Genomic DNA, 72,089 nt, shown 5'->3' on the forward strand with positions numbered 1-72,089 from the left:
GACATTTAAACACTATCGACATAGTGTTTAAAAAAATAATTAGAAAGGTGGCTATCAAACATCACTCCTTAATGTGTAAATATATAAAAAAGTTCAGAAATCAAAGTTCTAAACGATTCATTTCGATTAAAAAAAATGTCCAACATTTAAAAAGATGAGGATTCACTCTCACCAATGTCCTTATCTGGATCCTATTGGGCAGCTTCTTTTTCTTGTTGCCGTTTCTTCCAAAGCTTGGCCATTGCCAGAAACTTGAGGTTAGGCTGGTTGGCAGCATCCTCTGGAAAGATGTAACCATGGTATTCTTCCCAGCCGGCATCAGACCCATCTTGGGCCTGGACCTTTCTCCTCTTCTTGACCTTTTCTGGCATGAGTTTGTCTACTCTTTCCTTGTCTGATACTGTTCCAAATTCATCTTCAAACCCTCGCCAGGATTCCAGCAACTTAAGTCTCTCTTCTTTCTCTTCACGGTTTCTCATGGTTCTGTTCGCCTCTTGATAAACCTGTCTGCATTTAGTCACACCTGCTTCTTTGCCTGAGGATAACTCAAAGCGAGCCAAACTGATCCATACCTTGACATCCTGTGTTCGCTGAAGCAGTTTTCGGTAAAGTTTTCGTACCCTTTCCGTTTCTTCCTGCTCAGTCTCAAAATCGATATAGGATGTCCAAAGGACCTCTGGCATGTCTAAGCTTGGCTGGCTGATGGCTAATTCCTAGATGGCCCGGGCTCTGTGGATATCACCAAGGATTGTCTCTAATTCTGCACACTTAATCCATGAGGTACAACTTTCAGGTCCAAATTCCAAGAACTTCTCATAAAGCTTGCGGCATCTGTCAAATTCTCAAAGCTGTAGTTCCAGTTCTATATAGCCTTTGAATAACTTGTTCTTTGGGCATTTGCCTATGGAAGTCCCCAAAGCTCTCCTGGCCAGTGGCAGATTTTTGAGTCGTATTTCAAACTGTGCGTAATATAACCACATTTTGGCAAAGGTGAACTTTTTGTGAGGAATTAGTGCCAAAGAGGCTTGATAGACCTGTCTTGTCCTCTCAGGATCCTTGGCTTCCAGCTCTTCGTAGAATGCATAGTTGATCCAGAGAGAGATGAAGCGCTTCCAATGCCTCTTCTCCTGGATGGGCGGCACGTTGGCAATGGCCCTCTCATAGACTTCCCGCACTGTGTCGGCCTCCGCCTCACTTTCCTCCAAGCGCAAGTAATCAAACCAGGCATCGTAATTGTATGGATTAGCCTTCACTTCTTCTTCATATTGGCATCTCCGTTTGCTCACGATGATATCTTCAACAGCCCTGCGGTCCCCAAACTTCTTCTCAAAGACGGTATAGTTTTTCCAGAGTTCTTGCGCCCCTGGTTTTGAAATTCTAGCCAGGGCATATTTGTAGATAACTCGTACCCTTTCCAATTCTTTCTGGTTTCCCTCGAATTTGGCAAAGGCCGCATACAGGTGTGCGTCCATATGCTCCTCTCCAAAGAACTCCACTGCTCTCTCGTAGACTTGCCGCGCATGGGCAAAAGAAGCATGCTTCTCTTCGAATCGGGCATACTTGACCCAGATCTTCACAGCAGGGTGCACGAGCACCAAGCGTTAGTAAAGGGTACGGGCCCGCTCCACCTCTTTGTGTCTCAGCTCGAAGCTGATGTAGGAGTGCCAGGCCTGCTCCTCAGGCCGCCATTCCATCCAGCGCTCAAACACTTGACGGGCACCGGCGACATTGCCCAACATCTCCTCCATGGATGTGTACCTGTGCCAGAACTCACTGACTCGGGGCAGAGTTGTTAGGGCTCGCTCCCAGATATTTCGGGCATGGTTCACCTGGCGGTTCTTCATTTCCATTTCTCCATACCTCAGCCAGAGTGGAATACTCCCATAGTCTACATCCAAGGCACGCTCGTATATGGACCGAGCCCTTGGGATTTCCTTGAGACTTTCTTCCCACTGGGCATATTTGATCCAGTTACTAATCACAGTCCTGTTTTTTCTTATGTTATCTTCAAAAGTCTTCCTCTTCCCAAGTTTGTAATCATTGAGCTCCTCTTCATCTGTGATCTTCTGCTGAGGCGGGGGTGGAAGGAGCTCGAGTTCTCTCTCTTTAGCCTCTCTTAAGAGCTGCTGTGCAGTTAGCTGTACCTCAGCTGGCGCTTTGTTTTTCGCCTTGGCCACTTTGGGAATCCTCTGTTTCCCCGCCGCTGTAGAGGACGCCATGTTTGGGGCCGCTGAACCGGAGTAACCCCGACACCAACACGCACACACACCACACCGCTGGACCTCAGAAATGGGCTTCAAAAACCAGCCAACACCAGAGAGCCGGCCCGGGACAAACTAGATCCCCCAACAGAGGCCCACGCCTTTAATCCCAGCACTCGGAAGGCAGAGGCAAGAGGATCTCTGAGTTTGAGACCAGCCTGGTGAGTAGTAACGGGTTGTAAAAGCTTCAGAGGAAGCAGAGAAGACTCTGTCCAGGAGCTTAGAGTCACACCTGGCCCTGGAAACGAATTTCTAAACGGTCTTATTAATTTAAAAAAAAAAAGAGCCAAATATACGGATGAGAGCCTTAGAGACCAGGGAAATGCGGGGAGCCACCAGCTACCTTACCTCACCAGCTCTACACCTTCCAAAATGCCCTGACTTCCGGTCTACCTAGGTTTTTATTGCCGAGGTTTGGATTGCCTTGCTGTTCTGCCCTCTCATTGGCTCTTAGCCCAGCTACCTCACTTCCTTGTCACCGCCTGTCTGCACAGACCTCAGGTCTCTATGGTGGGTCCCGGGATTAAAGGCGTGTCTCACTACACTTGGCCGTTCCCTAGTGTGTCCTTGAACACACAGAGACTCTGCCTGACGTGTGTTTGGATTAAAGGCTTGGGCAAGTGGGCATGTGACTGGGAAGGGGAGCTGCAGGATTTGTCCTTGAGACATTGTGAAGCTGACTTAGGCCTTTATTTGTTCCCTCTGTTGTCCATAAATATAAAGGCCTCATGATATATGGCTCTTTGTAGAGAGAGAAACCTGTTTTGCCTGTTGGCTGGAGCATTCAGAATTCAGAGTGCTCTTGCTTGCCCTGAACTAATGCTCCCAGCTCACCAAGGTCAGTTTCATTGATAATAACCTGTCTCTGCCTCTCCTCATGTAACTGCTTCACAACATAGACAAACTGAGCAAGCTGACCCAGGAGCTATACCCTGCACCTCTGGAAAGCTACGATCATAGGGGCCTAGGACTTGTAGATCTGTTTGACCAACTTTACCCCAAACTCTTAAGTATAATAAGGACAAAAAGAAAGCCCAGAAAAGTGACTTTTGTTATAAGACAATGCTATAAATGTTTCAATCATTCTATCTATGAGCTGGAGAGCAGGCATTGCCTGTGCTGGCAATAAACTGGGAAAGGTTACTGCTTGGTACTGTTGTATTGTTTGTTGGTGTTCTGACTGATCAAGCTTGCCCTGAGACCAGGGGGCAGAGCTAGCCAGTACTTAATCATAGAGGCCAGTCAGTTCTGGAACACATCCGTAATTTCAGCACTTGTGAGGCTCATGCCTTAATTCCAGTGCTTGGGAGGTAGAGACAGGATCTTGGCCCCTCATTAGCTCAGAGTAACTGGAGAGGTAAGAAGTCACTTGTGGTTGTTCCTTTGCTTCTCTGGTCTTCCACATTATTACCCCATACTTGACTCCTGGGTTTCATTGATAAGACTAAATAGGATCATGCTTGAGTTCTGAGCTATGGAAGCCTACTTGGAGTGGGGGGTGGGGATGGATGAAATCCTCCCTGGATTTTTTGCAGCTTTAGACTGTTCCTCACAGAGATCCCGTAGCATGAGTAGCTGTACCCTTTTGCCCATTGCATATAATAATGTTCTGTGTTTTGGAGTTCCTGGTGCGGCTCCTTCACAGCACACTGACCACTCATCCCCAGCATTTCTCTACCTGTGTCTGTGGTTTTTTCTTTCCACATCACACTAAGCTAGTCACTCTCAAAGCTGTACAGGACATGAAATCCTAGGGACAGATCTCAGAAATGGACTCAGAGCACATGGCTCACAATGTTCAATGCTTTAGAAACCAAGTGGTATGAAATGAGATCTAATCAGGTGGCAATATAAGAACTTGGTATCACACTATTTTTTTCATCATGTTTCTTGTTCTTCAAAATAGAGATAGGAAGTCCTAAACTTGATGTGTCATGGTTGTTATGTGTTTGTTGCCCTCAACCATGACTAATTGTGAAGGAATGTCCATCAAGGATACTACACACACAAGTAATAGTGGGAACTCTATTGGCTATAGACAGCACCTTCCATAGCTCAAATCAAACTAGAGGGAATTCATGAAAGCTGGATCAATGGCTGTGGAGCCTACATGGGACTTAACTAGGCCCTTTATAGGGTGAGACAGTTGTGTAGCTTAATCTGCTTGGGAGGCCCCCTGGTGGTAGGATCAGTATCCATCTCTGGTGCATGAGTGGGCATTGTGGAGCCTACAACCTATGATGGGACACCTCATGAAGCCTTGAGGCAGGGGAAAAGCTTAGACTTTAGTGTCTCTCTTAATGTGCCTCCACATGGGAGGCAATGCCTTCTTGTTGGAGGGAATAGGGAGTGGTTTGGGAAAGGAAGCTGGGAGGGGGCAGGAAGAGGGAAGATGGGGAACTTTGGTATGCAAAACGAATGAAAAAAATTCTTAAAAAGAAAGATAATAATAGGAGTTAAAACAGTTTGTGTTTTGCAGTTCGTGGTGGTGCATGCCTTTAACCCCAAACATTGTGTGGTTGAGGCAGGCCAAACTCTGAGTTCACCCCTAGCTGGGTCTACATGGAGATCTCCAGGACATCCAGGTCTACAAAAAGAGAGACTCTATCTCAACAAACAAATACCCACAACAAAAATAATCCCTGTGTTTTCAGGTCACATACTTTATTTCCATCAGTCTAGAGGAAGAAAGAAGCAGGGAGATCTTCATGTGTTTGAGGCTGCCTGCATAAGAAATTTTTCAGTATCTAGATGAAGAGTTTCTTTTGGAAGAGACAAAAAGCTGAGATTGGCCTGAAAGACAGGAGCACTTTATACTGAATTGTATTTGTTCATTAATTTAGTAGCTGTTTATGCACTCCATTTTTATTTCTTTTTCTGATAAGAGTCTTGCTAGGTAGCTTTGGAGATCTGATACTCCAGGTCCCGACAATCCTCCTACTTCAGCATTCCACCTAGTAGGTGACTCCTGTGAGCCAATACACCTGGCTGTGTTTTATTCATATGTGACCCCCATGGTTCTGAATGTTGGCAGATTGACATTACTACCTTTCCTAGCAAGAGACATACACACAAAATCTCCTAAAAATATCCTCAAAGAATTTTGTGACAAACATTGTCACAACTGTGGTATCTTTTCTAGAATATATAACCGAGTTGCATGTTCTCTCATTCTTCAGTTATGTTAGCTACTCAGAATGCTGAAGCAGAAACATGGCTTGCATCTGCTCCTGTTAGACAATGGTTCTGAAGATATAGCCAACTGGAAATGTGTTTGCCTATCATCACAAACCCTAGGCTCTCTCTAAAGCATTGCATGGACTAGACAAGCTGGAATAAGCCTGTCATCCAGAACTAAGGTCATCTCTGGCTATCTAACAAGAAAGAAGCCAGCATGGCTATATAAAATCCATTTCTTAGAACAGTTTTAAATCTGTGTCATGGAAGGAGTTGGCGCCCTTGGCTTTCGGACAGAAGAGGGTGTTTCTCTAAAGACCAGTCCAGCAGAGTGAAGAGAAACAAAAAGTCACCAATAATGGGAGCTGAACCAGGCATGGGTGAACACACCGTTAATCCCAGCATCTTGGATGCACAAGCAAGCTGGTCTACATAAAAAGTTACATAAAAGGGCTGGAGAGATGGCTCAGAGGCTAAGAGCACTAGCTTCTTTTCCAGAGGTCCTGAGGTCAATTCCAGCAACCAGCTTCTTTTCCAGAGGTCCTGAGGTCAATTCCAGCAAACACCACATGGTGGCTCACAACCATCCATATGAGATTTGGTGTCCTCCTCAGATGTACTAGCATACATACAGGCAAAACAGTGTACACTTAGTTAATTAATCAACAAACAAATAATTTTTTTTAAAAACAGTTTCAGGAAGGCTGGAACTACATGATGACCCTCTTTCAAAAACAGAGTGGGGTTTAGACAAGAACCTGCCTCACACTTTTCACAACAGGAGACAAAAATGGGATTGTCACTTCTTCTAGGCAAAGAAACAAATAATTAGTCAATGATTTTGAACCCCTTTAACTTTAGTGCTCAAGAAAGAAGGGGGCAAGCCGGGCAGTGTTGGCGCTCGCCTTTAATCCCAGCACTCTGGAGGCAGAGGCAGGCGGATCTCTGTGAGTTCGAGGCCAGCCTGGACTACCAATTGAGTTCCAGGAAGGCCCAAAGCTACACAGAGAAACCCTGTCTCGAAAAACAAAAACAAAAACAAAAAGAAGAAGAAGAAGAAGGAGGAGGAGGAGGAGGAGGAGGAGGAGGAGGAGGAGGAGGAGGAGGAGGGGGCTGATCTCTGTGTGCAGGGCCCACCAGGTCTACATGGTGACTTCCAGGCCTTTCGTGTCTGCACAATGAGACCATGTCTTCATCAACATTTGTGAGGTGGATGGTGGCTCAGGCTGTGTTGTAAACTAACCTCATCTGAAATACCCTCTGCTTGCTGGGGTAGACAAGGCTTCATGTCCTTGCCTATCCCTCCTCCATCTGCCCCATCATCTGTTTGCATGCAATATCATGATGGGTTTAAGATTTCCATTTCTTTTTGTTGTTGTTGTTGTTGTTTGTTTGGGTTATTTGAAACAGAGTTGCTCTGTGTAGTTTTGGTGCATCTCTTGGATCTTACACTGTAGATCAGGCTGGCCTCGAACTCACATATATCCACCTGACTTGGCCTAGGGAGTACTCAGATTAAAGGCATGTGCCACCATTGCTCATCCTTATTATAAAAATTGTAAAGCCATGAAACTGGGCAGGGTGGTGGTTGTGCATGCCTTAAATCCCAGCATTTCCGAGGCAAAGGAAGGTGGATCTCTGTGAGTTAAGGGATGGTCGTGAGACTGAATTCCAGGACAGGCTCCAAAGCTACACAGAGAATCACTGCCTTGAAACAAATAACAAACAAAAACAAACAAACAGAAAAAGCCATGAAACTACCTGAGAGCATCTGGAAAGAGGGTGGGCTCCACAGGCTGTCCTGCACTACTGCAGATCAGGTCTCTGAAAAACAGAGACTGTTAAGTGGAAGTAATCAAAAAGATGTCCAAGATGTCTCAGTAACTCACACCAGAACTTTCAGCCATTGGGAAGCTACAAAAGGAGAAATAGTTTGTAGTGTGAGTGAGAGGCCAGTCCAACCTACGGAGCAAGAGCCCACCTCAAAAGCAAAAACAAAAGAATGAGAAAACCTTGTGGTGGAAGGTAAGTGGTTAAAAAAGTCTTTGGCCAAGTAGGGCTAAATATTGACTTCAGGCCAGCCTGAGACAAGCAAATTACATAAATAAATGAGGCAAGTAGCTGATTAATAACTTAAAATGACATGGACACAAACCTGAGTGACCATCTTTCTTTGAGGAGTGCGATGACTCCAGAGATGCTACATGGCCATCCTTGTAACCCAGCCTCTTCAAAAATTCTGGGATGAGCCTCAGCTGCTGGAATGATGGTCTCCCATGCACAAAGCCTGGCTAATATCTCAGAAATCCACAAATAGGACACAATGATGCATATCTGCAATCCCTTGACTCTTGAGTGTGAAAGAATGTACAAATGCATCTGTGTTTACCTAGAAGCCAAATGTTCTGGCAGGTATATCCACTCTAGAATGTTTTTATTGTGTTTTATATTTCTAGTTTAAATTTTTCAAATTTTGATTTCTAGTAGCAGTTAGAATTGAGTGGGATGATGGGAATCCGGGCCAGATAGATGCTGAAAGGGGCTTGTCATGCTGAAGGGAGTAGAATGGGTTCTTTGGGAACAACACACGAGGACTAATTCTACAGACTGCAGGATTCCATGGCTCTCTGCCAAGCTGTTCTCCGACACCGGTCAACAGCTCTCAGTGTTGTCCATTCCTTGGGACAGGGTTTTATCATGGAGCAGGCTAGACTCAACCTCGCAACTATCCTCCTGTTCCTGCATGCTGCTATAACAACTGTGAGCACACTAGAGAAAGACTCTATCAACTGAGCTGAATCCCCAGTTCTCTCTTCACAAGAGGAATGCACTCACACCATCCTCCTGCCTCAGTCTTCTGTGTAGCTGTCCTAGCAACCGACTGCCACAGCATCCAGCTCAACCCCTGATTAGCTTCATGAAGACCTGGACAAAGGTCCTTTAACAATGAATGACATTCTCAGCTCTATGGTTCAGGTTGATCATGAGACACAGTCCTGTAAATGATGGTCCAAATCACTTCTGAACTATGTTGTTCACACAAGAAGAAAACTCAGGTGTGACAGCTCACACCATAACAAAGGCAGATGGAGACTGGAGGATTTCTGAGCATTGGAGCTCAGCCTAGGCCATAGGAGTTCCAACTAACCTTAGCTACACTTTAAAACCCTGATCAAAACATTTACAACATAAATACATAGATCAGCAATTAATGACTCTGTTTGTGTTTGGATCGATGAATGAGTTTTGTTGTTCATGATGTTCCTGCTTTTGTTTTCCTTTTTTTCTTTCTTTCTTTCTTTTTTTTTTTTTTTTTGGTTTTTCGAGACAGGGTTTCTCTGTGTAGCTTTGTGCCTTTCCTGCAACTCACTTGGTAGTCCAGGCTGGCCTTGAACTCACAGAGATCTCCTGATTCTGCCTCCCGAGTGCTGGGATTAAAGGCGTGCGCCACCACCGCCCGGCTTCTTTTCCTTTTTCTAGACAGGGTGTTGAAGACGAATTTCTAAACAGTCTTATTAAATAAGAAACACAGAGCCAAATACAGGGGTGCAAGCCATAGAATCAGAGCAATCGCCACCAACTCACCTTAGCTCACCACTTCACCATAGCTGCCCAAGGGAGCCTCTTCCTGTCTAATCTGTGCCTTTATTGCCTTCCTGTTCTGCCTTCTGATTGTCTCTAAGCCCAGCCACATCACTTCCTCATCACTGCCTGTATATACAGACCTCCAGGCCTCTATGGTTGGTACTGGGATTAATGGCGTGTGTCACCAAGATTGCCTGTGTCCTTGAACACACAGAGACTCTCCCTGCCATGTGATAGGATTAAGGGCGTGTGCTACCACCACCTGACTTCTGTTTATGGCTCGCTATGACTTCTGATCTCAAGGCAAACTTTATTTATTAACATAAGAATAAAAAATCACATTTCAGCACACATAAAATATCACCACAGGGTATCTCTTGATATCTGCCTGTCTCTCTTTCCTAATGCTAGGATTAAAGGCATGGGCCACCATAACATGGCTTCAGTGACTATCAGCTTCAGTGACTGAAGCTTTTTTCTTGGAGTTAGAGTTGATCCTATACCATGTAAATCCCAAAAGCATTAAGTGGGTGGAGATTCAGTTATTGATTCAGACTGCAGGCTTAGGATGGGAGGGTGTGGCCACAATGGGGAGGGGTCAGTGGAAACCTATATAAAAAGTTAGAGCAGCCAGAGAAACGCTCAGTCTTGGATCCTGGAGTCACATCCTGCCCTTGCCTGGGTTTGGAAGCCTCTCACCAGTGTTCAGATCAGGTAAGACCTTCAGCTCTACAGGAAACCCCATCTCCTGCGGCTTAGTCTAGGCTTGTCCTTACTTCAAATATAGTCATTGTATTATTTCATCGTGTGGGGGTTAGTTGTTATTTGTTTATTTGTTTGTTTGTTTAGTGTTGTTGATTTTTTAAGATAAATTCAAACAGATTCATCTACCTCAGCCCTTTAAGGTCAGGATAATCAGAATATGATATTGTGCTCTCGTTTATATACAGTAATGAATTTGGTCATTTATGGTTTTTGTATTTATTGGTTTAGAGTCTCACTAAGAATGTGAGGGTATTATTCCCAGCACTCAGGGGGCAGAGGCAGGCTGATCTTTGTGAGATCCAGGCCAGCCTGGTCTACACAGCAAGTTCAAGAAAAGGATCCAGCCGAGCGGTGGTGGCACACACCTTTAATCCCAGCACTCTGGAGGCAGAGCCAGGCGGATCTCTGTGAGTTCGAGGCCAGCCTGGGCTACCAAGTGAGCTCCAGGAAAGGCTCAAAGCTACGCAGAGAAACGCTGTTTCAAAAAACCAAAAAAAAAAAAGAAAAAAAAAAAAGGGTCCAAAGCTACTCAATCCCCTCCCCCCCCAAAAAAAAGTCAGGATAAACTTGAACTCAAGGCTATTCAGGCAGGTCAAACCACAAATGTGAGTCACTTAAATCCCATGACTAGGCTGATCTTTATGTCAATTGAACCCAGGCATTTTTGTGCATGCCTTTAATCTAGGAATGAGGGAGGCAGAGGCAAGCTGATCTCTGTGAGTTTGATGCCAGCCTAATCTAAATGATCAGTTAATTTTTTTGTTGTTGGTTTTTTGAGAAAGGGTTTCTTGGTGTAGCTTTGGAGCCTGTCCTGCAACTCCGCTTGTGGACCAGGTTGGCATCACACTCACAGAGATCCACCTGTCTCTGCCTCCCGAGTGGTGGGATAAAAGGCATAGGCCACATCACCGGGGATATCAATTGATGTTTAAGTTGAAATACACTCCCCCCACCAAAGTCCTACATTTTGGGGGTTTCTGTAGACCTCATGTAGGCTGCCCTGGTGCTCTAGAAGTAAACAATTATGGCATTGATTAAGTGATTTTCCTACTTCCAAAATGTGAATTATCATTTCCAATTCCTAGTCTTCTCCTTTATACTAGTTTTGTATTCAGATTTTTGCTGGTTGTTCATATTTGTCCTCCCTCCCTCCCTCCCTCCCCCTCTTTCTTTCTTTCCTTCTTTCCTTCTTTCTTTCTTTCTTTCTTTCTTTCTTTCTTTCTTTCTTTCTTTCTTTCTTTCTTTCTTTCTTTCTTTCTTTCTTTTTTTCTTTCTTTGTTGTCTCCTCTTTCCAGATACTTTATAATTGATTACAGACAAGGGCAATGGCTACTGAGGTTGGCTGATTCTGTTTAGTGTTTGTGTCCCACCAAGTTCAGCTCTTGAACTTGGAGAGCTGGAGCTTGCAGCCCTTTGGACTCCTTTGCTCATACCCAAATACGGTGGGTAACCAACAACTGTAGTCAGTAAGTAACAATACCCATTTCACAGATGGCCCTCAGTTGTTTCAGCCATGGTCAGCTGCTTGAGAGGAGGCAGAGAATAGGTTAGGAAATGGGTGATTCCTTTGCTTTCTTTGAGGACCTGGAGAGTTGACCAAAGTCTATTTTCAATATAAAACCTTGGGCTGAGCCTTGGTGATATTTCGGTTGTGATCTAACAGATAAAAGATCAATGTGCAGAGCTAAGCCACTAGTTAGTCATAGAGGCCAGGCACTAGTGGCACAAACCTTTTATCCCAGCACTTGGAAGGCAGAAGCAGACTGATCTCAGTGAGTTCAAGGCCAACCTGGGCTACACAAGATTGACCCAGTCTGGAAGAGAAACAGAGCCAGGCACTTGTGGCACACACACCTTTAATCCCAGCACAAGGAAGGTGGAGGCAGGAAGTGACATGGCTAGGGTGAGAAAGGAATACAAGGCAAGAGACAGGAGTCAGTCTTTTTCAGGCTGAGGCTCCTAAAGGGGTAAGATGTCTCTCTAGTGGCTGCTGCTCTGCTTTTCTGATTTTTCAGCTTTCACCCTGGTATCTGACTCTGGGTCTTTATTGACAAGACAATTAGGATTCCTGCTACACTGAGTCTTCAAGATTTTTGTGGATCCCATCCCAGTGGGATGGATCCACCCACCTGAGCTGTGTTTGGAACAGGATGGGGTCTGTGACAATGAGGATGCTTTGGAGAGACTTGACACCCCAGACAGGAGAATTATGGCTTTATATCCAACAAGAGACCATCAGAGTTGCTACACTGAGTTCTCCAGCATCACTTCAGCAGTGATCTTGCCCTGACAGTTCCCTGTGTGTGCAGAAAGGTTTCCCAAGTTTCAGACATTAATACTGTATTTGTTTCCATGCTTCCCCAGGATATTGACTCCCAAAAGCCAGTCACAATGGGAAACCAAGCCCCACCAACACTCCAGCAGCTTGCAATAAAAGGGCTACTGAGGGAGGAGGCCTTGGCCATTTCTGCTCTGCAGGTGATGCCCTGGATGCTGCTACCAGCAATGTTTGAGGTGGCCTTCAAGAACAGACAGACAAATATCCTGAGGGCCATGGTCCCTATATGGCCATTCCCTTGCCTTCCTGTAGGAGCCCTGATAAAGACCCCCCACCTGGAAATTTTGAAGGCTCTGCTTGATGGACTAGATGCCTTTGCTACACAGATGGCTTGCTCCAGGTAAACACCATCATCTGGGGTGGAGGGATGCTCTGTGTGTGCTGAGAGAGAACTAGCGGAGACGAGGAGTATTTGACCAAAGGGAAATTAGAGGATTCTGTTAGCATCAGATTAGAAGATTCTAGAGGCTAGAGCTCAGTCTCAACCATCTCGGGAAATAATGGCAAATGAGGACAATAAAGATTAGATTAGACACGGCCACCTAGGAATACCCCAAGGAATACTTGTACTGCAAAAATACAGGTGGAGTGAGTGAGGCTGGGATTTAGGGGAATGAAATGGAAGGAAGTGAGACAGGGCTGAGGATACCAGCATGGGAACATTCCCTTTTGACAGAGCAGGAGGCTCTGGGCTTGATTTTACACATAGGGAGAAAGAACTATTTGGAAGGGATTCCTGAAGTGTGAGATGTGGTTTGAAGAAGCCTGTAAGATGAGTCTTGTCTGATTGCTGAGGATTCTAGTCATTTCTCCCACAGAAAGGGGAAAGTCAGAGTGCTGGATTTGGTGACCACGGACACTCACTTCTGGAGCATATGGGCTGGAAACTATGAAGGAGACTGCTCTCAACAGGTCGTGAGACATGAGCAGCCCATGGAGACATGTCATGACCCAGGGATGAAGAACAATTTGAAGGTGATAACTGACCTCAAACTTGTGGACAACGACACCAAAGATTATGCCAATCACTTGGTGCAGTGGGCCCAGCAGAGAAAAGGTTCCATTCATCTATGCTGTCTGAAGCTTCAGATTTGGGAATCATGCATCTCCAATGTCATAGAGATCTTAAAATCTGTAGATCTCCACTGTATAAGGGAGCTGCACCTGCGTGATTTGTGGATAGACGATATGGCTGCTTTTGGACCTTACCTGGGGCAAATGAGAAACCTTCACACTCTAGTCCTAGAGGGCATCACCAATACCTTCAGGATGGATGAATCCCAAGGGCTGGAAGAGGAGTGGATAAGCACATTGCTCTCTCAGTTCCCCAAATTCCATTGCCTACAGCATCTCTATATAAATGATATCTACCTTCTAGTTGGCTGCATGAGAGAATGGCTCAGGTAAGGAAGGATAGAGAGGGTCCACCCGACCAGATAGAACTCACCTCTTTTTCTTGTAGGTGAGTAGGTTAGTAGGCCAGTCCTTGATGGTGTGATGTTTGTGAGCAGACCACCAAGGGGGTTGACATCCATGGGCAGAATGAATTTGGTAGAAGTGCCACCTGCTTCCTTATCAATTCTACCATCGTCTTCAACACCATGTGACAGAAACCCATCTCTGTTCTCTCACCAGGTCCCTGAAGAAGCCCTTGGAGACCCTATCCATTACTTACTGTCACCTCTCCCAGGCAGACTTGGATCATCTGCCCCAGTGCCTGAACCTTTCTGAGCTCCGGCATCTGCACCTGAACTCTGTATTTTTAGATGAGTGGCTTGGACCACTTGGACTTCTCCTGGAAAGGGTCAAAGCCACTTTACAAGACCTAGAACTGGAGAAATGTTGGCTGGAGGATTCACAATTCAGGATGCTCTTGCCTGCCCTGAGCCAATGCTCCCAGCTCACCAAGGTCAGTTTCATTGATAATAATCTGTCTCTGCCTCTCCTCATGCAACTGCTTCACAACATAGCCAAACTGAGCAAGCTGACCCAGGAGCTTTACCCTGCACCTCTGGAATGCTACGACCACAGGGGCCTAGTACTTGTAGATCAGTTTGACCAACTTTGCCCCGAACTCTTAAGTATAATAATGAGAAAAAGAAAGCCCAGAAAAATGACTTTTGCTACAAGACAATGCTATAAATGTTTCAATCATTCTATCTATGAGCTGGAGAGCAGGCATTGCCTGTGCTGGCAATAAATTGGGAAAGTTTACTGCTTGGTACTGTTGTATTGTTTGTTGGTATTCTGACAGATCAAGCTTGCTCTGAGACCAGGGGGCAGAGCTAGCCTTGGTTAACTATAGAGGCCAGTCAGTGGTAGCACACACCTTTAATCTCAGCACGTGGAAGCTCATTCCTTTAATTCTAGTACTTGGGAGGTGTAGACAGGATCTTGGCCTCTCATTAGGTCAGAGTAACTGGAGAGGTAAGAAGTCACTGGTGGTTGTTCCTTTGCTTCTCTGATCCTCCACGTTATTACTCCATACTTGACTCCTGGGTTTCATTGATAAGACTAAATAGGATCATGCTTGAGTTCTAAGCTATGGAAGCCTACTGGGGGTAGGGGGTGGGGATGGATGAAATCCTCCCTGGGATTATTGCAGCTTGAGACTGTTCCTCACAGAGATCCCGTAGCATGAGTAGCTGTACCCTTTTGCCCATTGCATATAATAATGTTCTGTGTTTTGGAGTTCCTGGTGCGGCTGCTTCACAGCACACTGACTACTCATCCCCAGCATTTCTCTACCTGTGTCCGTGGTTTGTTTTTTCCCCATCACACTAAGCTAGTTACACTCACAGGTGTGCAGGACATGAAATCCTAGGGAATTGTCTCAGCATTGGAACTCAGAGCACATGGCTTCATGCTGAATGCTTTCGAAAGAAAGCTGTATGAAATGAATTCTGACAGGTGGCAATATAAGAACTTTGTATCACACTATTTTTTTTCTTCCTCATGTTTCTTGTTCTTAGAACTAGAGACAGGAAGTCCTACACTTGATGTGTCATGGTTGTTATGTGTTTGTTGACCTAAACCATGACTAATTGTGAAGGAATATCCATCAAGGATACTACATACACAAATAATAGTGGAAACTCTATTGGCTAATGACAGCACCTTCCAAAGTTCAAATCAAACTAGAGGGAATTCATGAAAGCTGGATCAGTGGCTCTGGAGCCTACATGGGACTGGACTAGGCCCCTTTGCATGGTAAGACAGATGTGTAGCTTGAACTGCTTGGGAGCCACCCTGGTGGTAGGATCAGAATCCATCTCTGGTGCATGAGTGGATATTGTGGAGCCTACTACCTATGATGGGACACCTCATGAAGCCTTGAGGCAGGGGAAAAGCTTGGACTTGTCTCTCTATTGAATGTGCCTCCACATGGGAGGCCTTGCCTTCTTGTTGGAGGGAGTAAGGTGTGGTTTGGGAAAGAAAGCTGGGAGGGGGCAGGAAGAGGAAAGATGGAGAACATTGATTTGTGTGCAAAACAAATTCAAAAATGTCTAAATAATAAAAATTAATAACAGAGGTACAAGGCAGTTTGTGTTTTGCATTTCGTGGTGGTGCATGCCTTTAACCCCAAACATTGTGTGGTTGAGGCAGGCCAAACTCTGAGTTCACACCTAGCTGGGTCTACATGGAGTGCTCCAGGACATCCAGGTCTACAAAAAGGGACACCCTGTCTCAAAACAAACAAATACACACAACAAAAATAATCCCTGTGTTTTCAGGTCACATACTTTATTCCCTTCAGTGTAGGGGAAGAAAAAAGCAGGGAGATCTTCATGTGTTTGAGGCTGCCTGCATAAGATATTTATCAGTATCTAGATGAAAAGAGTTTTTCTTTCTTTCTTTTTTTTTCTTTTTCTTTTCTTTTTTTTTTTTTTTTTTTTTTGGTTTTTTTCGAGACAGGGTTTCTCTGTATAGCATTGTGCCTTTCCTAAAACTAACTTGGTAGTCCAGGCTCTCCTTGAACTCACAATGATGCACCAGGCTCTGCCTCCTGAGTGCTGGGATTAAAGGCATGTGCCACCACTGCCTGGTGAAAAGAGTTTCTTTTGGGAGAGACAAAAACCTGAGATTTGCCTGAAAGACAGGAGCCCATTATACTCAATTGTATTTGTTCATTAATTTAGTAGCTGTTTATGTACTCCATTTTTATTTCTTTTTCTGATGAAGAGTCTTGCTAGGTAGCTTTGGAGATCTGATACTCCAGTGCCCGACAATCCTCCTAGTTCAGCATTCCACCTAGTAGGTGAATTCCTGTGAGCCAACACACCTGGCTTAATTTCATTCATATGTGTTCTGAGTGTTGGTCAGATTGGCATTACTAACTTCCTGACAAGAGACATGCACACAAAATCTCCTAAACATATCCTCACAGAACTTTGTGGCAAACATTGTCACAACTGTGCGATCTGTTCTAGAATATATAACCAAGTTGCATGTTCTCTCATTCTTTAGCCATGTTAGCTACTCATAATGCTGAGGCAGAAACATGGCTTGCATCTGCTCCTGTTAGACAATGGTTCTGAAGATATAGCCAACTGGAAATGTATTTGCCTAGCATCACAAACTGTAGGCTCTCTCTAAAGCATTGCATGGACTAGACAATCTGGAATAAGCCTGTCATCCAGAACTAAGGTCATCTCTGGCTATCTGACATGATAGAAGCCAGCATGACTATATAAAAACCATTTCTTAGAACAGTTTTTTTTTAAATGAGGAATGCTGTTTGTTGAAGGAGGGAAGAGGTCTTAAATACAGGCTTACAGCACAATGGGAGAACCCCGGAGGGCAGAAGTATGCTACAGATGTTTTACAATCTTGCATCTAAGCTGTTAATGCCCATTATGTAGGATACACAAACAAGGAACTTATCTTAAGCATTCAGGAGGGTGGAACCTGGCAGGGAATTAGCATACAGAGGATATCAAGATCAAGGTCAGCAAGCAAGGCAACAGTTACCCAGTCCAGGGGCCAGGGCCCTACAGATACCCCTTTTACAAAAAAAAATGAGCTTCTGACTTAGGTTGTGTGGGAAGTCAGCAAGTCACTTTACCCGTCATGGAGTCTTAGGTTGGTGAGCACCCCCCAGGCATTACCCATCTCTGAATACTCATTATCATACAGGCTCAATCATATGTGAGCTGCAGAGTTTACTGCTGCTGAAGATCTCAAAGTGGCACTGGGCTTGCAATCTGTGTGTTCGACACAGAAAAGACCAATAGAAGTCCTAGCCCACCCATAGCCAGTAGGTTAAAGGCAGCTGAGCCATTCCCTTCCTTAATGAGCCTTACTTCATATTGGAGTCCTTGTACTCAGAACAGTTTTAAATCTGTGTCATGGAAGGAAATGGTGCCCTTGGCTTTCTGACAGAAGAGGGTGTTTCTGTAAAGACCAGTCCAGCAGAGTGAACAGAAAAAAAGTCACCAATAAAAGGAGCTGAATCAGGCATTGGTGAACACACTGTTAATGCCAGCATCATGGATGCAGAAGCAAGCTGATCTGCATAATACGGTTCAGAATAGGGCTGGAGAGATGGCTCAGAGGCTAAGAGCACTAGCTGCTTTTCCAGAGGTCCTGATTTCAATTCCCAGCAACCATATTGTGGCTCACAACCATCTCTAAGGAGATCTGGTACCCTCTTCTGGTGCCCAAGCATACATACAGGTGGAACACTTTATACATAACAAATAAATAAGTCTTTAAAAAAAGAGTTTCAGAAAAGCCAGAACTACATTAAAACACCCTGTTTCAAAAACAGACTGGGGTTTGGATCAGATGCTGCCTCACATTTTTCACAACAGGAGACAAAAAGAGGATTGTCACTTCTTCAAGGCAAAGAAACAAATTTTGAACCCCTTTAACTTTAGTCCTCCAAGAAAGAAGGGGGCTGATCTCTGTGTGCAGGGCCCACAGGGCTACATGGTGACCCCAGGCCATTTGTGTCTGCACAACGAGACCATGTCTTCATCAACATTTATGAGCTGGATGGTGGCTCAGGTGTTTAGAGTAGAGATTGCTATCTGAGTACCCAACTAAAAAGGTGAGCATCCATATCATATAGCTCAAAACCACCTGAAACTGTGAATACAAATGGATCCAATGCCTCTGGCCTCTGTGGGTAACTTTATCCCTATATACATTTCTCATCACAGACACATGCATGTATATAGTTAAAAATAATAAAAACAAATGTTTAAAAAGTGGGGAAAATGAAGTTTTCTTCACTTATTTAATAAACAAATAAATGTATTGCACAACATTAAATTAAATACGTATTCAGTAATTAGTTTGTATATTCACATCCCCAGCTACACCTTTAAAAGAAAAAAAATCTGTTAGTGGCGAGCATTGGTGAACACCTTTAATCCGGGACTCAGGAGGCAGAGGCAGGTGGATCCCTCTGAATTCAAAGCCAACCTGGTCTACAATGGATATTTCAGGACAGTTAGGGCAGTTACATAGAGAAATCCTGTAAAGAAAACTAGAAATTCATTGATATTCTCTTATTTTCAATGACACTACCTACATGTTATAGGTAAGCACTTTCCTACTGAACCATCTCCCTGGCCTTTACAAAATCTATTCGGTAATTAGTTGGAAGACTCATTCATGTATTCTTGCTGTTTGAGACAAGATTTCACTCTGTAGTGCAGGCTACCCTGAGATTCTAGGAGTAGACAGGTTGGATGCAAATACAAGGAAACCTGCCTGATTGACTCAGCCTACTGAGTGTTGAGTTACACATTAGCCTGTAACCAGTTGTTTCTACTGTCATGAGTAGGAAATGGACATGCATCCAGGGCTACCCACTAATTCACACTGTGAACCATGCCGCCTTTCAACTAGTGGTACTGAGCCTTTAACTTTATAGTATTTCAACGAGCTTTACAAACAAAGTCTGAAACATTTGTGTTGGATAAGACAAGCAGGGATATGTGTCCGTCACCCTGAGGCAGGAATCATCCCTGAAGGTGGCCTGTGGGTAGTAAACTCAGTGGTCTCTGCATGGGGCGATCCACCTCCAGAAGGTCAGGCAGTGACTCAAGCCTATAGAATTATAAGATTTTTCATTGCTTTATATGATAGTTATTTTTGTTGGCTTGCTTGGTGGATTTTGAGTGTTTACTTTTGTTATGAGACAGGCTATCAAGTGCCCCAGGCTAGCCTTTAACAAGCCATGTCCCTGGGGGTTGACTTGAACTTCAGGAGCTTCATGCCTTGCCACCCTAATGTAGGAACTGCAAACATGGGCCACCATGAATCACCTGTGGGTAAATGTCTAAAAGACTTTGAAGTTACATACACCCTTCCCTAAAACTGGCTTCCAATGTTCATCAGATTCCTGAATCCCCACTCAGAACATCCACATTGTTTCTTAAACCAACTTTACTTCCATTTCATGGCATACCTAATTCTTCTGACTTCCTAAGGCTTCAGACACACACATAGGTAAAATACTTAGACACATGGTGTAAAATACAATCATTCTTCTTTTGTTTGTTTGTTTTTTTTCACAAACAACAGTATGTCCATATGTTACTATGGCTGGGCTGGAATTCACTATGTCGAACATGCTGGGCTCCAGGTCCCACAAATTCACCTACCTCTGCAGGGACAAAGGCCTATGCCACCACTCCCACAAAAAAGAAAACTTTAAAAATTATTTTCAAAGCCCAGACATACTATTCTGAAGTGAGTCATGGGGGAAAACAAAACAAACATACAAACAAATAAACAAACAACACTCTAGGCTTCTTCTACATATTTTAAATATTTATCTTATCTTCTGTGTGTGTGCATCAAGTTCATGCAGTGCCTGGAAAGGTCATAACAGGTGTCTGGTCCCTTGGAACTGGAGTTACAGAGGGTTGTGAGTCACCACATGGTTACTGGGAACCTAACTTAGGTCCCTGAAAAGATCAAGTGCTTTTGACTTCTCAGCTGTTTATCCAGCCACCTTCTGTTGACATTTCTACTTTTTTTCAGAACATAATAGGTGGCCCTGGAATCATACATACAAATGACACGACACAGATGTAGCAGGGTATATTGAGGAATATTTATATATGTACATATACATATATGCATGCAATACCATTTAATGAAAAAGGAGATCATGCTTTTGAACATCAATGAGAAGTATACAGCAGGGATTTTAAGGCAGAAATGTTTAATTATATTAAAATCTCAAAAGAAAATTTATATAATTGGTGAAGGACATTCACAATTATGTTTTATGGAATTCATCATCCACTCACAATACTGAATCATGGGATCATTAAGTATGTTTATTTGGTATCATCTGGTAGAGCTGCAGAAGCCTGGACAGCTCCCAAGGGTCCTGGTAGTGAATGTCTGTTAAGTATGCTGCACTGCTTGGAGCTGTAGCTACAGGAGAATGAGTCTTTTCCTGTGTCTCCACCAGGTAATAGAAACAGTGACAGCAGAAGTCCAGAGAAATGAGTGGAGGAAGCTGGGCAGGTCTCCAGAGCCTTTGCCTGGCTGGCTCAAGTTACTGTGTGGAGATCCAACACTGGAAAGAATAAATATGTAGAAGACACAGCAGAGCAGGGAACAGCTGACATGGGAGCTGCCTGAGAAAATATGACTCTGGGTTGGGTCTTTTGTGTCTCCTGACACTTCTGTTCTACTCACAGGAGGCAGAAGCTTCAAGTGCTCTGAGGAATGTGCACCACGACTTCTGGGATGGATGGGCTGAAAGAGAGGATGGAGAGTGCTCAGCAGAGGCTGTGTGTGAAAAGCAAAGAACCAAGCGCCTTCCTAGATATGCATGGGTGTGGCATTTGAAGGTGGCCAAGACCTTTGACTTGGGTTCAATCAGGATGAACACCAAGCATATTTGTTGTAGTGGGCCCAGGAGAGAAGAGGTTCCCTGCAGCTGTGCTGTATAAAAATGCAGATTTGGGGATGGTCCTTGTACACTGCCAGGAAGGTCTTGAAGATTTTCCAGACGGATTGTGTCAAAGAGTTGCAGGCAGAGTGGAGCCTTTCCACACTGACTTGTTTCATACCTTGCCTTGGCCAGATGAGAAATCTTCTCAAGCTCTTTCTAACACTACTCCATGAGAACCTCTTCAGTCTTATAAATTCACTAACAGACACAGAGGAGAAGATAGTCACCAAGTTCATTTCTCAGTTCTCCAAACTCAACTGTCTCTAGCATCTCTACATGGTTGGCACCTAATTTCTCAGTGGCTACATGATTCAGTTGTTCAGGTAAGGAAGAAGGGAGAGCTCCTTCTGCTATCACAGCAAACATTTCTGTTTTCCATATAGACTAGAGGGCATTTGATGACTGGCAGCCACTGTAGATATCACAATAATGATTGAGTCTTATCATGATGGTGATTGGCTTCAGTCTAGAATAGTATGACTTGAGTGAGGAGGCAGTACTGGGTTCTCACTGCTAAACCATGGTCACACTGGCCCTGGATATGTGTTCTACTCTACTCTAGGTCAACCCCATCACTATGTGCCAAACTAACCCCTTGGGCTCTCCTTTAGGTATCTGAAGACCCCGTTGGAGTCCCCGTCCATCTCTCTCTGCAAGTTTTCAGAGTCTTCTGTCCAGGTTCTCAGCCTCCATCATCAGACATCTGGAATTGGGAGATGTCATTTCATCTGATCTGAGTACTGTGCCTCTCAGAGTTTTCCTAGAGAGTGTTGCAGACATTCTGCACAGCCTGGAATCAGAACATTGTAGGATGAAGGACTCTCAGCTCAGTGCTTTCTTCCCTGCCCTGAGCAATTGCTATCAGCTCAAGGGTCAATTTCTATGACAATGATGTCTCCATGGTGTCCTAAAGGTCTTTATGTATTACATAGGCATCCTGACTCAGCTGATCCTGAAGTTGTACCCTGCCCCTCTGGAGTGCTATGATATGGGTTATATCATCCAAGTAGACAGATGATCATGAACACACTTTGAACTGTAAGGCATCCATGCTCCATTTTCTTTGCTACTCAGTTCTGCCTTGAATGTTGCCATCTCTGTTTCTATGACATGAAGACCACACTTTGTCTTTGTTGGCAGTAAATAGGGGAAGGTTGCTTTTGGATACCTAGAAAAGAAAGTCTATGGACAAGTCTCCCATCAACAGGAACCTGAACACACATCTTCTGACTCTGTTCAATGTGTTAGAAACAAAATGGTGTGTGTTAGAGTCAGACCACAGGGCCTAACTTTGACATGAAAAACAATGGGACTTGGCTTTCAAGTGGTGTCAGAGTGTTCTGCATTTCAAAATGTGGATCCAGTCAGGACTGGACCGGAATCTTTTGTTCTCTAAAGGACATTCTTCCCTTGCATTCTCTTTCTTTCTTTTTTTGGTGTCATGTAGCATAGGCTGGTCTTGAACTCCTTGTCTTTTTCCCTACACTCCATGATTGCTGAGGTCACTGACTTATACTCCCAAGCACAGCTGCTTTAGGATGGTCTGTATGTCAAATTGCTCTGATTGGTCAATAAATAAAACACTGATTGGCCAGTGGCCAGGCAGGAAGTATAGGCGGGACTAACAGAGAGGAGAATTGAGAGAACAGGAAATGGGGGGGGGGAGACACTGCCAGCTGCCGCCATAACAAGCAGCATGTGAAGATCCTGGTAAGCCATAAGCCCCGTGGCAAGGTATAGATTTATGGAAATGGATTAATTTAAGCTATAAGAACAGTTAGCAAGAAGCCTGCCAAGGCAATACAGTTTGTAAGCAATATAAGTCTCTGTGTTTATTTGGTTGGGGTCTGAGGGGCTGTGGGACTGGTGGGTGACAAAGATTTGTCCTGACTGGGCAAGGCAGGAAAACTGTAGCTACACATAGCTTGTAGGTAAGAGGATTGTGGGGTGCTAATCTTTAGGGGCTCCCAACCTCTTCTGGCTTTCTGCACATTAAGGTTTCCAGGGGATGGACAAAGGTCCCTGTCCTCTTCATAAGGATTGCCAGTCCCTACTGTTCTCATAATAAATGTGAAGTGGTAAATTCTCCCAAAAAAGCAGAGCGGTGGTGGCATAAGCCTTTAATCCCAGCACTGAGGAGACAGAGGCAGGTGGATCTCTGTGAGTTCCAGGCCAGCCTGGTCTACAGAGTGAGTTCCAGGATAGGCTTCAAAAGCTACACAGAAAAACCCTGTCTTGAAAAAAAAAAAAAAAAAAGAAAGAGAGAAAATGAGTTTGAAATGACCTCTGTAGTATATGCTCACTCCTCTGGCTCTGCTGGATTTTCTAGAAACTTCTATTTATTTCTGTCTCTTTTGAGTTTTTATACTGAATCTCACTATGTGGCCCAAACCACTGTTGAACTGTATATGCTCTTGCCTCAGTCTCCATAGTGTTAGTGCTCCCTTATCTCCAGCTACACCTCAAAATTTTGATGTGCTTTTCACCATCATCTCTTGCAGGTGCCGTACCTAATGCTGTCTCAGAATATAGAGGATACCCCAGCATGCAGACTGTTCTTATACACTAACCCAGACACCAGCTTGGCTTCCTACTTGGGACCTTTCCTTCCATCCTTAAATTCTTGTTTCATGGTGCTGGGGAATTGCATCCAGGGCTTCTGGTGTGCTGGGCAGAAGCTCAAATGCCAGGCATGGCACTGTACACTGCATGCTGTTAACCTCAGCACTCAAGAGGCACAGTAGGTAGGTCTCTGTGTATTTCAAGTGATCTTGGTCTACATGATGAGTTCCAGGACAGCCAGGGAAATATAGAAAGTCCCTATAGAAACCACAACAAAAGACAAAAGGGGCCGGGCTGTGGTGGCACATGCCTTTAATCCCAGCAATCGATCGGGAGGCAGAGGCAGGCAGATCTCTGTAAGTTCGAGGCCAGCCTAGTGTAAAGCGGGAGTTCCAGGAAAGGCACCAAAACTACACAGAGAAACCCTGTCTTGAAAAACCAAAAAAAAAAAAAGACAAAAGTGTACTTCCTCAGATAGACAACCACATGTTTTCTCTTACTTCTTGGTATTCTGCACCCTGCAGTACAGCTTGGACTCTTTTCTAACACCTGTAGGATGAGCCAAAGAATTCTTCATTCATTGATTCATGCCCCATGAGCAGTGCTGTACACATGGAAGCCCTCCCTTAGAATAGCCAAAAATTCTCTAGAAGTCTTCTTCCTGCAGCTGCTGTCCTGCCCTTTGACACCATTCTCACCCAACAAGGCCACATGTGACCCCAAATTGCCTGGACCTCCCAATTCTGCCCCAGCTCACACTGAACACCAGAGCCTATTGCTGTCACCATACAAGCCTAAGCAACCATACTCATCTTCAATCCAAATGGCAACACCTTTTTTTAAATTTTCTTTTTTCTGTATCTCACTCAAACAACTTGTTAACAGTTTTAATCTAGAGAGTATAAGGGAATGTTTACTGTGTCGCCTGGGCTGGTCTTGCTGAGGATGCCCTGGGTTCCTTTGGGGGTCATTGAGTCACCACATTTGGAACTGATGGCAAGACACTAAAACCAGCAGTTGAGTGCAGCCTCTCACTGCAGATAGCTTCAGTGACTCCTGGGAGACTCTAAGACTACTAAGGACCATTTGAGTCACAGATGCCCTCATCATCTACAGCCTTCCAGTCCCAAGGGATAAGAGATTGGATTTCTCATTTTCCATCATGTTCATCCACATGGAGTCCTGGGTGGTCCATGGAGATCATGGCGTCAGATGTGCCATCATTAAGTGATGGATGTTTGGGATATATATGTCCAGGGGCACATTAATGACCCATGAGCATTGAGTGTTACTAACATGTGGCCATAGCATGCAGAGTACTGGCTGAGAAAGACTTCATCTTTCCTAGATTGGGCTTAGATGCAGAAGTCATTTTGTGGAACATTGGGATGGCTCAATGGGAGAAGGTTTGCCACACAAGACCAGAGTCAGTGTGATCCCCAGAAATTCCTGTGGAAGTAGAGAACTGACCCTTGAAAGCCATCCTCTGAGGCCAGGCATGTTGGCAGGTGCTTTTAATCCTAACACTGTGGAGGCCAGCCTGGTCTACATAGTGAGTTCCAACAGAAAATCATCCTCTGACCTTCACATGATTACTACTGCACACAGGGGCCATATATGTGGATGAGGAGAGTGGTGATTCAGTAATCTGATCCCTCATCCCTTAGGACTAGAAATGTGGTGACTTATGACCCCGCAAAGGAACACAATCCATCCTTAGCAAATATCCAAAGATAACAGTAGCGCAAGGTGGCACTCGGAACATCCTTTTGTCTCTCCAGATTTAAGCTATTAACACTTTGTTTGAGTAAGATACAGAAATAAAATAAAAAGCTAAGTTGAAATTTGGATTTGAGATGAGTATGGATTTTTATGCTTGCAGGCAACAGGATTAGGTGGTCGAAGCCAGCAGGGGGAGGATACGGAGGTTCAGGAAAGTATGGATCACATATGAGCCTGTCTTAGTGAGAGTGGGATGAAAAAGCAGGACAGCATCTTCTGAACAAAGACCATTATAAATCTCAGGCCGGCCTGGAGAGATGGCTCAGAGGTTAAGAGAACTGGCTGTTCTTCCATAGGTCCTGACTTCAATTCCCAGCAACCACATGGTGGCACACAGCCATCTATAATGAGATCTGGTGCCCTCTTCTGGTCTGCAGGCATACTCGCCGGCAGAACATTATATACATAATAAATAAATCTTTAAAAAAAAAATAAATCTCAGGCCATTAAGAGCCCATCTGAGGAGCTGGAGAGATGGCTCAGTGGTTAAGATCATTGGCTGCTCTTCCAGAGGATCCAGGTTCAATTCCCAGCACCCACATTGCAGTGCACATCTATATAACTCCACTTCCAAGGGATCTGACCCCCTTACAAGACAAATGTGTACATAAAGTGAAAAAGAAAAACAAACAAGAAAGCCATTCTTGAAGAGGGCTTCCAGGTGTGTGGGACTGCTCCTGGGGCATGCAGCAATGGCTAAAGGAGCCTTTACCTCTTCCCGCAGGCATCAGAAGAAAGTCCAATCTGTATCTCAGGGTGAAGGATGCTAAGGAGTAAAAGTGAGCTTTGTGGCTGTCTCTCTGAGGAAGTGGGAATTCTCTTTTGTTTTGTTTGTTTGTGTTGTATGTGGGGGATTATTTTATTTTTATTTGCTGGTTTGTTTGCTCATTTATTTATTTATTTTTGAGAGATAGGGCCTTTGTACACATCTTGGCCATTCTGGAACTTATATAGCCAGGCTGGCCTTGAACACCTAAAGATCTACCTACTGTGCCTGATGCATGCTGGGATTAAAGGTGTGCAGTGCCAGGCCTGGTAGAAAAGCTTCTGCCTAGCACACCAGAAGCCTTTGGTGCTGTCCTCAGCACCATGGAATCAGAATCATCAATCCCCATGTCCTCAGCATCAAAATGTCCTGAAGCTGGGCTCCAGCCGTTCTACTTCAGACAACAACTACATGCTCCTGCCAAATATCTGGGTAAACTATTAATTCCACAAAAATTCAGATCTACACAGTGTGACTGCATCTTAGAAGACAAAAGAAAACAAAAGCTAAATCATTATTGAGAGCTACAGAGTTTTCAGTGGTTGTGAACACTGATTACTCTTCCAAAGGATTCTCATTTGATTCATGGAATGCACGTGGCTGCTCACAACTGTGTGTAACTCCAGCTCCAGAGGCCTGAGATGAAAAAAGTCTACTCATAAAACAAAATAAAAATTAAGATTTTTTAAAAAGTAAATCATAATCATGAGTAAAATTGCTATTTTCTTTTTTTTTTTTAGTTAAGAGATTTTTCTATTCATTTTACATACCAACCACAGATTCCTTGTCCTCCCTCCTCCCACCCCTCAGCCTTTCCCCCTCAACTCATCCCCCATCCCCACATCCTCCAAGGCAAGGTCTCCAATGAGGAGTTAGAGGAGCCTGGTACATTCAGTTGAGGCAGGTCCAAGCCTTCCTTCATGAACCAAGGCTGCACAAAGTGTCCCAGTATAGGCACTAGGCTTCAAAAAGCCTGCTCATACACTAGGGACAGATCCTGATCTCACTGCCTGGGGGGCCCCTAAACAGTTCAAGCTAAACAACTGTCTAGCTTATCCAGAGGGCCTAGTCCAGTACCATGGGGACTCCTCAGCTATTGGTCCATAGTTCATGCGTTTCTACTAGTTTGGCTAGTTGTCTCTGTACTTTTTCCGAACATGGTCTTGAATTCATTTGCTCATAGAATCCCTCCTCTCATCAATTGGACTCCTGGAGCTCTGCTTGGAACCCAGCCTTGGATCTCTGCATCTGCTTCCCCCAGTCAATGGATGAGGGTTCTATGATGACAGTTAGTCAGCCATCCGATCAGCAGAGTAAGTCAGCTTAGGAACCCTCTGACAATTGCCAGTAGTCTATGGTGGAGTCCCCTCAACTGAAGAATGGATAAAGAAAATGTGGTACATATACACAATGGAGTACTACTCAGCAGAGAAAAACAATGACATCATGAGGTTTGCAGGCAAATGGATAGAACTAGAAAATACCATCCTGAGTGAAGTAACCCAGACTCAGAAGGACAAACATGGTATGTACTCACTCATAAGTGGATACTCGATGTAAAGCAAAGGATAACCAGATTGCAACCCACAGCTCCAGGGAGGCTAGCTAGTAAGGAGGACCCTAGGAAGGATGCATGGATCACCCAGAGATGGAGAAATGGATAAGATCTACTATATGAGCAAACTGGGTCTGGGGGTGGGATAATGGAGAGCAAGGGACTGGGGAATGAGAGCTTAGGGGAGCGGGAGGTTCAAGCTGGAACAGGAACAGAGTGGGAGAACAAGGAAAGAGATACCTTGTTGATGAATGAAGACCCCATAGGAAGAGGGAGAAGCACAGTGCTAGGGAGGTTCCCAGGAATCCACAAAGGTGTTTTCTTATTTTTTAAGATTCATTTTAGTTTTAAATTATGTACATGTGTGTGTGTGTATCTGAATGTAAAGGTATGCACATGAATTTAGGTGCCAGCAGAGGCCAGAAGAAGATGTAAGATTCCCATGGAGATGGAGTTACAGGTAATTGTGAGTCCTCAAAGTGAGTGACTGGAACGGAACTTGGGTCCTTCATAAGAGCAATTAGTGCCCTTAAGTGTGTTATGATCGACCTCTCCATCTCCAGGGTTTTCTTGTTAAAAATATGATATCATCAAATAGAAAATTCTTGAAAGATGTAGTGATAACAGGTTCACCTGTTTTTTTCCAGGTCTCTCTGTCCTTGAATTGTTGTGCCCAGATCGTGACCCCCTGAGAGACCACCAAACATGAGCATGCTGGAATGCAAAAGCCAGGTTTAATTCTGCATATCCAAAAGCAATACAATCCTAGGCAGGGACTTCGTCCAATACATCCAACGAGTGGAGGCTGGAGGAAGTGCCCACCTGTCTACAAGCTCAGTTTTTAAAGGGAAAAGTCACAGGGTTACATCATTTAGGGGTGCTAGTACAGGTACAATTCTGATTGGCTGGCTTCTAGGGAATTCTAGAAATTACTTCTTTTTTTTTTTTTTTTTTTTTTGGTTTTTCGAGACAGGGTTTCTCTGTGTAGCTTTGTGCCTTTTCCTGGAACTCACTTGGTAGCCCAGGCTGGCCTTGAACTCACAGAGATCCGCCTGCCTCTGCCTCCAGAGTGCTGGGATTAAAGGCGTTTGCCACCACCGCCACCGCCCAGGCTAGAAATTACTTCTAAGGGAGTGGTTGCCCGCCATCATTTCTCACTGGCTGCCCTCAGGTGGGGGCATTTCTGTGGTCAGTTACCCTGGAAACCAGGGAGAGGACATTCCATAGTCTGGCAGGCATTACCTCGTGACTATCTTGTGACTCTGTACTTTTACACTTCCTGGTTTCTGGAATCTGAACTGACTGGTTTCAGTAACTAATGGCCTATTCCCAAAAGGAGAAATCTTAAGCCTTAGTTTTTGGGTGAAAGCATTTCTAAGATGGCTCATTTTGGTCTCACAGAATAAGATAAATTAGAGCTCAATGGTGGTGGCGGCGGTGGCTCCGGCCCATGCCTTTAGTCCCAGCACCCAAGAGGCAGAGACAGGCAGATCTCTGTGAGTTCAAGGCCAGCCTGGTGTACAGAGTGAGATCCAGGACAGGCACCAAAACTACACAGAGAAACCCTGTCTTGAAAAAAAACCAAAACAACAACAAAAAAGATACATTGGTGGTTGGTTGTGGTGGCCAATGCCTGTAACACCAGGATTTGGAAGCTAAAGGCAGCTGGAATTCCAGGTCAGCTTCAGATGCATAAGGATTTAAAAGACTGCCTGAATACATGAGACCTTACCTCATAAAGCAAAGAAAACAAAAATTTAGGACTGTTTGTAGCTCCCTCCTTAGACTCCTTGCCTAGCATTCAAGAAGCCCTAGGTCTGATTTGCAAAACACTGTGTAACCTAGCTGTGGTGCTCAAATCCCAGCACTCAGGCCCCTGAGCAGGAGAATCAGAAGTTCAAGGTCCTCCTTGGCTGCACAGTGAGTTTGAGATCAGCCTAGGAAACATCAGACAGATGCTCAAATCAGGAAAAGGGGAGCTCTGGAGAGAAGGCTGAGTAAGTAAGAGCATTGGCTGCTCTTGCAGAGTACCCAGATTCAGCACCACCCCTCATGGTGGCTCACAAACATCTGTAATTCCCCTCAGTTCCAGAGCTATCTGACACCGTGTTCTGGGCTCTTCTGGCACTGCACACATGTGATGCTCAGTCATACATGGAGGCGAATACCTACACACATACGATGAAACTAAATATTTTAAAAAGAAAAAATTAAGGATTTTTGTAATACAGATTTAACACAACCATGATGCTTTATAAAAAGAAGTGCTGGCTTTCTCTGGAAAGCAGAGTCCATGCAAACCTCCCATATTCCCCTTCTTGCTCAGTTTCAAATTCATGGCCTCTTTTTTCATTAACTGCCGTTACATGCATGTATGTAAATGTGCACACACATTTATTCTGAAGTATAACCTGCTCCTTCAGCATACTTCTCATATGTATGTTTTCAGGGCTGACCATTTGATAGTGAATAACCAATGGGTGTGTCCTTTCCTTAGAAAGACTAATTCTCCAATTTCAATATCCCTTAGTGCTATGTGTAGGTTTGAGGCCTTCCAGTTTTTCTTATGGCTACTTTGGTATGTCTATTGCTCTTGCTCAGCTCATCTTTAGGCAGTCATGTTTGGGAGACTGCAATGGTGTAACTTCCAACATTTATAGGAGACACAGCCTCACAGTTAACTTCTGATCCTTTGATTCTCACAATCTTTGCACCCATTTTCTGCAATTCTTCCCGAGCCTTAGGTGCCGAAGTGAATTTTGGATGTATCCATAGTTTCTCAACTAAGGAATGCTGCATTTTAAATAATTAGAAATATGTTTTAAAAGGCTCTCTAGCGCCCACAACATGTGCTTATGTTTCTTGCTGGGGTCTGTCAGTGCTAATGTAACAGAATTATTTTAAATGTCAAATAATACATCAAGAGCCCTTGTAATGAGATTGTGCCTAAAGTGTCCCGATCCTGGAAGTCACCACATTTCTTTGGGAGCCCATTTTCAGTTCCCAGTGGCTTTACCCAGCAGGTCTGCATAGAGACGATGATTAGACCAGGGGCCTGAGTGCAGGTGTTAGAGATGGTCTGCACTTGGCGGTGCTGGGGGGAGGTTTTTGGCTCCACCCATTGGCATTTCTACAAATATCCTAGGGCAGAGACAGTCAGGGCCCATTGGGATGGGTTCCAGGCCCTCTCAAGGATATCTTGTATTTTCTGTTTATCTCTACACTCTAAATCCTTCTATCTAATATTTCCTGCTGCTCTCACTCAAGAAAACTCTGGGGAAGTCTGGGGTTGGTGAGTAGCCACCCCACACATTTCTGAGTTTGGCTTCTGTTAAAAGTGTATGTTTGGAAGTGTCTTCCACAATCAGTTACGGTTTATGGAAGTCAGCATATAACCACCGTGGCGTTTAGCACAGGACTTTGGGCCTTTTCTTTTAAACTTATCTTATTCTATTTATTGTTGTGTGTGTCTGAGTGCTGGGTGACCGGGGTGGAGTGGTTGAGGATCTCACCTGCCATGGCATGGAGGCTCTGCGTTGACAAAATCATGGAGTTCCTGACTGGATGTGAAGATACTCTGTGTATAGAGTCCCAGCTCCTACTGTTGTTCATTGGTTAGGTGAGGTAAATTACATTTTGTGGTTTAGGCTAGACTCAATCTGAAGACAGTCTTCTTCAGCTTCCTTAAATCAGTGACAAGCTTGTTCCACTCTCTGCCCAGCATATACATACATACACACATGTATGTGTGTGTGTGTGTGTGTGTGTGTGTGTGTGTGTGTGTGTGTGTGTAGCCCTCCTATATACAATGGACAAAGAAGCTGAGAAGGCAATTAGAGATACATCACCCTTTACAATAGCCAAAAATGACATAAAATACCTTGGGGTAACACTAACCAAGCAAGTGAAGGACCTATATGACAAGAACTTTAAGTCCCTGAAAAAAGAAATTGAAGAAGATGTCAGAAAATGGAAAGATCTCCCATGCTCATGGATAGGCAGGGTTTACATAGTAAAAATGGCAATCTTACCAAAAGCAATTTACAGATTCAATGCAATCCCCATCAAAATACCAACACAATTCTTCACAGACCTGGAAAGAATAATACTCAACTTCATATGGAAAAACAAAAAACCCAGGATAGCTAAAAGAAACCTGTACAATAAAACAACTTCTGGAGGCATCACAATCCCTGACTTCAAGCTCTACTATAGAGCTACAGTAATAAAAACAGCTTGGTATTGGCATAAAAACCGACATGTGGACCAATGGAATCGAACTGAAGACCCTGACATTATCCCACACACCTATGGACATATAATTTTTGACAAAGAAGCCAAAAGTGTACAATGGAAAAAAGAAAGCATCTTCAACAAATGGTGCTGGCATAACTGGATATCAACGTGTAGAAGGCTGCAAATAGATCCATATCTGTCACCATGCACAAAACTTAAGTCCAAGTGGATCAAAGACCTCAACATAAATCCAGCTACTCTGAACCTGCTAGAAGAGAAAGTAGGAAATAGTCTTGAACGCATTGGCATAGGAGATCACTTCCTAAATATAACACCAGTAGCGCAGACACTGAGACAAACAATCAATCAATGGGACCTCTTGAAACTGAGAAGCTTTTGTAGAGCAAAGGATACAGTCAACAAGGCAAAGCGACAGCCTACAGAATGGGAAAAGATCTTCACCAACCCCACATGTGACAGAGGACTGATATCCAGAATATATAAGGAACTCAAGAAATTAGACATCAAAACGACCAACAGTCCAATTGAGAAATGGGCTTTAGAATTAAACAGAGAATTCTCAACAGAGGAAACCCAAATGGCTGAAAGACATTTAAGGAATTGCTCAACATCCCTAATCATCAGGGAAATGCAAATCAAAACAACTCTGAGATACCACCTTACGCCTGTCAGAGTGGCTAAGATCAAAAACACTGAAGACACTTTATGCTGGAGAGGATGTGGAACTAGGGGAACTCTCCTCCACTGCTGGTGGGAATGCAAGCTTGTACAACCACTTTGGAAATCAATATGGCGCTTTCTTAGAAAATTGGGAATCAATCTCCCCCAAGATCCAGCTATACCACTCCTGGGCATATACCCAAGAAATGCTCAATCATACCACAAGAGCACTTGCTCAGCTATGTTCATATCAGCATTGTTTGTAATAGCCAAAACCTGGAAACAACCTAGATGCCCTTCAACTAAAGAATGGATAAATAAATTGTGGCACATATACACAATGGAATACTACTCAGCAGAGAAAAACAATGACATCATACGGTTTGCAGGCAAATGGCTGGATCTAGAAAAAATCATCCTGAGTGAGGTGACCCAGACTCAGAAAGACAAATATGGTATGTACTCACTCATAGGAAGATGCTAGATGTGGAACAAGGATGACTGGACTGCTACTCACATCACCAGTGAGGCTACCTGGAAAACGGGACCCCCAAAAAAAGACACGGAGAAATGGACGAGATCTACATGAACAGCTTGGTCATGAGTGGGAACAATGAAGGGCGACGGTCGAGGGAAAGAGAGTGGGAGATCCTAGCTGGATCAAGAAAAGAGAGGGAGAACAAGGAATAGGAGACCATGGTAAATGAAGACCACATGAGAAGGTGAGAAGGGGAGGAACCAGAGAGCTAGGGAGGCCCACGGAGATCCACAAAGATACCCCCGCAAAAGACTGCTGGCAATGGTCATGAGAGGGCAGGAACTGACCTACTCTGGCGATGGGATGGCCAGACACCCTGATAGTTGTGCCATAAACCCCATCCAAGGACTGAGGAATCTGAATGCAGACATCCACGGCTGGGCCCCTGGTGGAGCACTGGAAGTCTAATTAGTGAGAAAGAAGAGGGTTTATATGAGTGAGAATTGTTGAAGCCAAGGTTGGATAAAGCACCGGGACAAATAACCAAATGAATGGAAGCACAGGATCTATGAACCAAAGACTGAGGGGCCCCCAACTGGATCAGGCTCCCTGAATGGGTGAGACAGTCATTTGGCTTGATCTGTTTGGGAGGCAGCTGTGCATTGGTGCCGGTACTGGGCTCCTTGCATGAGTTGGCTGTTTGAATCCTGGGACTTATGCAGGGACACTTGGCTCGGTCTGGGAGGGAGGGAATGGACCTGCTGGGACTGAGTCTACCAGGTCGACCCTGGTCCTCAGGGGAGACCTTGATCTGGAGGAGGTGGGAATGGGGGGTGGGCTGGGGGAGGGGGGATGAGAGGGGGAGAACAGGGGAATCTGTGGCAATTATGTTGAACTGAATGGTGTTGTAAAATAATAATAATAAAAAAAAAATAAAAAAATAAAGGGGTGAGCCACCACTGCCCTGCCACCATATAATTTTTACATTTATTTATTTATTTATTTATTTATTTGTTTGTTTAGTATGCATTTATTTCTATTTTGGGGGAGGCGTGGGGCATACATGTTGCGGTGGAGGAACAACCAGGGCAGTCTTTCTCTCTCGTAATCATGGGGTTTCCTGTAACTGAACTTAGGTAGTTAGGCTAATGCCAAGCACCATTGTCAAATATTCCCTTTTGCTAGCTGCCCAGCCCCCTTGTTAAATGAAAAATTTTTTTTTTTTTTTAATTTTGAGACAGAGTCTCACTGTGAAGCTCTGGATTGTCTGGAATTCCCTCTGTGGATCTGGCTGACCTCAAGACACAGGAATCCTTCTACTTCTGCCTCCTGAGTGTTGGGATTAAAGGTGTGGCCCACCACACCCTGCTCCCCACCCAGTCTCCATTTCCTCTTCCCCAAGCAGGTTGCAGCCAGATCCTTTATCTAAAGCCCTTACCCCCTGGGGAACTAAGGGCAGCTTCTCCCTCAAAGCCTTTCTTGTTCCTTTTGGTTTGTTTTTACTTAAGTTTAGAAAAAAATCATTTCCATTAGCCCAGGCTGTGCTAAAGCTTGCTGTGTAGCTGAAGATGACTTTGAACTGTTCCTTCTCTAGCCTCCACCCCAATCTTCTCAGAGCTGCCACAGTAGATGACTGAAAGAGAAACCAGTTCTGCCTTGAACTCCAGAACATACTCCTAGTCATGACAATAATAATTTCAGCTTTTTTTCTTACTTTTTGTCTCTTATCAGGCACAGATAAACCATGGCATGACTCATACAGAGAACAATATGGGGAACATAGAAACAAAATTCAGCCAGCTATAGGAAAGGTGAGGCAGGAGAATTGTAGAGAGTCCAAAACAAGATTATCTAGAAACTAAGAGTCCATCACAGCAGTACATTATAAGCCAAGTGCAATAATAAGCAAATAAATGAATGACTTTTAAAAAGTAAATTAACTCAGCGTTGTGAAGTGAATTCATTCACGGACTCCTAATATTCATGCTAGGCTCAGAATTCTCTTTGTTTCTTCCTTCCCCCCATGGAGCACAATGTGTATTGAGGAGGAAGTTCCTATAAGATAACATGGGTGGAGCAAAATCATCCAATCAGATGGCAGCTTTGGTTGGTGGGGCCGCTGCTAAGGGGGTGAGAGGAGAAAGTTTTGTGCAAGTGCCCTTGGAGTCAGAGAAGACACTCCTCAGAGCTCTGGAGCCTCTCATTCATGTCCAGGCCAGGTAAGTCCTTTACCTCCATCAGGACACTCCAACTTGTTGAGAGACATTTTAGACACAAGACAGTGCAGGGCACACAGAAATCACTCTCTTCACTAGGACAGAAGACATTGGGCTTCGAAATCCAGGTCTGCTCTCTTCTCCAATGGCCTCTGTTCCTTTGGTTTAATTTTGGGTGTTGAGACAGGGCCTCACTGTGCTACACAGACTCTCCTAGGCCTGGCTAGGTAGCTGCACTGGGTTGGGAATCAAGATCCTTTTGCCTCAGCCTCCTGTGCGCTGGAATGACCTGCATGCTCCACTATTTTCTGATTCTTATCAACTACTTACCTTGTGTTGGTTAATTTTGAGACAAGGCCTCATTCTTTAAACCATGAACCTTTGAATCCCTGGCAGGTCCTCTGCTTCAGCCCCCAACATCTGGCAATCATGTTGGGAGGTTCTCAGTGCCTTGATATAAGCTTTGCTTAGTGCACATTGAAAATTTGTTTCTTTGCTTTTTGAAATAGTCTGGTTCTCTAGTCCTCTTTGGACTCAAACCTGCAGGAATTCACTGGCCTGATCCTCCTGAGTGTAGAGATCAAAACTAACTGTATTATAAAATCCCTCTAGTGTTTGGTGACCAGATAACAATATAGAATATATTGACCTAGAGATTAATGTAACACAGGATGACCTTGAACTATCTTCCGGCCTCCACTTCTCAATTATGGAATAATATGTGCTTATAGCTGGTAGCTGTGGCACATACCTTTAATCCCAGCACATGGGATGCAGAGGCAGGTGGATTTCTGAGAGTTCAAGATTAGCCTGGTCTGCAGAGCTAATTCCAGGACAGCCAGGCCTATACAAAGAAAGCCTGTCTTGAAAACACTAAAACAAAGAACAAAACAGGTGTTCATTTTAGAACTTTTATTTGGGTCAGAATCTCATTAGGTCATGAACTCTCTGTAATTCAGTCTGACTTTGAAAGAGCAGTCTTCTTTGTACCTCACAAGAGGTGGAATGGAGGTCACAGACCTGTTACTTCATATCTAGCTCATAAAATCAATAAATATTTTCTAAAATTGAGATAAATTCCTTCAGGAGGCAGGCTGGGATTTTTTGTTTGTGTGTTAGTCTTGATTTAGTTAAGCTCTTTGTTTGATTTTTGAGACAGAGTTTCTCTGTGTTGTGCTGGCTGTCCTTGAACTCATTCTGTAGAACTCAGAACATTCTGTCTGGCCTTGAACTCACAGGGATTTACCTACAGTTTGGCTCCTGGGTGCTGGGATTAAAGGTGTGTAACCCCAATGAAGCAAAACTTTCTTTACTTCTTCAAATATGTTTTCTTTTTCTTTTCCTTTTTTTTATAAATGACTTCTTTTTAGGAATAGGAGTCGGGCAGTGGTGCAAACGCCTTTAATTCCAGCACTTGAGAGGCAGAGCCAGGCGGATCTTTGTGAGTTTGAGGCCAGACTCTTCTACAGAGTGAGATCCAGGATAGGCACCAAAACTACACAGAGAAACCCTGTCTCGAAAAACCAAAATAATAATAATAATAACAATAATAATAATAATAATAATAAAAGAAAGAAATAGAGACCATCATTTGTATGTTGGGCATAGGGAAAACTACCAAGGAGTTTTCAATTTTATCACACAAAATATCATTATAATATGAGTCATATGATGCTTTAAGAATGTGAGACATTATTTCTTTGTGCCTTTAAAACTGTTGACATCATTGGCAATGATCGTGCCAAACAACTTTTAGACTTAGCACTGAAATTTCTGACTCTCCACTCTATCACAGATACTAATGAAACTCTACAGGCAACCTATTCCAGTGAAGATTGTCACACCACATCATTTCATTACTTGACTTAGTCTTAAAATAAGGAGTCATTGCATGCATTTATATTATACACGTTGCTCCTGTGCATCCCTTCTATTACCCTTTCATAGCCCTCTATTCTATTTCTGTTTTCTACTTCCAAATTTCTTTTTTATAATTTTTTATTTTTAAGAAATTTTCTATTCATTTTACATACCATCCACAGATCCCCATCCCGTTCTTCCTCCCACCCCCCAGCCCAACCCCCCATTTCCACCAAGCCCCTTCCCTCTCCACTATTTCTAGTAGTCTAAGGTGGGATCATCCTTGTGGATTCCTGGGAACTTTCCTAGCTCCCAGTTTCTCCCTATTCCCATGATGTCTCCCTCTCTCATGGTTTCTCTTTCATTGCTCTCCCACTTCATCCCTGTTCCAGCTCAACCATCCCATTCCCTTATGTTCTCATCTTCCAACCCCAACCCTCCTTTGCCTCCCTCACCCACCATTTACTCATGGAAATCTCATGTATTTCCCCTTCCCAGTGTGATCCGTGCATCCTTCCTAGGGTTCTCCTTGTTAGTTAACCTCCCTGGATCTGTGGGATGTAGTCTGTTTATCCTTTGCTTTTCATCTAGTATCACTTAGGAGTGAATACATACCATGTTTGTTCTTCTGAGTCTGGGTTACCTCACTCAGGATGATATTTTCTAGTCCCATCCATCTGCCTGTAAATTTTATGATGTAATTGTTTTTTACTGTGGCATAGTACTCCATTGTGCATACATGCAACATTTTCTTTATCCATTTTTCGGTTGAGGGGCATCTAGGCTGTTTCCAGGTTCTGGCTATTACAAATAATGCTGCTATGAACATAGTTGAGCATATGTCCTTATGGTATGATTGAGCATTCCTTGGGTATATGACCAAGAGAGGTATTGCTGGGTCTTGAGGTAGATTGATTCTCAATTTTCTGAGAAAGCACCATACTAAATTCCAAAGTGGCTGTACAAGTTTGCACTCACATCTACAGTGTAGGGGTGTTTCCTTGTTCTACATCCTCTCCAACAAAAGCTGTTATCAGTGTTTTTGATCATAGCCATTCTGGCAGGTGTAAGATGGTATCTCAGAGTTGTTTTTATTTGCATTTCCCTGATGACTAAGGATGTTGAGCAATTCTTTTTTTTTTCCAGAGCTGGGCACTGAACCCAGGGCATTGTGCTTGCTAGGCAAGCACTCTACTACTGAGCTAAATCCCCAACCCCTTGAGCAATTCCTTAAATATCTTTCAGCCATTGGAGATTCTTCTGTTGAGAATTCTCTGTTTAGCTTTGTAGCTAAGATATTTTGCATACTGTCACAATTGTGAGGTTACTGATTTTATATCATATATCTGTTTCTATTTTTACATGAGGTATTACCTCAGCAACTTCTTTATTTTTATAATGTGAAGCTTTATTCCTTAAGGAACATAAGCTAATAAGAATTACAGGCTAGTAGTCACCATGTTTGTCTGACTCACAGTCATGTTAGTTAGGTTTTCATGGTCATACTGAGATATATTTCAAATAGATAGGCCATCTTCAAACACTTCAAAGACCTACAAGTTATGGCATTTAAAATGTTTTAATAACCAAAATTTTTTTTTTTTTTTGGTTTTTTCGAGACAGGGTTTCTCTGTGTAGCTTTGCGCCTTTCCTGGAGCTCACTTGGTAGCCCAGGCTGGCCTCGAACTCACAAAGATCCGCCTGGCTCTGCCTCCCGAGTGCTGGGATTAAAGGCGTGCGCCACCACGCCCAGCCCAAAATTCTTTTGATGTGAGATACGTCTGCTCCTCGCAGCACCTGTCTACTCTCGAGAACAGGTTGGGCACTGAAGATACTCCATATGCAGTTTTTTTTTTCCTTTGGGCAAAACTGTCCTATTGGCAAGACACTGCCCTTGCCTTTACTGCTGACAGTAAGCATGCTATCTAATCTGGACAAGCAGGACACAAAGAAAAGTGACTGCCAAACTTTGCCAGGACAGGGGAGGACAGTCCTTGAAAATTTCTGCTTCTGAAAAGGGTCTGTCAGATATTCTAGACATGTAAGACAAAGTTGGTAGCCCAAAAGTTGCAGAGAAACCTTGGGTGCTGGTCCAGGAAGCCAGCTGGACCGGCACCCAAGGTTTCTCTGCAACTTTTATTTTTTGGAAGTTGCTTGCATACACTTCCTGCTTACTCCGGTAATATTAATTATCTCCTCAACTCTTGATGAGGTTAAAGACTAGATACATACAGTTACAATCCTCCAGACTCTTTTTTTCCTTTTTTTAAAGATTCATTTATTTGTTATATATACGGTATTCTAGCTACATGTAAGAAGAGGGCACCAAATCTCATGGTTGTAAGCCACCATATGGTTGCTATGAATTGAACTCAGAACTTCTGGAAGAACAGTAAGTGCTCTTAAACTCTGAGCCATTTTTCCAGCCTCCCTCCAGACTCTTAACTATGGACAGATTAAGTACAAAACTCAGATTTTTCAGGAAAGGAAAACTATTGGAGTAGTCTCTTAAAAATTGTCTATTACCTGTGATCTGGATATTTAGGATGTGTTTCTTACTTGAAAATTGTTCTTGTTGCATGTTGTTTCAGTGTCTGTTAAGATTATTACCTCTCCATCCCTCTAGGCAACACATGTTAATACTTCCTTGTAGTGGTATTGTGTTCCCCAAAATATTGTGCAGCCTAATAAACTTATCTGGGGTCAGAGAACAGAACAGCCACTAGATATAGAGGGCAGAAAATGGTGGCACACAGACCTTTAATCAGAGCATTCCAGAGGCAGAGACCCACCTGGATCTCTGAGTTCAAGGCCACACTGGAAACAGGTAGACATGGTGACTCACGCCTTTAATCCTAGGAAGTAATGGCAGCAGGCAGAAAGGTATTTAAGGTGTGAGGACAAGGAATTATAGCTGGTTAAGCTTTTAGGCTTTTGAGCAGCAGTTCAGCTGAGATCCATTCAGATGAGGACACAGAGGCTTCCAATCTGAGGAAACAGGATCAGATGAGAAATTGGCAAGGTGAGATAGCTGTGGCTTGTTCTGCTTCTCTAATCTTCCACCATTCACCCCAATAACTGGCCTCAGGTTTGATTTTATTAATAAGACCCTTTAGAGATCCGTGCTACACTTACTAATGTTATAGTTTTTACTAGGTTAGGATTAAAACCTTCCTTTTTATTTTAGACAAAAAGGGGAAATGTTGTGAGAATTCTGTCATTTGGCCCAATGAACAATTGGATGGAGCTTTTCAGCCTTATGGGCAGGGTCTTCTCTGAGGATACATGACACCTTAAAAACTGGGGAGAGTTTGTGCATGCTCTTGGACTACAAGGAAGAGGACTTCCCATGTTTTATTCAGGTCTAGGGCAAGAAATACAGTATCAAAAACACCTAGTTTTATTTGGTTTTTAAAATGTGGTTTTTCCCTACAGTGGAGGCTAGAGTGGAACTGGCTATGTTTCCTGATTGGAACTCATTAGGTGGCCCACACTAGCCCCTCCTTACCATGCTTTTGCCGATGGTTGGCAGTGTTAAAATTCTGTTTTAGCTACGATGCCTGTTTAGTGCACTCTGCTTTTAAAACACTGCATAGATGCCTGGTCTGGGGGCAGGAGCCTATGGTTTCACACTTTATGGAAAGTGTCAGGAGGAATCCAGGGCAATCACATCAATGTAGTGTGCTTCAGGTCAGTCCAGGTTAGGGGATAGAAAATAAAATAAGATATGAAATGCCTTGATCAATATGGTTTGGTTGCAGGATTGGAGCCCAATACATAAGTGCTCTAAGACGGAGCCACTTTCTCAGGTCATCTACCTGTTTTTGTTTAATTTTATGTAGACACAAGGTCTCTTCATGCAGGGATGTCTTGCCTGGATCTGTTATCTTCTATGCTCAGGATCTTAATTCTTAATCCCAGTGTGGCTTGTATGTGCTACTTGGATCTTTTTTTTCACTCTCAGACAATGTCAAGTCAACTAGTCAAGGCCACAGCAACCACATCCCTAAAGATTGCTTCTCAGATCAGCTGGGACACATGGCTTCTGTTCAGAAAGCTATTGGCAGATCCCAAGACAATTTGTAAGCTACAGTTAAGAGGAAATTACAATTCAATCAACTGCAAAACCCTAGCCTGTGAAACATAATTGGTTTAAAAAGGATTAAATTGCAGAACAAGTTCTAATATGAAATCTGAAATGGGCCTTGGAATATGTGCAGAGCTAGAAAGATCTGGAGTTCAAGAACATCCTTGACTATTATTGAACTCAAATTTCATACTTTCCCACATCAGATTCACTCAAGCTAAAGATGGAAAAGTATAGAGGGACTCACGGACAATGGGGTCTTCAAAGAAGCACCATGGAGAGAAGGAGGCTGCCAGGACCATGGGGGTGAGGGTGAGCGAGCTGCTACCAGGGATGTCAGGGGCCACTGCTGCGGTGGCTTGAAACTGGAAAATATTTTCTCTGTAGAAAATAGTAAAAGTGAAAACATGAAGCTGACTGAGGCCTGTATTGTTTTCTCCCTTGTCCATGAATACAAAGGCCTCAAGAATCAACTGACCTTTGTGGGGAGAGGCACCTGTTTTCCCCCTCTCAGAGAACTGAAATCTAAATTCAGTTGTGAGAGTGGGAGATTTTAACCCCTTCACAATGCGCTGGGTGGGCTAGATTTTTGGATTTAACAGAAAGCTTGACGCACGTCACTAAGACCAAGGTATGGAGGGAAAGAGAACATGTGGATGGAAAGAAGTGACTACAGAATTCAGAATGTGCTCCAAAGTGATGATGGCACATTTGATGCTATCCATTCCATGGACCATCTGGAACTCCATGTGGATGAGCATGGTGGGGATTGAGAACACTGATCCCTCCTCCCTTGGACTGGAAGTCAGTGGTGGATTAGAGGACCTGTGACTCAAATGGTCCTTCAGAGTCAGAGTCTCAGAGGAGTCACTGAAGCCTTCTACAGTGATGGAGGCTGCACTCACTTGCTGGATTCAGTGTCTTGCCATCTGGTCCATAGATGTTGATTCAGTGACCCCTAAGGAATCTAGTCCATCCTCTGCTAATATCCAGGGCTAAGACCAGCCGAGGTGACACAATAGACATTCCTTTATATTCTCTAGATGAAAACTATTAACTATTTGTTTGGGTGAGATACGGAAAAATGGAAATAAAAGCAATGTTGACATTTGGATTTGAGATGAGTATGATTGTGTAGGCTTGTAAGATGAAGCCAACCAGATCAGGTACTCGAGGCCAGCTGGGACAAAATTGGGAGGTCCAGGCAAGTTTGGGCTATAGTGAGAATGGTGTCAAAGGGCAGGACAGATTCTGGAATAAGAGAATTCCAGCTAGAGAATCTTGGATCAATGCTGAGCCTCTCTGGAAGAGGGCTTCCAGGTGTGTGGAACTGCTCCTGGGGCATGCATGCAGCAATGATTAAAGGAACCTTTCCCTCTTCCCACAGGCATAGGAAGAAAGTCCAATCTGTATCTCAGGGTGAAGGATGCTAAGGAGTAAAAGTGAGCTTTGTGGCTGTCTCTCTGAGGAAGTGGAAGTTCTATTGTTTTGTTTGTTTGTGTGTGTGTGTGTGTGTGTGTGTGTGTGTGTGTGTGTGTGTGTGTGTTTGACGTGATACTCTTTATATAGGACATCTAGGTACTGTGCCTCCTGGGTGCTCGAATAAACGGTGTGCATGACCACACGTGGTAGAAGAGCTCCTGCCAAGCACATGGGAAGCCCTTGATGCTGTCTGTAGCACCATGGAACGGTACCCAAAGAAAGGATGGAAAGAAAGATCCCAAGACGGAAGCCAAGCTGGTGTCTAAAGTACTGAATAAAAATAGTCTGAGTACTGGGAGCTCCTCTCTAATCTCAAACAGTGTGGGAACTATAGGAGCTGACTGGGGAAACATGCATCAGAATGTCTGGGTGGAGCTGGAATTGAGAGAGCACCACCAACACTCCTCAGCTAGGAGTACTAGAATTCAACCTTAGCCAGGGCTCCATGGTCAAACCTAAAATCAAAAGTCAAAGAAGGAAATGAACCGAGTGTCTGGAAATACCACAGAAGCCAAAGGAGTGAGCATATACTACATAGGCCATTGTATTAACAGGATAAAATTTATTTTTTAAATACAAAACAACCACATAGAATTTTAAACGTAAACAGTCAGTCACATTCTGTACATTCACAATAGTGTACAATCGCCTCTCTAAAGTTGTAAAATAAGGTCATGTTCCCGAAAAGGGATCTTCCTAGAAGCACTCTTTCCCTCTCCCCTCACTCCCTAGTCCTGACAAGCATAATCCACTCTCTTGGGATCTGCCTCTTCTGGACAGTTACTGGACACGGAATCACAATGCACAACTTGGTCGATCTGTTTCTCTCGCTTTCTATACTGTAATCAGAGTTTAGCCAAGTACCAGTGTGTATCATCACTTCACTTTGATGTCTAAACATTGTCTCATTGTAGGGAAATGTCATGGCTTATAAATTATCTGTCAAACACTGATGGGCATGTGAGTCCACAGGCCATAGAAAACTCATTTTCATGTAGGGTAGGAGCAGGAGGGGTGAACACAAGAATCTAAGGTGTTCTATCAGCATTTAAACACTATCAACATAGTGTTTAAAAAATAATTAGAAAGGTAGTTATCAAAGATCACTCCTTACTGTGTAAATATATAAAAAATTTCAGAAATCAAAGTTCTAAACGATTCATTTCTATTAAATTTTTTTTTCAACATTTACAAAGATGAGGCTTCATTCTCACCAATGTCCTTATCTGGATCCTATTGGGCAGCTTCTTTTTCATGTTGCCGTTTCTTCCATAGCTTGGCCATTGCCAGAAACTTGAGGTTAGGCTGGTTGGCAGCATCCTCTGGAAAGATGTAACCATGGTATTCTTCCCAGCCGGCATCAGACCCATCTTGGGCCTGGACCTTTCTCCTCTTCTTGACCTTTTCTGGCATGAGTTTGTCTACTCTTTCCTTGTCTGATACTGTTCCAAATTCATCTTCAAACCGTCCCCAGGATTCCAGCAACATAAGTCTCTCTTCTTGCTCTTCTCAGTTTCTCATGGTTCTGTTCGCCTCTTGATAAATCTGTCTGCATTTAGTCACACTTGCTTCTTTCTCTGAGGATAACTCAAACCGAGCCAAACAGATCCATTCCTTGACATCCTGTGTTCGCTGAAGCAGTTGTCGGTAAAGGATTCGAGCTCTTTCAGTTTCTTCCTGCTCAATCTCAAAATGGATATAGGATGTCCAAAGGACCTCTGGCATGTCTAAGGTTGGCTGGCTGATGGCTAATTCGTAGATGGCCCGGGCTCTATCGATATCACCAAGGATTGTCTCTAATTCTGCAAACTTAATCCATGAGGTACAACTTTCAGGTCCAAATTCCAAGAACTTCTCATAAATCTTTCGGCATCTGTCTAATTCTCGAAGCTGTAGTTCCAGTTCTATATAGCCTTTGAATAACTTGTTCTTTGGGCATTTGCCTATGGAAGTCCCCAAAGCTCTTCTGGCCAGTGGCAGATTTTTGTGTCGTATTTCAAACTGTGCGTAATATAACCACATTTTGGCAAAGGTGAACTTTTTGTGAGGAATTAGTGCCAAAGAGGCTTGATAGACCTGTCTTGTCTTCTCAGGATCTTTGGCTTCCAGCTCTTCGTAGAATGCATAGTTGATCCAGAGATAGATGTAGCGCTTCCAATGCCTCTTCTCCTGGATGGGCGGCACGTGGGCAATGGCCCTCTCATAGACTTCCCGCACTGTGTCGGCCTCTGCCTCACTTTCCTCCAAGCGCAAGTAATCAAGCCAGGCATCGTAATTGTATGGATTAGCCTTCACTTCTTCTTCATATTGGCATCTCCGTTTGCTCACGATGATATCTTCAACAGCCCTGCGGTCCCCAAACTTCTTCTCAAAGACGGTATAGTTTTTCCAGAGTTCTTGCGCCCCTGGTTTTGAAATTCTAGCCAGGGCATATTTGTAGATAACTCGTACCCTTTCCAATTCTTTCTGGTTTTCCTCGAATTTGGCAAAGGCCGCATACAGGTGTGCGTCCACATGCTCCTCTCCAAAGAACTCCACTGCTCTCTCATAGACTTCCCGTGCATGGTCAAAATAAGCATGCTTCTCATCGAATCGGGCATACTTGACCCAGTTCTTCACAGCAGGGTGCACGAGCACAAAGCGTTCGTAAAGGGTACGGGCCTGCTCCACATCTTTGTGTCTCAGCTCGAAGCTGATGTAGGAGTGCCAGGCCTGCTCCTCAGGCCGCCATTCCATCCAGCGCTCAAACACTTGACAGGCACTGCCGACATTGCCCAACATCTCCTCCATGGATGTGTACCTGTGCCAGAACTCATTGACTCGGGGCAGAGTTGTTAGGGCTCGCTCCCAGATATTTCGGGCATGGTTCACCTGGCGGTTCTACATTTCCATTTCTCCATGCTTCAGCCAGAGTGGAATACTCCCATAATCTACATCCAAGGCACGCTCGTATATGGACCGAGCCCTTGGGATTTCCTTGAGACTTTCTTCCCACTGGGCATATTTGATCCAGTTACTAATCACAGTCCTGTTTTTTCTTATGTTATCTTCAAAAGTCTTCCTCTTCCCAAGTTTGTAATCATTGAGCTCCTCTTCATCTGTGATCTTCTGCTGAGGCGGGGGTGGAAGGAGTTCTCTCTCTTTACCCTCTCTTAGGAGCTGCTCTGCAGTTAGCTGTACCTCAGCTGGTGCTTTGTTTTTCACCTTGGCCACTTTGGGAATCCGCTGTTTCCCCGCCGCTGTAGAGGACACCATGTCTGGGACCGCTGAACCGGAGTAACCCCCGACACCAACACGCACACACACCACACCGCTGGACCTCAGAAATGGGCTTCAAAAACCAGCCAACACCAGAGAGCCGGCCCGGGACAAACTAGATCCCCCAACAGAGGCCCACGCCTTTAATCCCAGCACTCGGAAGGCGGAGGCAAGAGGATCTCTGAGTTTGAGACCAGCCTGGTGAGCAGTAACGGGTTGTAAAAGCTTCAGAGGAAGCAGAGAAGACTCTGTCCAGGAGCTTAGAGTCACACCTGGCCCTGGAAACGAATTTCTAAACGGTCTTATTATTTTTTTTTTTTAAAAAAAAAGAGCCAAATATACGGATGAGAGCCTTAGAGACCAGGGAAATGCGGGGAGCCACCAGCTACCTTACCTCACCAGCTCTGCACCTTCCAAAATGCCCTGACTTCCCGTCTACCTAGGTTTTTATTGCCTAGGTTTGGATTGCCTTGCTGTTCTGCCCTCTCATTGGCTCTTAGCCCAGCTACCTCACTTCCTTGTCACCGCCTGTCTGCACAGACCTCAGGTCTCTGTGGTGGGTCCCGGGATTAAAGGCGTGTCTCACTACACTTGGCCGTTCCCTGGTGTGTCCTTGAACACACAGAGACTCTGCCTGACGTGTGTTCGGATTAAAGGCGTGTGCTACCACCGCTTGACTTCTGTGTTTCCTTAAAAATGGCTGGCCTTTTTCCCCTTGATCTCCAGACTTGCCTTATTGATTAACGTACAAATAAAATATCACCCCATTTTGGCACAAACAGAGTATCACCACATTTCCCCTGTTTTGTCTAGTGAAAATAAAAAAATAATTTAAAAAGTTAAAACTAATATAAGAAAAACTATATACAATAACTATACACACTATATACAAGCAATAAACAAGTTAAAACTTTCCTTTTAATGAAACAGAAAAGGAAAAGATTCAAAAACAAATAAAGGGGGATATGATATGGAATATAGCATATCGATATGCTTGGATGAAAGGGTAGATTAATGTATCTGCTTTTAAAGAGCAACAATTAGTGTAAAATCTTTTCCACTGCTGTAGATTTTAGTTTATTGATACAAATTTAAAGTTAATTTTGTTATACTGTATGTATATTTCTGTTCTCTTTTGAGGTATTGAGTTTATGAAACTCATTTAAATTGTAATGGATCATGGAGAACTACAGATGAATAATTAGTCTTCTATGAGAGTCAAACTTATGGGCATGTTAAGTTTTCAGGGTATACATAGACATAATTCAATCAGATAGGTAATCTTCAAACCCTTCAAAGACCTACAGAATACGGAATTTAAACTGTTTTAAAAACTTGGACTTTCTGGACAGTGAGATGTCTGCTCCTGTCAGCACCAATTTACTTCAAAGAGAGGATGGGCGTCAAAGACATTCCATGTGGAGTTGATCTTCTTCTTGGCAAAAATAGCCATTTGGGCAAGAAACTGTTCTTGCCTGGACTGCTTTAGAAAAAAAAAATGTTGTGTCGACTGGACATGTAGGACCCATTGGAAGGTGACCACTGAACTTTGCAAGGCAAAATGGTCTTTAGGACCCCACTCGAATGGTACCTAAAAGCCAAGACCGTGTCTTAATGAATATTCCAGCATGCATGTGAGGTCGACCCTGAGGAGAGGGTGCAGGCTCCTTTGAAGGACAGCTACGGGGAGTTTCAGGGACAGTTAGGTCATCTCATACATAATTGGTTAAGCAAGCCAGCAGTTACACTGGTAACTTGTAACTGGCTGAGATTTAGTCTTCTCCTTTTTGGACACACTTGCACAAGCTTGGGCAAGTCTGCCCGTGACTCGGAAGGGGAGCTGGAAGGAGAGCTGCAGGATTTGTCCTTGACACATGGTGAAGCTGACTTAGGCCTGTGTTTCTTCTCCCCCTTGTCTGTGAATCAAAGGCCCTTTTTTGAGAGAGGCACCTGTTTTCCCCCTCTCAGAGAACTGAAATCTAAATTCAGTTGTGAGAGTGGGAGATTTTTAACCCCTTTCACAATGTGCTGGGTGGGCTAGATTTTGGATTCAACAGAGAGCTTGACGCAGGTCAGTAAGACCAAGGTATGGAGGGAAAGAAAACATGTGGATGGAAAGAAGTGACTACAGAGTTCAGAATGTGCTCCAAAGTGAGTCAGAGGTTTCTGAGGCCTCCATCTTGGAGAGGTGAGACAATAGAAAGGACAGCACAGACGAGAACAGTGTGGGAGGCCCCAGACACGTTGACCACATGCTTAGGGGCCAAGACACAGCTGCCATGATAGGCTTACCGGCAGGTACTACCCAGTCCCCAGAAAAAGCAATAAGCTGACCCTACCTAGGGAGGGCCAACAGCTAAGGGGAAATACCTGACCGTCCAAACATTCCCAGCACACACCTGAACCCCTAGACAACTGTCAGCCAATTGGGGTCCTGAACCTTGGAAATCATCTCACCCCCAACCTCTACCATCATCAAAACAAAAACAAAAGGTGGTCCCGCCCAGGCTCGGCACTCTTTGATAGTACTGCTGTATCCTACACAAAGAGGGTCCAAGCTCCAGCTTGCTTGAATACAGGCTCTCTGCTTTTGCTTATGGATTCAGACTCCTTGGTGTTCTTTTCTGGACAGAACAAACAGACGCAGTCCATATGTGATGAGGCTGTTCCTCTTTCCCCAGTCACTAGAAATGGAAACAGACTGGGTTCAAATAATGGAATGAAGGGAAAATGAGATGTGGGGTTGTACAGGCTGGTTTTGTGTGTCAATTTGGCTCAAGTGAGAATCTTCTGAGGAAGGAGCCGCAGTGGAGGAAATGCCTCTATGAGATCCAGCTGAAAGGCATTTTTCTCAATTAGTGATCAATGGGGGAGGCCTCAGCCCAATGGTGGATGGTGGCACCCCTGGGGCTGATGGCCCTGAACTCTATAAGAAGATGGGCTGAACAAGCCAGCAGAAGCAAGCCAGTGCTTGCAAGCAGCTCCCCTCCATGGCCTCTGCATCGACTCCTGCTTCCAGGACGCCGCCTTGTTTTGAGTTCCTGTCCTGACTTCCTTCAGTGATGAACAGTAGTGCTGAAGGGTAAGTCAAATAAACGTTTTTTCCTCCCCAACTTGCTCTTTGGCCATGGTGTTTTGTTGCAGCAAGAGAAACCCTAACTAAGGCAGGGGTCAAATGAGATTATAAATTTAGTTCCAGACACTGGAATCTTTCTGTTTAACCCACAAGAACTGGACACAACAAGTGCTCCATTTCTGGGATGCCCACCACAATTTCTACAACATTCGGGCTGGAAGACAGGATGGTGTCTGTCTGCTCTCCAGATGTCATTAGTGAGACCCAACCTGCAGTGCATCATCCCATAAGAGGGGGAATACAGGTCGAGAGGGTGTCAGTATTTGACATTTAAGCCATTCACTCTGGAAGACAGACAGAAAGACTGACAGCTACACTGCTGAGCTTAGACTTGAAGGGCTCTATGATCACAGACACTTCCAAATCAGTGTCCTCCTCCCTGAGAAGGCTCCTAGGTCAAATTCATGAAGAACTTCCTGTCCTGTGAAACCTGAAGAAGCTACAGCAGCACACTTGTGACCTGAGACATCAGACCCTAGAGATGTACCCTGCCTCTGAGGACATCTATGATAATAACATTGGTGACGTCCTGCCAGACAGACCTGCCACATTGCTCTAAGCTCATGGAAACACTCGGGGCTATAAGGCAGCCCAAATTGATCTACTTTGTTGCTAAGAGGTGTCTGGATTTTCATGGATTCCGTGTCTACAACCTGAAGTTCAAACTAGGCTCCTGTTTGCAATCAATAAGGAGAGGTCACAGCTGGGCTCTGAAAAATGAAAGCCAGGATTCAAGTGACTCATCGGAGACACAGATCATGTGTATTCAAGGGATTTTGGATGTACTTGGGAAACAAGACTGCTCCATTAGTTCAGATTAGAGGGAGTGAAGCTTTGACAGGGAGAAGCAGGGGCTCATTTTCTAATGAAGGTCAAGAGTGCAGACCCAACCTCAGACAGGAAGAGAGATAGGAAAATGGTAGGGTTTTCATCCCAGCACCATCAGTGTCTGAGAGACCATAGACACAGGGAAGGAGATAAAGAGAGAAGATGTTACAAGGAGCATAATGGAATGGATGAGGCAGGCTCCATGCCTCTGTCTTGGTTTGGCATCTGCCTTTTGGTTGTCCATCCTACATAAAGATTTGTAATTTACGTATATACGTTCCTTTCTTGAACAGTAAGTTGTTGGAGCTCTGAACTGGTGTTGGGCATACAGCATTCTCACCGTTGAGCTGTGATCTGTCTTTTTCTTGCTTTGGAAGGCTTGAGGAGCTGGATATTATTTCCCCCACCACCCTTAGCATTACAGTTTCCCATAGGATTCCAGAAAACCCTTTTGCATGAGAGGGCATTGTATTCTTTGAATTTACTGAGTCGCTTTCATGGACAGTTTCATAGTTGTTCATTATGCTAATCGGGTTTGCATATTCTCGTGCCCCCCTTGTTTCACACCTTCTGCATCCTAGAACTTTCAGAGTGAACAATGACCCAAAATTCCCTGTTCTTGGGCATTTTATACACTTCAGCTTCATGAAACCCCAGTCAAAGAGCTAGAGAGAGATTCTCTTGGAGAGATGGCTCAGGTGTTAACGGGGCTTGCTGTTCTTTCTGGGGACCAGCGTTTGATTTCAGCACACTGAAACTCTTGGAACAGTTCCAGATTATCCTGACACCACCCTATCTTTTTCTGTATTCTGGGAGCACTTGCTGTCTTTTACATCTACATACACACCCCACATGTAATCTGGATATGCCTTTGATTTATGATCATTGAGTGTGTATGGGAGTCTGTATGTAGGCCCCTCTGTGCCATTGTAACAATGTGGAGGTCAGAAGATACTCCCTCCCTCCCTCAGTCTCTCTCTCTCTCTCTCTCTCTCTCTCTCTCTCTCTCTCTCTCTCTCTCTCTCTCTCTCTCTCTCTCTCTCTCCCCTCTCTGAGATGTGGTCTCATACACAGCTCTGGCCATCCTAGAACTCATTATGTACACCTGGCCAGCTACAAACTCCCAGAAATCCACATGCCCCTGCCTCCCTTGTGCTGTGATTAAAGACACTTGTCACCATGCCTGCCTTCAGAGGATGACTTTCAATGGTCTGTTTCTTTTTCCACAGGAGATTCTGGACATCCCACTAAGGTTTTCGGTTGATGTAGCAAACTCTCATGCATTGAGCCACCACAGTGTTCCACAAACTGACTGTCTGTCTAAGCTCAAGATTAAGTGAAGCCTTTCCCAGCCAACACTCTGAATGCTGTGGCCACATGTCAGTAATACTCAGTCCCAGCTCATGGAGTGGGTCATCAACATACTCCTGGATTTTCTATATCCCTGACATTCATTGCTTAATGATGGTACATTTGATGCTATCCATTCCATGGACCATCTGGAACTCCATGTGGATGAGCATGTTGGGGATTGAGATCACTGATCCCTCCTCCCTGGGACTGGAAGTCAGTGGTGGATTAGAGGACCTGTGACTCAAATGGTCCATTTGAGGCAGAGTCTCAGAGGAGTCACTGAAGCCCTCTACAGTGATGGAGGCTGCACTCACTTGCTGGATTCAGTGTCTTGCCATCTGGTCCATAGATGGTGATTCAGTGACCCCTAAGGAATCTAGTCCATCCTCTGCTAATATCAAGGGCTAAGACCAGCCCAGGTGACACAATAAACATTCCTTTATATTCTCTAGATGAAAACTATTAACTATTTGTTTGGGTGAGATACGGAAAAATGGAAATAAAAGCAATGTTGACATTTGGATTTGAGATGAGTATGATTGTGTAGGCTTGTAAGGTGAAGCCAACTGGATCAGGTACTCCAGGCCAGCTGGGACAAAACTGGGAGGTCCAGGCAAGTTTGGGCCCCAGTGAGAATGGTGTCAAAGGGCAGGACAGCAGCTTCTGGAATAAGAGAATTCCAGCTAGAGAATCTTGGATCAATGCTGAGCCTCTCTGGAAGAGGGCTTCCAGGTGTGTGGAACTGCTCCTGGGGCATGCATGCAGCAATGATTAAAGGAACCTTTCCCTCTCCCCACAGGCATGGGAAGAAAGTCCAATCTGTATGTCAGGGTGAAGGATGCTAAGGAGTAAAAGTGAGCTTTGTGGCTGTCTCTCTGAGGAAGTGGAAGTTCTATTGTTTTGTTTGTTTGTGTGTGTGTGTGTGTGTGTGTGTGTGTGTGTGTGTGTGTGTGTGTTTGATGTGATACCCTTTATGTAGACTAGAATGAACTCGACCACAGGACATCTAGGTACTGTGCCTCCTGGGTGCTCGAATAAACGGTGTGCATGACCGCACGTGGCAGAAGAGCTCCTGCCAAGCATATGGGAAGCCCTTGATGCTGTCTTTAGCACCATGGAATGGTACCCAAAGAAAGGATGGAAAGAAAGATCCCAAGACGGAAGCCAAGCTGGTGTCTGAAGTACTGAATAAGAATAGTCTGAGTGCTGGGAGCTCCTCTCTAATCTCAGACAGTGTGGGAACTACAGGAGCTGACTGGGGGAACATGCATCAGAATGTCTGGGTGGAGCTGGACTTGGGAGAGCACCACCAACACTCCTCAGCTAGGAGTACTAGAATTCAACCTTAGCCAGGGCTCCATGGTCAAACCTAAAATCAAAAGTCAAAGAAGAAGGAAACGAACCCAGTGTCTGGAAAATCCACAGAAGCCAAAGGAGTGAGCATATACTACACAGGTCATTGTATTAACAGGATAAAATTTATTTTTAAATACAAAATAGCCACATAGCATTTTAAACATAAACAGTCAGTCACATTCTGTACATTCACGATAGTGTACAATCGCCTCCCTCCAGTTGTGAAATATGGTCGGTCCTCTTCCCGAAAAGGGATCTTCCTCGAAGCACTCTTTCCCTCTCCCCTCACTCCCTAGTCCTGACAAGCATAATCCACTCTCTTGGGATCTGCCTCTTCTGGACAGTTACTGTACACGGAATCACAATGCACAACTTGGTCGATCTGTTTCTCTCGCTTTCTATACTGTAATCAGAGTTTAGCCTTGTACCAGTGTGTATCATCACTTCACTTTGATGTCTAAACATTGTCTCATTGTAGGGAAATGTCATGGCTTATAAATTATCTGTCATACACTGATGGGCATGTGAGTCCACAGGCCATAGAAAACTCATTTTCATGTAGGCTAGGAGCAGGAGGGGTGAACAGAAGAACCTAAGGTATTCTATAGACATTTAAACACTATCGACAAAGTGTTTTTAAAAAGTAATTAGAAAGGTAGCTATCAAAGATCACTCCTTACTGTGTAAATATGTAAATAAGTTCAGAAATCAAAGTTCTAAACGATTCATTTCTATTTAAAAAAATTTTCCAACATTTACAAAGATGAGGATTCACTCTCACCAATGTCCTTATCTGGATCCTATTGGGCAGCTTCTTTTTCTTGTTGCCGTTTCTTCCAAAGCTTGGCCATTGCCAGAAACTTGAGGTTCGGCTGGTTGGCAGCATCCTCTGGAAAGATGTAATCATGGTAGTCTTCCCAGCCGGCATCAGACCCATCTTGGGCCTGGACCTTTCTCCTCTTCTTGACCTTTTCTGGCATGAGTTTGTCTACTCTTTCCTTGTCTGATACTGTTCCAAATTCATCTTCAAACCCTCGCCAGGATTCCAGCAACTTAAGTCTCTCTTCTTTCTCTTCACGGTTTCTCATGGTTCTGTTCGCCTCTTGATAAACCTGTCTGCATTTAGTCACACCTGCTTCTTTGCCTGAGGATAACTCAAAGCGAGCCAAACTGATCCATACCTTGACATCCTGTGTTCGCTGAAGCAGTTTTCGGAAAAGTTTTCGTACCCTTTCCGTTTCTTCCTGCTCAGTCTCAAAATCGATATAGGATGTCCAAAGGACCTCTGGCATGTCTAAGCTTGGCTGGCTGATGGCTAATTCGTAGATGGCCCGGGCTCTATCGATATCACCAAGGATTGTCTCTAATTCTGCAAACTTAATCCATGAGGTACAACTTTCAGGTCCAAATTCCAAGAACTTCTCATAAATCTTTCGGCATCTGTCAAATTCTCGAAGCTGTAGTTCCAGTTCTATATAGCCTTTGAATAACTTGTTCTTTGGGCATTTGCCTATGGAAGTCCCCAAAGCTCTTCTGGCCAGTGGCAGATTTTTGTGCCGTATTTCAAACTGTGCGTAATATAACCACATTTTGGCAAAGGTGAACTTTTTGTGAGGAATTAGTGCCAAAGAGGCTTGATAGACCTGTCTTGTCCTCTCAGGATCCTTGGCTTCCAGCTCTTCGTAGAATGCATAGTTGATCCAGAGGTAGATGTAGCGCTTCCAATGTCTCTTCTCCTGGATGGGCGGCACGTTGGCAATGGCCCTCTCATAGACTTCCCGCACTGTGTCGGCCTCTGCCTCACTTTCCTCCAAGCGCAAGTAATCAAACCAGGCATCGTAATTGTATGGATTAGCCTTCACTTCTTCTTCATATTGGCATCTCCGTTTGCTCACGATGATATCTTCAACAGCCCTGCGGTCCCCAAACTTCTTCTCAAAGACGGTATAGTTTTTCCAGAGTTCTTGCGCCCCTGGTTTTGAAATTCTAGCCAGGGCATATTTGTAGATAACTCGTACCCTTTCCAATTCTTTCTGGTTTTCCTCGAATTTGGCAAAGGCCGCATACAGGTGTGCGTCCATATGCTCCTCTCCAAAGAACTCCACTGCTCTCTCGTAGACTTGCCGCGCATGGGCAAAAGAAGCATGCTTCTCTTCGAATCGGGCATACTTGACCCAGTTCTTCACAGCAGGGTGCACGAGCACAAAGCGTTCGTAAAGGGTACGGGCCCGCTCCACCTCTTTGTGTCTCAGCTCGAAGCTGATGTAGGAGTGCCAGGCCTGCTCCTCAGGCCGCCATTCCATCCAGCGCTCAAACACTTGACGGGCACCGGCGACATTGCCCAACATCTCCTCCATGGATGTGTACCTGTGCCAGAACTCACTGACTCGGGGCAGAGTTGTTAGGGCTCGCTCCCAGATATTTCGGGCATGGTTCACCTGGCGGTTCTTCATTTCCATTTCTCCATACCTCAGCCAGAGTGGAATACTCCCATAGTCTACATCCAAGGCACGCTCGTATATGGACCGAGCCCTTGGGATTTCCTTGAGACTTTCTTCCCACTGGGCATATTTGATCCAGTTACTAATCACAGTCCTGTTTTTTCTTATGTTCTCTTCAAAAGTCTTCCTCTTCCCAAGTTTGTAACCATTGAGCTCCTCTTCATCTGTGATCTTCTGCTGAGGCGGGGGTGGAAGGAGCTCGAGTTCTCTCTCTTTAGCCTCTCTTAAGAGCTGCTCTGCAGTTAGCTGAACCTCAGCTGGCGCTTTGTTTTTCACCTTGGCCACTTTGGGAATCCGCTGTTTCCCCGCCGCTGTAGAGGACGCCATGTCTGGGGCCGCTGAACCGGAGTAACCCCCGACACCAACACGCACACACACCACACCGCTGGACCTCAGAAATGGGCTTCAAAAACCAGCCAACACCAGAGAGCCGGCCCGGGACAAACTAGATCCCCCAACAGAGGCCCACGCCTTTAATCCCAGCACTCGGAAGGCGGAGGCAAGAGGATCTCTGAGTTTGAGACCAGCCTGGTGAGCAGTAACGGGTTGTAAAAGCTTCAGAGGAAGCAGAGAAGACTCTGTCCAGGAGCTTAGAGTCACACCTGGCCCTGGAAACGAATTTCTAAACGGTCTTATTATTTTTTTTTTTTAAAAAAAAAGAGCCAAATATACGGATGAGAGCCTTAGAGACCAGGGAAATGCGGGGAGCCACCAGCTACCTTACCTCACCAGCTCTGCACCTTCCAAAATGCCCTGACTTCCCGTCTACCTAGGTTTTTATTGCCTAGGTTTGGATTGCCTTGCTGTTCTGCCCTCTCATTGGCTCTTAGCCCAGCTACCTCACTTCCTTGTCACCGCCTGTCTGCACAGACCTCAGGTCTCTGTGGTGGGTCCCGGGATTAAAGGCGTGTCTCACTACACTTGGCCGTTCCCTGGTGTGTCCTTGAACACACAGAGACTCTGCCTGACGTGTGTTCGGATTAAAGGCGTGTGCTACCACCGCTTGACTTCTGTGTTTCCTTAAAAATGGCTGGCCTTTTTCCCCTTGATCTCCAGACTTGCCTTATTGATTAACGTACAAATAAAATATCACCCCATTTTGGCACAAACAGAGTATCACCACATTTCCCCTGTTTTGTCTAGTGAAAATAAAAAAATAATTTAAAAAGTTAAAACTAATATAAGAAAAACTATATACAATAACTATACACACTATATACAAGCAATAAACAAGTTAAAACTTTCCTTTTAATGAAACAGAAAAGGAAAAGATTCAAAAACAAATAAAGGGGGATATGATATGGAATATAGCATATCGATATGCTTGGATGAAAGGGTAGATTAATGTATCTGCTTTTAAAGAGCAACAATTAGTGTAAAATCTTTTCCACTGCTGTAGATTTTAGTTTATTGATACAAATTTAAAGTTAATTTTGTTATACTGTATGTATATTTCTGTTCTCTTTTGAGGTATTGAGTTTATGAAACTCATTTAAATTGTAATGGATCATGGAGAACTACAGATGAATAATTAGTCTTCTATGAGAGTCAAACTTATGGGCATGTTAAGTTTTCAGGGTATACATAGACATAATTCAATCAGATAGGTAATCTTCAAACCCTTCAAAGACCTACAGAATACGGAATTTAAACTGTTTTAAAAACTTGGACTTTCTGGACAGTGAGATGTCTGCTCCTGTCAGCACCAATTTACTTCAAAGAGAGGATGGGCGTCAAAGACATTCCATGTGGAGTTGATCTTCTTCTTGGCAAAAATAGCCATTTGGGCAAGAAACTGTTCTTGCCTGGACTGCTTTAGAAAAAAAAAATGTTGTGTCGACTGGACATGTAGGACCCATTGGAAGGTGACCACTGAACTTTGCAAGGCAAAATGGTCTTTAGGACCCCACTCGAATGGTACCTAAAAGCCAAGACCGTGTCTTAATGAATATTCCAGCATGCATGTGAGGTCGACCCTGAGGAGAGGGTGCAGGCTCCTTTGAAGGACAGCTACGGGGAGTTTCAGGGACAGTTAGGTCATCTCATACATAATTGGTTAAGCAAGCCAGCAGTTACACTGGTAACTTGTAACTGGCTGAGATTTAGTCTTCTCCTTTTTGGACACACTTGCACAAGCTTGGGCAAGTCTGCCCGTGACTCGGAAGGGGAGCTGGAAGGAGAGCTGCAGGATTTGTCCTTGACACATGGTGAAGCTGACTTAGGCCTGTGTTTCTTCTCCCCCTTGTCTGTGAATCAAAGGCCCTTTTTTGAGAGAGGCACCTGTTTTCCCCCTCTCAGAGAACTGAAATCTAAATTCAGTTGTGAGAGTGGGAGATTTTTAACCCCTTTCACAATGTGCTGGGTGGGCTAGATTTTGGATTCAACAGAGAGCTTGACGCAGGTCAGTAAGACCAAGGTATGGAGGGAAAGAAAACATGTGGATGGAAAGAAGTGACTACAGAGTTCAGAATGTGCTCCAAAGTGAGTCAGAGGTTTCTGAGGCCTCCATCTTGGAGAGGTGAGACAATAGAAAGGACAGCACAGACGAGAACAGTGTGGGAGGCCCCAGACACGTTGACCACATGCTTAGGGGCCAAGACACAGCTGCCATGATAGGCTTACCGGCAGGTACTACCCAGTCCCCAGAAAAAGCAATAAGCTGACCCTACCTAGGGAGGGCCAACAGCTAAGGGGAAATACCTGACCGTCCAAACATTCCCAGCACACACCTGAACCCCTAGACAACTGTCAGCCAATTGGGGTCCTGAACCTTGGAAATCATCTCACCCCCAACCTCTACCATCATCAAAACAAAAACAAAAGGTGGTCCCGCCCAGGCTCGGCACTCTTTGATAGTACTGCTGTATCCTACACAAAGAGGGTCCAAGCTCCAGCTTGCTTGAATACAGGCTCTCTGCTTTTGCTTATGGATTCAGACTCCTTGGTGTTCTTTTCTGGACAGAACAAACAGACGCAGTCCATATGTGATGAGGCTGTTCCTCTTTCCCCAGTCACTAGAAATGGAAACAGACTGGGTTCAAATAATGGAATGAAGGGAAAATGAGATGTGGGGTTGTACAGGCTGGTTTTGTGTGTCAATTTGGCTCAAGTGAGAATCTTCTGAGGAAGGAGCCGCAGTGGAGGAAATGCCTCTATGAGATCCAGCTGAAAGGCATTTTTCTCAATTAGTGATCAATGGGGGAGGCCTCAGCCCAATGGTGGATGGTGGCACCCCTGGGGCTGATGGCCCTGAACTCTATAAGAAGATGGGCTGAACAAGCCAGCAGAAGCAAGCCAGTGCTTGCAAGCAGCTCCCCTCCATGGCCTCTGCATCGACTCCTGCTTCCAGGACGCCGCCTTGTTTTGAGTTCCTGTCCTGACTTCCTTCAGTGATGAACAGTAGTGCTGAAGGGTAAGTCAAATAAACGTTTTTTCCTCCCCAACTTGCTCTTTGGCCATGGTGTTTTGTTGCAGCAAGAGAAACCCTAACTAAGGCAGGGGTCAAATGAGATTATAAATTTAGTTCCAGACACTGGAATCTTTCTGTTTAACCCACAAGAACTGGACACAACAAGTGCTCCATTTCTGGGATGCCCACCACAATTTCTACAACATTCGGGCTGGAAGACAGGATGGTGTCTGTCTGCTCTCCAGATGTCATTAGTGAGACCCAACCTGCAGTGCATCATCCCATAAGAGGGGGAATACAGGTCGAGAGGGTGTCAGTATTTGACATTTAAGCCATTCACTCTGGAAGACAGACAGAAAGACTGACAGCTACACTGCTGAGCTTAGACTTGAAGGGCTCTATGATCACAGACACTTCCAAATCAGTGTCCTCCTCCCTGAGAAGGCTCCTAGGTCAAATTCATGAAGAACTTCCTGTCCTGTGAAACCTGAAGAAGCTACAGCAGCACACTTGTGACCTGAGACATCAGACCCTAGAGATGTACCCTGCCTCTGAGGACATCTATGATAATAACATTGGTGACGTCCTGCCAGACAGACCTGCCACATTGCTCTAAGCTCATGGAAACACTCGGGGCTATAAGGCAGCCCAAATTGATCTACTTTGTTGCTAAGAGGTGTCTGGATTTTCATGGATTCCGTGTCTACAACCTGAAGTTCAAACTAGGCTCCTGTTTGCAATCAATAAGGAGAGGTCACAGCTGGGCTCTGAAAAATGAAAGCCAGGATTCAAGTGACTCATCGGAGACACAGATCATGTGTATTCAAGGGATTTTGGATGTACTTGGGAAACAAGACTGCTCCATTAGTTCAGATTAGAGGGAGTGAAGCTTTGACAGGGAGAACCAGGGGCTCATTTTCTAATGAAGGTCAAGAGTGCAGACCCAACCTCAGACAGGAAGAGAGATAGGAAAATGGTAGGGTTTTCATCCCAGCACCATCAGTGTCTGAGAGACCATAGACACAGGGAAGGAGATAAAGAGAGAAGATGTTACAAGGAGCATAATGGAATGGATGAGGCAGGCTCCATGCCTCTGTCTTGGTTTGGCATCTGCCTTTTGGTTGTCCATCCTACATAAAGATTTGTAATTTACGTATATACGTTCCTTTCTTGAACAGTAAGTTGTTGGAGCTCTGAACTGGTGTTGGGCATACAGCATTCTCACCGTTGAGCTGTGATCTGTCTTTTTCTTGCTTTGGAAGGCTTGAGGAGCTGGATATTATTTCCCCCACCACCCTTAGCATTACAGTTTCCCATAGGATTCCAGAAAACCCTTTTGCATGAGAGGGCATTGTATTCTTTGAATTTACTGAGTCGCTTTCATGGACAGTTTCATAGTTGTTCATTATGCTAATCGGGTTTGCATATTCTCGTGCCCCCCTTGTTTCACACCTTCTGCATCCTAGAACTTTCAGAGTGAACAATGACCCAAAATTCCCTGTTCTTGGGCATTTTATACACTTCAGCTTCATGAAACCCCAGTCAAAGAGCTAGAGAGAGATTCTCTTGGAGAGATGGCTCAGGTGTTAACGGGGCTTGCTGTTCTTTCTGGGGACCAGCGTTTGATTTCAGCACACTGAAACTCTTGGAACAGTTCCAGATTATCCTGACACCACCCTATCTTTTTCTGTATTCTGGGAGCACTTGCTGTCTTTTACATCTACATACACACCCCACATGTAATCTGGATATGCCTTTGATTTATGATCATTGAGTGTGTATGGGAGTCTGTATGTAGGCCCCTCTGTGCCATTGTAACAATGTGGAGGTCAGAAGATACTCCCTCCCTCCCTCAGTCTCTCTCTCTCTCTCTCTCTCTCTCTCTCTCTCTCTCTCTCTCTCTCTCTCTCTCTCTCTCTCTCTCTCTCTCTCTCCCCTCTCTGAGATGTGGTCTCATACACAGCTCTGGCCATCCTAGAACTCATTATGTACACCTGGCCAGCTACAAACTCCCAGAAATCCACATGCCCCTGCCTCCCTTGTGCTGTGATTAAAGACACTTGTCACCATGCCTGCCTTCAGAGGATGACTTTCAATGGTCTGTTTCTTTTTCCACAGGAGATTCTGGACATCCCACTAAGGTTTTCGGTTGATGTAGCAAACTCTCATGCATTGAGCCACCACAGTGTTCCACAAACTGACTGTCTGTCTAAGCTCAAGATTAAGTGAAGCCTTTCCCAGCCAACACTCTGAATGCTGTGGCCACATGTCAGTAATACTCAGTCCCAGCTCATGGAGTGGGTCATCAACATACTCCTGGATTTTCTATATCCCTGACATTCATTGCTTAATGATGGTACATTTGATGCTATCCATTCCATGGACCATCTGGAACTCCATGTGGATGAGCATGTTGGGGATTGAGATCACTGATCCCTCCTCCCTGGGACTGGAAGTCAGTGGTGGATTAGAGGACCTGTGACTCAAATGGTCCATTTGAGGCAGAGTCTCAGAGGAGTCACTGAAGCCCTCTACAGTGATGGAGGCTGCACTCACTTGCTGGATTCAGTGTCTTGCCATCTGGTCCATAGATGGTGATTCAGTGACCCCTAAGGAATCTAGTCCATCCTCTGCTAATATCAAGGGCTAAGACCAGCCCAGGTGACACAATAAACATTCCTTTATATTCTCTAGATGAAAACTATTAACTATTTGTTTGGGTGAGATACGGAAAAATGGAAATAAAAGCAATGTTGACATTTGGATTTGAGATGAGTATGATTGTGTAGGCTTGTAAGGTGAAGCCAACTGGATCAGGTACTCCAGGCCAGCTGGGACAAAATTGGGAGGTCCAGGCAAGTTTGGGCCCCAGTGAGAATGGTGTCAAAGGGCAGGACAGCAGCTTCTGGAATAAGAGAATTCCAGCTAGAGAATCTTGGATCAATGCTGAGCCTCTCTGGAAGAGGGCTTCCAGGTGTGTGGAACTGCTCCTGGGGCATGGATGCAGCAATGATTAAAGGAACCTTTCCCTCTCCCCACAGGCATGGGAAGAAAGTCCAATCTGTATGTCAGGGTGAAGGATGCTAAGGAGTAAAAGTGAGCTTTGTGGCTGTCTCTCTGAGGAAGTGGAAGTTCTATTGTTTTGTTTGTTTCTGTGTGTGTGTGTGTGTGTGTGTGTGTGTGTGTGTGTGTGTGTGTGTTTGATGTGATACCCTTTATGTAGACTAGAATGAACTCGACCACAGGACATCTAGGTACTGTGCCTCCTGGGTGCTCGAATAAACGGTGTGCATGACCGCACGTGGCAGAAGAGCTCCTGCCAAGCATATGGGAAGCCCTTGATGCTGTCTTTAGCACCATGGAATGGTACCCAAAGAAAGGATGGAAAGAAAGATCCCAAGACGGAAGCCAAGCTGGTGTCTGAAGTACTGAATAAGAATAGTCTGAGTGCTGGGAGCTCCTCTCTAATCTCAGACAGTGTGGGAACTACAGGAGCTGACTGGGGGAACATGCATCAGAATGTCTGGGTGGAGCTGGACTTGGGAGAGCACCACCAACACTCCTCAGCTAGGAGTACTAGAATTCAACCTTAGCCAGGGCTCCATGGTCAAACCTAAAATCAAAAGTCAAAGAAGAAGGAAACGAACCCAGTGTCTGGAAAATCCACAGAAGCCAAAGGAGTGAGCATATACTACACAGGTCATTGTATTAACAGGATAAAATTTATTTTTAAATACAAAATAGCCACATAGCATTTTAAACATAAACAGTCAGTCACATTCTGTACATTCACGATAGTGTACAATCGCCTCCCTCCAGTTGTGAAATATGGTCGGTCCTCTTCCCGAAAAGGGATCTTCCTCGAAGCACTCTTTCCCTCTCCCCTCACTCCCTAGTCCTGACAAGCATAATCCACTCTCTTGGGATCTGCCTCTTCTGGACAGTTACTGTACACGGAATCACAATGCACAACTTGGTCGATCTGTTTCTCTCGCTTTCTATACTGTAATCAGAGTTTAGCCTTGTACCAGTGTGTATCATCACTTCACTTTGATGTCTAAACATTGTCTCATTGTAGGGAAATGTCATGGCTTATAAATTATCTGTCATACACTGATGGGCATGTGAGTCCACAGGCCATAGAAAACTCATTTTCATGTAGGCTAGGAGCAGGAGGGGTGAACAGAAGAACCTAAGGTATTCTATAGACATTTAAACACTATCGACAAAGTGTTTTTAAAAAGTAATTAGAAAGGTAGCTATCAAAGATCACTCCTTACTGTGTAAATATGTAAATAAGTTCAGAAATCAAAGTTCTAAACGATTCATTTCTATTTAAAAAACTTTTCCAACATTTACAAAGATGAGGATTCACTCTCACCAATGTCCTTATCTGGATCCTATTGGGCAGCTTCTTTTTCTTGTTGCCGTTTCTTCCAAAGCTTGGCCATTGCCAGAAACTTGAGGTTCGGCTGGTTGGCAGCATCCTCTGGAAAGATGTAATCATGGTATTCTTCCCAGCCGGCATCAGACCCATCTTGGGCCTGGACCTTTCTCCTCTTCTTGACCTTTTCTGGCATGAGTTTGTCTACTCTTTCCTTGTCTGATACTGTTCCAAATTCATCTTCAAACCCTCGCCAGGATTCCAGCAACTTAAGTCTCTCTTCTTTCTCTTCACGGTTTCTCATGGTTCTGTTCGCCTCTTGATAAACCTGTCTGCATTTAGTCACACCTGCTTCTTTGCCTGAGGATAACTCAAAGCGAGCCAAACTGATCCATACCTTGACATCCTGTGTTCGCTGAAGCAGTTTTCGGAAAAGTTTTCGTACCCTTTCCGTTTCTTCCTGCTCAGTCTCAAAATCGATATAGGATGTCCAAAGGACCTCTGGCATGTCTAAGCTTGGCTGGCTGATGGCTAATTCGTAGATGGCCCGGGCTCTATCGATATCACCAAGGATTGTCTCTAATTCTGCAAACTTAATCCATGAGGTACAACTTTCAGGTCCAAATTCCAAGAACTTCTCATAAATCTTTCGGCATCTGTCAAATTCTCGAAGCTGTAGTTCCAGTTCTATATAGCCTTTGAATAACTTGTTCTTTGGGCATTTGCCTATGGAAGTCCCCAAAGCTCTTCTGGCCAGTGGCAGATTTTTGTGCCGTATTTCAAACTGTGCGTAATATAACCACATTTTGGCAAAGGTGAACTTTTTGTGAGGAATTAGTGCCAAAGAGGCTTGATAGACCTGTCTTGTCCTCTCAGGATCCTTGGCTTCCAGCTCTTCGTAGAATGCATAGTTGATCCAGAGGTAGATGTAGCGCTTCCAATGTCTCTTCTCCTGGATGGGCGGCACGTTGGCAATGGCCCTCTCATAGACTTCCCGCACTGTGTCGGCCTCTGCCTCACTTTCCTCCAAGCGCAAGTAATCAAACCAGGCATCGTAATTGTATGGATTAGCCTTCACTTCTTCTTCATATTGGCATCTCCGTTTGCTCACGATGATATCTTCAACAGCCCTGCGGTCCCCAAACTTCTTCTCAAAGACGGTATAGTTTTTCCAGAGTTCTTGCGCCCCTGGTTTTGAAATTCTAGCCAGGGCATATTTGTAGATAACTCGTACCCTTTCCAATTCTTTCTGGTTTTCCTCGAATTTGGCAAAGGCCGCATACAGGTGTGCGTCCATATGCTCCTCTCCAAAGAACTCCACTGCTCTCTCGTAGACTTGCCGCGCATGGGCAAAAGAAGCATGCTTCTCTTCGAATCGGGCATACTTGACCCAGTTCTTCACAGCAGGGTGCACGAGCACAAAGCGTTCGTAAAGGGTACGGGCCCGCTCCACCTCTTTGTGTCTCAGCTCGAAGCTGATGTAGGAGTGCCAGGCCTGCTCCTCAGGCCGCCATTCCATCCAGCGCTCAAACACTTGACGGGCACCGGCGACATTGCCCAACATCTCCTCCATGGATGTGTACCTGTGCCAGAACTCACTGACTCGGGGCAGAGTTGTTAGGGCTCGCTCCCAGATATTTCGGGCATGGTTCACCTGGCGGTTCTTCATTTCCATTTCTCCATACCTCAGCCAGAGTGGAATACTCCCATAGTCTACATCCAAGGCACGCTCGTATATGGACCGAGCCCTTGGGATTTCCTTGAGACTTTCTTCCCACTGGGCATATTTGATCCAGTTACTAATCACAGTCCTGTTTTTTCTTATGTTCTCTTCAAAAGTCTTCCTCTTCCCAAGTTTGTAATCATTGAGCTCCTCTTCATCTGTGATCTTCTGCTGAGGCGGGGGTGGAAGGAGCTCGAGTTCTCTCTCTTTAGCCTCTCTTAAGAGCTGCTCTGCAGTTGGCTGAACCTCAGCTGGCGCTTTGTTTTTCACCTTGGCCACTTTGGGAATCCGCTGTTTCCCCGCCGCTGTAGAGGACGCCATGTCTGGGGCCGCTGAACCGGAGTAACCCCCGACACCAACACGCACACACACCACACCGCTGGACCTCAGAAATGGGCTTCAAAAACCAGCCAACACCAGAGAGCCGGCCCGGGACAAACTAGATCCCCCAACAGAGGCCCACGCCTTTAATCCCAGCACTCGGAAGGCGGAGGCAAGAGGATCTCTGAGTTTGAGACCAGCCTGGTGAGCAGTAACGGGTTGTAAAAGCTTCAGAGGAAGCAGAGAAGACTCTGTCCAGGAGCTTAGAGTCACACCTGGCCCTGGAAACGAATTTCTAAACGGTCTTATTAATTTTTTTTAAAAAAAAAAAAAAAAGAGCCAAATATACGGATGAGAGCCTTAGAGACCAGGGAAATGCGGGGAGCCACCAGCTACCTTACCTCACCAGCTCTGCACCTTCCAAAATGCCCTGACTTCCCGTCTACCTAGGTTTTTATTGCCTAGGTTTGGATTGCCTTGCTGTTCTGCCCTCTCATTGGCTCTTAGCCCAGCTACCTCACTTCCTTGTCACCGCCTGTCTGCACAGACCTCAGGTCTCTGTGGTGGGTCCCGGGATTAAAGGCGTGTCTCACTACACTTGGCCGTTCCCTGGTGTGTCCTTGAACACACAGAGACTCTGCCTGACGTGTGTTCGGATTAAAGGCGTGTGCTACCACCGCTTGACTTCTGTGTTTCCTTAAAAATGGCTGGCCTTTTTCCCCTTGATCTCCAGACTTGCCTTATTGATTAACGTACAAATAAAATATCACCCCATTTTGGCACAAACAGAGTATCACCACATTTCCCCTGTTTTGTCTAGTGAAAATAAAAAAATAATTTAAAAAGTTAAAACTAATATAAGAAAAACTATATACAATAACTATACACACTATATACAAGCAATAAACAAGTTAAAACTTTCCTTTTAATGAAACAGAAAAGGAAAAGATTCAAAAACAAATAAAGGGGGATATGATATGGAATATAGCATATCGATATGCTTGGATGAAAGGGTAGATTAATGTATCTGCTTTTAAAGAGCAACAATTAGTGTAAAATCTTTTCCACTGCTGTAGATTTTAGTTTATTGATACAAATTTAAAGTTAATTTTGTTATACTGTATGTATATTTCTGTTCTCTTTTGAGGTATTGAGTTTATGAAACTCATTTAAATTGTAATGGATCATGGAGAACTACAGATGAATAATTAGTCTTCTATGAGAGTCAAACTTATGGGCATGTTAAGTTTTCAGGGTATACATAGACATAATTCAATCAGATAGGTAATCTTCAAACCCTTCAAAGACCTACAGAATACGGAATTTAAACTGTTTTAAAAACTTGGACTTTCTGGACAGTGAGATGTCTGCTCCTGTCAGCACCAATTTACTTCAAAGAGAGGATGGGCGTCAAAGACATTCCATGTGGAGTTGATCTTCTTCTTGGCAAAAATAGCCATTTGGGCAAGAAACTGTTCTTGCCTGGACTGCTTTAGAAAAAAAAAATGTTGTGTCGACTGGACATGTAGGACCCATTGGAAGGTGACCACTGAACTTTGCAAGGCAAAATGGTCTTTAGGACCCCAGACTCGAATGGTACCTAAAAGCCAAGACCGTGTCTTAATGAATATTCCAGCATGTATGTGAGGTCGACCCTGAGGAGAGGGTGCAGGCTCCTTTGAAGGACAGCTACGGGGAGTTTCAGGGACAGTTAGGTCATCTCATACATAATTGGTTAAGCAAGCCAGCAGTTACACTGGTAACTTGTAACTGGCTGAGATTTAGTCTTCTCCTTTTTGGACACACTTGCACAAGCTTGGGCAAGTCTGCCCGTGACTCGGAAGGGGAGCTGGAAGGAGAGCTGCAGGATTTGTCCTTGACACATGGTGAAGCTGACTTAGGCCTGTGTTTCTTCTCCCCCTTGTCTGTGAATCAAAGGCCCTTTTTTGAGAGAGGCACCTGTTTTCCCCCTCTCAGAGAACTGAAATCTAAATTCAGTTGTGAGAGTGGGAGATTTTTAACCCCTTTCACAATGTGCTGGGTGGGCTAGATTTTGGATTCAACAGAGAGCTTGACGCAGGTCAGTAAGACCAAGGTATGGAGGGAAAGAAAACATGTGGATGGAAAGAAGTGACTACAGAGTTCAGAATGTGCTCCAAAGTGAGTCAGAGGTTTCTGAGGCCTCCATCTTGGAGAGGTGAGACAATAGAAAGGACAGCACAGACGAGAACAGTGTGGGAGGCCCCAGACACGTTGACCACATGCTTAGGGGCCAAGACACAGCTGCCATGATAGGCTTACCGGCAGGTACTACCCAGTCCCCAGAAAAAGCAATAAGCTGACCCTACCTAGGGAGGGCCAACAGCTAAGGGGAAATACCTGACCGTCCAAACATTCCCAGCACACACCTGAACCCCTAGACAACTGTCAGCCAATTGGGGTCCTGAACCTTGGAAATCATCTCACCCCCAACCTCTACCATCATCAAAACAAAAACAAAAGGTGGTCCCGCCCAGGCTCGGCACTCTTTGATAGTACTGCTGTATCCTACACAAAGAGGGTCCAAGCTCCAGCTTGCTTGAATACAGGCTCTCTGCTTTTGCTTATGGATTCAGACTCCTTGGTGTTCTTTTCTGGACAGAACAAACAGACGCAGTCCATATGTGATGAGGCTGTTCCTCTTTCCCCAGTCACTAGAAATGGAAACAGACTGGGTTCAAATAATGGAATGAAGGGAAAATGAGATGTGGGGTTGTACAGGCTGGTTTTGTGTGTCAATTTGGCTCAAGTTAGAATCTTCTGAGGAAGGAGCCGCAGTGGAGGAAATGCCTCTATGAGATCCAGCTGAAAGGCATTTTCTCAATTAGTGATCAATGGGGGAGGCCTCAGCCCAATGGTGGATGGTGGCACCCCTGGGGCTGATGGCCCTGAACTCTATAAGAAGATGGGCTGAACAAGCCAGCAGAAGCAAGCCAGTGCTTGCAAGCAGCTCCCCTCCATGGCCTCTGCATCGACTCCTGCTTCCAGGACGCCGCCTTGTTTTGAGTTCCTGTCCTGACTTCCTTCAGTGATGAACAGTAGTGCTGAAGGGTAAGTCAAATAAACGTTTTTTCCTCCCCAACTTGCTCTTTGGCCATGGTGTTTTGTTGCAGCAAGAGAAACCCTAACTAAGGCAGGGGTCAAATGAGATTATAAATTTAGTTCCAGACACTGGAATCTTTCTGTTTAACCCACAAGAACTGGACACAACAAGTGCTCCATTTCTGGGATGCCCACCACAATTTCTACAACATTCGGGCTGGAAGACAGGATGGTGTCTGTCTGCTCTCCAGATGTCATTAGTGAGACCCAACCTGCAGTGCATCATCCCATAAGAGGGGGAATACAGGTCGAGAGGGTGTCAGTATTTGACATTTAAGCCATTCACTCTGGAAGACAGACAGAAAGACTGACAGCTACACTGCTGAGCTTAGACTTGAAGGGCTCTATGATCACAGACACTTCCAAATCAGTGTCCTCCTCCCTGAGAAGGCTCCTAGGTCAAATTCATGAAGAACTTCCTGTCCTGTGAAACCTGAAGAAGCTACAGCAGCACACTTGTGACCTGAGACATCAGACCCTAGAGATGTACCCTGCCTCTGAGGACATCTATGATAATAACATTGGTGACGTCCTGCCAGACAGACCTGCCACATTGCTCTAAGCTCATGGAAACACTCGGGGCTATAAGGCAGCCCAAATTGATCTACTTTGTTGCTAAGAGGTGTCTGGATTTTCATGGATTCCGTGTCTACAACCTGAAGTTCAAACTAGGCTCCTGTTTGCAATCAATAAGGAGAGGTCACAGCTGGGCTCTGAAAAATGAAAGCCAGGATTCAAGTGACTCATCGGAGACACAGATCATGTGTATTCAAGGGATTTTGGATGTACTTGGGAAACAAGACTGCTCCATTAGTTCAGATTAGAGGGAGTGAAGCTTTGACAGGGAGAACCAGGGGCTCATTTTCTAATGAAGGTCAAGAGTGCAGACCCAACCTCAGACAGGAAGAGAGATAGGAAAATGGTAGGGTTTTCATCCCAGCACCATCAGTGTCTGAGAGACCATAGACACAGGGAAGGAGATAAAGAGAGAAGATGTTACAAGGAGCATAATGGAATGGATGAGGCAGGCTCCATGCCTCTGTCTTGGTTTGGCATCTGCCTTTTGGTTGTCCATCCTACATAAAGATTTGTAATTTACGTATATACGTTCCTTTCTTGAACAGTAAGTTGTTGGAGCTCTGAACTGGTGTTGGGCATACAGCATTCTCACCGTTGAGCTGTGATCTGTCTTTTTCTTGCTTTGGAAGGCTTGAGGAGCTGGATATTATTTCCCCCACCACCCTTAGCATTACAGTTTCCCATAGGATTCCAGAAAACCCTTTTGCATGAGAGGGCATTGTATTCTTTGAATTTACTGAGTCGCTTTCATGGACAGTTTCATAGTTGTTCATTATGCTAATCGGGTTTGCATATTCTCGTGCCCCCCTTGTTTCACACCTTCTGCATCCTAGAACTTTCAGAGTGAACAATGACCCAAAATTCCCTGTTCTTGGGCATTTTATACACTTCAGCTTCATGAAACCCCAGTCAAAGAGCTAGAGAGAGATTCTCTTGGAGAGATGGCTCAGGTGTTAACGGGGCTTGCTGTTCTTTCTGGGGACCAGCGTTTGATTTCAGCACACTGAAACTCTTGGAACAGTTCCAGATTATCCTGACACCACCCTATCTTTTTCTGTATTCTGGGAGCACTTGCTGTCTTTTACATCTACATACACACCCCACATGTAATCTGGATATGCCTTTGATTTATGATCATTGAGTGTGTATGGGAGTCTGTATGTAGGCCCCTCTGTGCCATTGTAACAATGTGGAGGTCAGAAGATACTCCCTCCCTCCCTCAGTCTCTCTCTCTCTCTCTCTCTCTCTCTCTCTCTCTCTCTCTCTCTCTCTCTCTCTCTCTCTCTCTCTCTCCCCTCTCTGAGATGTGGTCTCATACACAGCTCTGGCCATCCTAGAACTCATTATGTACACCTGGCCAGCTACAAACTCCCAGAAATCCACATGCCCCTGCCTCCCTTGTGCTGTGATTAAAGACACTTGTCACCATGCCTGCCTTCAGAGGATGACTTTCAATGGTCTGTTTCTTTTTCCACAGGAGATTCTGGACATCCCACTAAGGTTTTCGGTTGATGTAGCAAACTCTCATGCATTGAGCCACCACAGTGTTCCACAAACTGACTGTCTGTCTAAGCTCAAGATTAAGTGAAGCCTTTCCCAGCCAACACTCTGAATGCTGTGGCCACATGTCAGTAATACTCAGTCCCAGCTCATGGAGTGGGTCATCAACATACTCCTGGATTTTCTATATCCCTGACATTCATTGCTTAATGATGGTACATTTGATGCTATCCATTCCATGGACCATCTGGAACTCCATGTGGATGAGCATGTTGGGGATTGAGATCACTGATCCCTCCTCCCTGGGACTGGAAGTCAGTGGTGGATTAGAGGACCTGTGACTCAAATGGTCCATTTGAGGCAGAGTCTCAGAGGAGTCACTGAAGCCCTCTACAGTGATGGAGGCTGCACTCACTTGCTGGATTCAGTGTCTTGCCATCTGGTCCATAGATGGTGATTCAGTGACCCCTAAGGAATCTAGTCCATCCTCTGCTAATATCAAGGGCTAAGACCAGCCCAGGTGACACAATAAACATTCCTTTATATTCTCTAGATGAAAACTATTAACTATTTGTTTGGGTGAGATACGGAAAAATGGAAATAAAAGCAATGTTGACATTTGGATTTGAGATGAGTATGATTGTGTAGGCTTGTAAGGTGAAGCCAACTGGATCAGGTACTCCAGGCCAGCTGGGACAAAATTGGGAGGTCCAGGCAAGTTTGGGCCCCAGTGAGAATGGTGTCAAAGGGCAGGACAGCAGCTTCTGGAATAAGAGAATTCCAGCTAGAGAATCTTGGATCAATGCTGAGCCTCTCTGGAAGAGGGCTTCCAGGTGTGTGGAACTGCTCCTGGGGCATGGATGCAGCAATGATTAAAGGAACCTTTCCCTCTCCCCACAGGCATGGGAAGAAAGTCCAATCTGTATGTCAGGGTGAAGGATGCTAAGGAGTAAAAGTGAGCTTTGTGGCTGTCTCTCTGAGGAAGTGGAAGTTCTATTGTTTTGTTTGTTTCTGTGTGTGTGTGTGTGTGTGTGTGTGTGTGTGTGTGTGTGTGTGTGTGTGTGTGTTTGATGTGATACCCTTTATGTAGACTAGAATGAACTCGACCACAGGACATCTAGGTACTGTGCCTCCTGGGTGCTCGAATAAACGGTGTGCATGACCGCACGTGGCAGAAGAGCTCCTGCCAAGCATATGGGAAGCCCTTGATGCTGTCTTTAGCACCATGGAATGGTACCCAAAGAAAGGATGGAAAGAAAGATCCCAAGACGGAAGCCAAGCTGGTGTCTGAAGTACTGAATAAGAATAGTCTGAGTGCTGGGAGCTCCTCTCTAATCTCAGACAGTGTGGGAACTACAGGAGCTGACTGGGGGAACATGCATCAGAATGTCTGGGTGGAGCTGGACTTGGGAGAGCACCACCAACACTCCTCAGCTAGGAGTACTAGAATTCAACCTTAGCCAGGGCTCCATGGTCAAACCTAAAATCAAAAGTCAAAGAAGAAGGAAACGAACCCAGTGTCTGGAAAATCCACAGAAGCCAAAGGAGTGAGCATATACTACACAGGTCATTGTATTAACAGGATAAAATTTATTTTTAAATACAAAATAGCCACATAGCATTTTAAACATAAACAGTCAGTCACATTCTGTACATTCACGATAGTGTACAATCGCCTCCCTCCAGTTGTGAAATATGGTCGGTCCTCTTCCCGAAAAGGGATCTTCCTCGAAGCACTCTTTCCCTCTCCCCTCACTCCCTAGTCCTGACAAGCATAATCCCCTCTCTTGGGATCTGCCTCTTCTGGACAGTTACTGTACACGGAATCACAATGCACAACTTG

At 44.6% G+C, this 72,089-nt stretch overlaps 1 protein-coding gene and 4 pseudogenes across 1 annotated transcript; 1 reads left to right on the forward strand and 4 right to left on the reverse strand.

Annotated features, from left to right (window-relative positions):
• Positions 1-22: 22 nt before the first annotated feature.
• Positions 23-2,219, reverse strand: LOC143271716 (crooked neck-like protein 1 pseudogene; annotated as a pseudogene).
• A 9,960-nt stretch (positions 2,220-12,179) lies between these two features.
• On the forward strand, positions 12,180-25,568 carry LOC143271775 (oogenesin-1-like). The gene is made up of 4 exons (XM_076563640.1): positions 12,180-12,466; positions 12,945-13,529; positions 13,762-14,164; positions 25,497-25,568. Exons 1-4 carry the CDS (start codon positions 12,180-12,182, stop codon positions 25,566-25,568), a joined length of 1,347 nt encoding a protein of 448 aa, XP_076419755.1.
• An 18,377-nt stretch (positions 25,569-43,945) lies between these two features.
• LOC143271776 (crooked neck-like protein 1 pseudogene) lies at positions 43,946-46,012 on the reverse strand (annotated as a pseudogene).
• A 7,476-nt stretch (positions 46,013-53,488) lies between these two features.
• On the reverse strand, positions 53,489-55,740 carry LOC143271717 (crooked neck-like protein 1 pseudogene; annotated as a pseudogene).
• Positions 55,741-62,967: 7,227 nt separating this feature from the next.
• On the reverse strand, positions 62,968-65,250 carry LOC143271718 (crooked neck-like protein 1 pseudogene; annotated as a pseudogene).
• Between the last annotated feature and the right edge of the window lie 6,839 nt (positions 65,251-72,089).

Source organism: Peromyscus maniculatus, chromosome 2 (assembly GCF_049852395.1).
Source record: "Peromyscus maniculatus bairdii isolate BWxNUB_F1_BW_parent chromosome 2, HU_Pman_BW_mat_3.1, whole genome shotgun sequence".
NCBI lineage: Eukaryota > Metazoa > Chordata > Mammalia > Rodentia > Cricetidae > Peromyscus > Peromyscus maniculatus.

What these genes read in the sequence shown, in the direction of transcription:
- LOC143271775 (XM_076563640.1), top strand. Translation starts at nt 12,180, where the DNA reads ATGGGAAACCAAGCCCCACCAACACTCCAGCAGCTTGCAATAAAAGGG. An exon ending in ACACAGATGGCTTGCTCCAG is followed by an intron (nt 12,467 to 12,944) that starts GTAAACACCATC and finishes TTTCTCCCACAG; the next exon opens with AAAGGGGAAAGTCAGAGTGC. An exon ending in GCTACGACCACAGGGGCCTA is followed by an intron (nt 14,165 to 25,496) that starts GTACTTGTAGAT and finishes TTATGCTTGCAG; the next exon opens with GCAACAGGATTAGGTGGTCG.